The sequence below is a fragment of the Choloepus didactylus genome, chromosome 3 (genome assembly GCF_015220235.1).
Source record: "Choloepus didactylus isolate mChoDid1 chromosome 3, mChoDid1.pri, whole genome shotgun sequence".
Classification (NCBI taxonomy): Eukaryota; Metazoa; Chordata; class Mammalia; order Pilosa; family Megalonychidae; genus Choloepus; species Choloepus didactylus.
The window spans coordinates 113,232,214-113,304,302 of NC_051309.1; the positions used below are offsets into that span (position 1 = coordinate 113,232,214).

General features: G+C 35.5%; 2 pseudogenes; both read left to right on the forward strand.

Annotated features, from left to right (window-relative positions):
• The first annotated feature begins 19,386 nt into the window (after positions 1–19,386).
• Positions 19,387–22,197, forward strand: LOC119530389 (annotated as a pseudogene).
• A 25,999-nt stretch (positions 22,198–48,196) lies between these two features.
• LOC119530390 lies at positions 48,197–50,240 on the forward strand (annotated as a pseudogene).
• Positions 50,241–72,089: the final 21,849 nt, after the last annotated feature.

Below are 72,089 nucleotides of genomic sequence, written 5' to 3' on the forward strand. Positions count from 1 at the left end.
CTCTCCACTTCCTTTTCTTACACAACTACAGTAAAAACACCAGTAAAGTCCTCTCTGGGTCTCTCTGACTTCATTCTCCTATCTCTTTTCCGATAATTTGAATGCTGCTCATTTTCCTATATGTAGTTCAAAGCTTCTCTTCAGGGTAGGAACTTCCTCAATAGCATCATCCATTAAAGTTTTCCAAAATCTTAACTTTATAGTGTTAACTCAAATGAACACTAAATTATGTGATCTATTTATTGTTTTTCTTATTGTTTTATGCATTAACCTCGAATAACTAAAATCATTATATACTTCTTCAGGATATAATTCATCTTTTTTGGATATATTTGTACATATGATATAGATCCTCATTGATTATGATTACTCTCACAAAATAACTCAATCTTTATCACAAATCTCATGGAATGATAACATGCCATAATATTTCTCAAAGTTATCTGAATCACTTGGAAGATGGCATGCATTCAATAAATAGCTATTCAATTATTTCAGACTGAATATAAGAAAATATATTTCCTTTGCAAAACTGAAATTCATTAAGGCCTATGAGTGGGAGTTACAAAATTTCTAATACTGTTTGAAAAGTTGAGAATTCTATCATTAGAAAATTGTACTAAAAATGATAGAATGTTAATGGTCGGTTGAACATAGAGAAGGTATTCACTATCATATTACTTGAGTAACAAGATCAGACAGAGTGGGCAGTATTACTGTTATTTACTCATCCATTTGCTCTTTCATTACGTCATGAAATTGGCAAATATATATGTACTAGGCACTGTGCTAACTTTGCATACAGTGAAGGGTCTCTAGAAAGACATGTTTTTCCAGGAAATTGAATATGTTCCCATACAGACAGTATTTACCAAATTTTAAAAATTCTGAATATATGTACAAAATATATGACCATTTTGTTTGTGGAAACTGTGTTTTTTTCAATTCATATGGGACTTATTGTGGGATGGTACAAATTTCCATTTGGTGTATTATCCAAACAATCTCTAAAATATCCCAATTTTGCAATTTTAGTATCAGCAAAAGTCATTGTCATGTTTACAGATTACCTTAAATCACAATCCAGTAAACCAACTCCTGAATTTGCTTTGCATTTCAAGAATTGTCTTATACAATGCAAAGAATACATCTTTCTTTTTATCCATGTTCCCCTTTTTTGACTATTATCTCTAACAAGGCACACCTAGCAATTACTAGAGTTCCCATAAATCTTGAACCCCATGTTGTGTCCTCACCTGTTTTGTAACATTTTTCTGCTTTGGCCTGTTTCCATTTACTGCCTGAAGAAGAAAATCTCTTCTGTGTTTTGGCAGAAATCATCTAGAAGATGAAATATTCTCTATTTAAGCAGAGATCTTGGCTCCAAATGTCTCTTTTCTATTTTTTGAGGAAAATTAATTTGTTGGAGGCCTTTGAAATACAGGTGAATTACCTGTGACAAAAAAAATGATGAGGTTTTATACAACTCTCCTTTCAAACGTCTGTTTCTATTTGTTTTATTTTGGCCCAGTAGGCAAATATAAGACCAAAGATTTGAAAGATCAAATATATGCAATTAGAAAAGAATAGTTACATTAGCCACTGAGATAACCAGGAAATTTTACACCATGTATATTATAATCTTTTTATTTCTCCAAACAATTTCTCAATAAGATATAGCCTTTGAACTTAGTTTGTGAAAATATCATTAATGTACAAATGTTATCTAATCCATTTTACTTAAATCATGCTAAAATTATTCTTTTATTAAATTAATTGCTACATAAATTTTGTGACTTTATTGCTGAGAACCAAGAATGAGAACATTGTGTTGCTTATGCATAATAAGTACTCATATTAAAAAAATTAAAATTTGTACCAGTGAATTTTTTTCTCTGCAAGATTATTTCCATTTTATTCACTAGTGTCTTAAATATATTTTTACTAAATAAAATAAAATAACATGACCAATAAAAATTATCCCCACTTTTAATTAAGAGGATTTCAGGGTACAAGCAAGCAAGTGAAAATGAAGCTGTTGCTTTTGTTACAGCAACTTGGAGGCGATGGCTTACTATATAGCAAGCTCTGTTACTTATGGCAAGAGCAGGGGAAAACACAGCAGACCACAGCTCATCAAACATTTTATCTAAAGGATCAAATAGGAAATATTTAGGTTCTGTAGCTCATATATTCTCTGCCACAGCAACTCAACTCTGTCATTGTCATCAAAGCAGTCCTAGACAATATATAAACAAATGAAGTGACTGCATTCCAATAAAGCTTTATTTACAGAAATAAGCAATTGGCCAGATTTCCTCTGCAGGCCATAATTTGCCATTTTAAGAGTGAACCTGGATCACTGAATCATAGAACAGGACTCCTGTATAGAAAATCCTGGTTTTTCCCATGTTACATTGATACCCAAATCTACTCCTAGTATGTTCCCTTTTGATGAAGAATTTGAGGCAGGGATATGTAGATGGGTGTGGGCAGGGCATGTTGTCTGGCAGCAGTAGTCTAAACACTTGCAAAAAGGACTGATTTTCAATGTATCATTTGCAAGCCACACTCCTCCTGAGGGATGATGGACAGTTCTTGAGAGCATCCTATGGGACTGAGACAAAGATTTGGAAGATGGATGCCTAATTCTAATATTTTCTTTTTCATTTTCTGCATCCAAAAGAATTGCCTTTTTTTTTTTTAACAGAACATAATGTTGAGTATGCAATTCAATCTGGATAGCATAGTGAACCTGAAAATAGGCCACTGTCTGCCCTTAATTCTCCAGCCAAGTCAAGGCTAATTGGATAAAAAGTGTTTTCTTTTATAAAGAATAAGATGCATGTTGTGAAAACCTTGAATGACACAGAAATACACAAATTAGGTATGAAAGTTCACTAAAGAATTCTGCCATCACCTCCATCCATCTTTTCCCCTCTATGAGAGTATAAATGTTAATAACTGGATGTTTGAACTTGTTCAACATTTTTTCTATGTGTTTATAAATGGGGTCATGCTAAACATTATTCTCAAGTCTACGTTTCCAAGACATGTCTACCTCATTTTAATAACACATATTCTATTGTATATATGTACTATAAGCACCCACATCCTAATGGTTTATATTTTAAGTCATTTCACATTTTTGTGAGGAAGGAGTGAGAAAATACTTTGATAGATTGAGATTTAGTCTTGTTTGAGAACTTCAGAAGAACCCACAGGAGAACACCTGCAGGAGAAAAGGCAGTTTTTAATCTGCAAGATCAGAGAAAACCATGAGAGATAGTACAAGTTTGAACATCTCCACTCCTTTCTTTTCCCAGTGCTCCAACTCAGGAGTTAAAAATGTCAGGTATCATGAGGAAAGAGGAGTAGCAGAGAAAATTGGAAAGCAGAGAAGTCAACCAATCACCTTCTTTAGCTCCAAGCTTCCAGCCTATGCCAAGCCTGCAGGAGAGAAAAGGGATCCTCAATTTCAAATCAAGATTGAAGTGCCAATCATTTAGGGTTGGTTAGATAGAGACCCATCTGGTAAGACAATGGGCTTCCTGTGTATGACATAGTTAAAGAAAAGGCCAGGGAAGCCAGGGAATATTTCTTGCTCACACTGGATTCTTAGGTTTAGGCAAACAAGAAGTATTTTTCTCCCAGCTTCCCTCTAGTTCATTAGCTGCTTCTATTACAAATTTTGATGAAATTAAAACATAATTTGTAGCTCTGTCTGTTTGTAGTATTTGTTATTGCTCTCATGTCTTTTTTTTTTTTTTTTTTTGCTATTTGATGTCTTTGGTGATAGGCATCTGTTTATTGTGATAGGCATCTGTTTATGGTGATAGGCATCTGTTTATGGTGATAGGCATCTGTTTTTGGTTATAGGCATCTGTTTATTGTTGGATCATAGATATCATATAACCAGTGGAATTATATTAATGGTGGCTACTGCATAAGTAAATACCATAAACTAAGGCAGATTAGTAAAAAATTTGGAAGACAGCAATTGAGGGACTAAGATTCTCACAAATTCCAATCACCCCATTAACACAGACCCTTATTGACTGTACACCAGGTAGATAAACATAACCAGGAGATAGCCACATGTATCATTAGGCAACGGTGGCAAAAAAGGACTGTTTAGAGTGGACAATAACTATAACAGGAAAATTCAAACAACTTGCTGCAAATGTAGAGTTTCCCTAATTTGAATATCTTATGTTCTGATAAATCTAAAACATCCTCTCTTGGTGACAAGAAAGCTTTTGTATTCTAAAACCATGCATGAGGCCTTAAATCCAGTCCAGGAGAAAACAACAAATATTTTAAACTTTTAAATGTTCAGTAGACCAGGAGGGGTTTTCCATTCATCCTAGGGAAATATTAAACAATAGCTGTCAAATAAAAGGAAATATTAGACTTGCTTCTTCAATGAACTGATTTTTTTCACACTTTAAACAGAGAAAGACAATTTGAGCACATTTCATAATATGGATAGTGTGCTGGTTTGTATATTTATGTGCCGCAGAAAAAGCCATATTCTTTAATGCATTCTCCAATAACTTTAATTCCAATAACTCTGATTGGATAATTTCCATGGAGGTGTGGCCCCACCCATTCAGCTTGGGCCTTGTTTAGTTTACTAGAGCACTATATAAGCTCAGACAGAAGGAACTCACAGCTAGCTGGAGCTGAGACAGACATTTTGAAATCAGCCATTGGAAGCTTATGCAGACATTTTGGAGAACGCCATTTTAAAACACAACCTAGGAGCAAGCAGACACCAGCCACATTCCTTCCCAGCTAACAGAGGTTTTCTGGATGCCATTGGCCATCCTCCAGTGAAGGTACCCTTTGTTGATGGACACTTTATGGCCTTAAGACTGTAACTGTGTAACCAAATAAACCCCCTTTTATAAAAGCCAATCCATTTCTGGTGTTTTGCATTCTGGCAGCATTAGCAAACTAGAACAGATTTGATATCTCTTGAAAGGGTAATCTGAGTTTCAGTGAGCATTAGTACTAAGAATGACTTAATATTTTTACAAGTTACTGTTAACATACAGAAGAAGGCCAAGCAGATATGTTGCTAGGCATGAACTATATGAAGTTCTTGTAACATGGTTTAAGAAGGAGAAAAGTGCCAAAGAATTTTCAAATTTAAGTGAACTAAAAGAAAAACTATGCTAAAATATCCAATGGATCTGCTATACCTTAAGTTTTCTAGAAGCAGTTTCTACACATAATTTGCCTTTTAACATTCATTGTGTCTAAAACTGTTTACATCTTATAAAGCAATTATATATGCTTGTAGAATAAATACAGGGTGAGCAGCTGTCCTGGTTTGTCTGGGACTGTCCCATTTTTAGCACTGACTGTCCCCCACATTTGGGCAAACTGTGATGGTGTTTGACAGTGTCAGTGAATCTGGGAAAGGACTTGAGAGTTCCAGAACTAGTTCAGGTGTCAACTTTCATTGTCGGTAAAGTAGCAAAATGTTGCACATCTTTGAAAGGGCATTAAATACAGAGCAACAAATATTTCCATGAAGTTGTATAAAAATACAATATTTCATCACTTTTAATTCTGTAGCCAGTTCTATTTTTTTCCTCCCCAGGATATTCAAAGAAGGAAATTTTAATTAATAATTGGGGTAAGTCATACGGGGAAAAAAAAGAATATAGTTGAAATTTATATAATATCATGTGATTGACAGGGTGATTCGGTATATGATTTTTCAGGAATTACTAAACCTCCCTGTGGGCTCAATTTCCTCACATGTAACATTAGAATATAATGGTACCACCCTCATAAAATTTTTGTGAGATATTTTAAATGAGTTAATAGGTACATAGTCTATACAATAATGCCTGGCACAAAATAAGAATTCAGTACATGATGTTAGCCAAAATACCTTACCCTAAGGGACACTCAGTCATTCATCTGTGTTCTGCTTTATGACAGAAGGCTACACTGAACATCAGGGATATACAGAGATGTAAGAGCTGGCTTAGTGGGGCAGCAAAATTCATAAATTCAAAGTTGTGGGGCAGTATGATAAGTGTTAATAATAGAGGTATGTGAAAAGTACTAAGGAAACATAGTAGTAAGACTTTAGAAAGCTGGGAAGATTCAAAATGGAAGCTAAATGTTAGCAAGATCTTTATAGATGAGTATGAAAGAGAAGCTTAATTCTTGAGAACTGAAGCAGGCAACTTTGGCTCAACCAAAGGGAACATTTCTTTATGCAGCTGGTCAAAAACAGTGATACACATTAAGAAATACCACTGGGTAAAAATCCAACAGAGTGAGCACTGCTTTAGAGAAATCAAGTAATAGACTTACAGTCAGCACTTAAGACAAATCAGAGTATATTATATTCTATGTATTAATTATTTATTGTTGTATAATAAATTACTCCAAAATTCAGTGACTTAAAGCAATAAACATGAGCTAAAAAGTGAGACAGAGCAACCCAGATGTACAATGTCACTATCTTTTTGTACCTAACCTCAAAAATCACATCCCTCACTTTTATCGTATTCTATGCTTTTGAAATGAGTCCTAATTCTGGTCCCTATTCAAGGACAGGTGATTATATGGGGTGTGAACACCAGGAAGTGGGGATCACTGGAGGCAATCTTAGATGCTGCTTAACACTGTTGACTTTGATGTTGACATGAAGGATGACCACACTGCTTCTGGAACCTGCCCTTCATTTGGTCTCTCAACAATGTAATATTAAGACAATATGGGCCATGGGTGGAAAGAATTACAAAAAATATGAGATTATACAGAGCAGGTATACAACAAATTAAGTCCTTGACCTTCCCTGCATTACTTTTTTAAAAAAATTCAGTTTTATTGAGATATATTCACATATAATACAGTCATCCATGATGTACAATCAACTGTTCACAGTACCATCATGGAGTTGTGCATTCAACATCCCAATCAATTTTGAACATTTTCCTTACACCAAAAAGAACAAAAATAAGAATAAAAAAAAGTAAAAAAGAACACCCAAATCATTGCATCTCCCCCATCCCACCCTATTTTTCATTTGGTTTTTGTCCCCATTTTTCTACTCATCTGTACATACATTGGTTAAAGGGAGAGTGAGCCACAAGGTTTTCACAATCACACCATCATACCAGGTAAGCTACATAGTTTTACAATCATCTTCAAGAGTCAAGGCTACTAGGTTGCAGTTTGACAGTTTCAAGTATTTCCTTCTAGCTATTCCAATACACTAAAACCTAAAAAGGGTTATCTATATAGTGCATAAGAATGTCCACCAGAGTGACCTCTCAACTCCATTTGAAATCTCTCAGCCAATGAAGCTTTATTTTGTTTCATTTTGCTCCCCTTTTGGTCAAGAAGATGTTCTCAATCCCTGATGTCAGGTCTAGATTCATCCTCGGGAGTCATATCCTGCATTGCCAGGGAGTTTTACATCCCTGGGAGTCAGGTCCCACATAAGGGGAGGGCAGTGGGTTCACCTGCTGAGTTGGCTTAGCTAGAGAGAGAGGGCCACATCTGAGCATGAGATATTTAAGTAGTCCTTTCAGTCAACTGTGTAAAATTGATTTTCAGGTATAGAATTAGTTAACCCATGCTAAATTGTTGAAAAAAAATTGTAGAATTGTCACATACATTTTGAAATGTATTTGCCTGTCATTCTCTATTCCTACTTAAATATTTTGGGCAATTGAGAATTAATAAAAAAAGCATCCTTTTAACTTATATGTTTATATATAATTATTTATATAGAGAAAGCTGAATCAGTCCTCTAAGGTCAAATCATTTTAAAGATGTAATAAACTATGCTGGGGAAATGATTCTGAAGACATCTCTTCCATATTTTCTGGTATTATACAGAGCTCCAATGTATTTTACCACTTCAATCTTGGTAGTTTATAATTAATTAAGACTCTAGGAACAACAGTGCTCTGAGAAAAAATACATATATCATCGACATTTAAAGAAGTAAATTTTTATGACATTTCTAAAATATTCAAGATTATATTTGTTTCCAAGAGCCCATAAAAATGTTTTTTATTACCAACCTAATTCAAAAAGTAAAAAAAAACAAATGATATTTCACTAATCATGTTTGTTTAAGGCAGTATGCAGATGCCATAGTTACAACTATTGTTTTCAATAAGATATTCTTGTGATTCTATACATTTTGAAGAGATTGAAATGTTAAAAAATAATAGCCAATCAATTAATAATAGTGCTAATTATTACAGATGAGTGTGAAAATAAAACTTTCCTTTTGAACCAACATCTTGAATAAATAATTTCTTTAATCAGAAACGTCAACCATAATGCCACCTCCCCCATAGAAAGTCCATCAGGATGAAATGTACTCTGGACCAAATCACACTCATCTTGCTGCTTCCACTCTTTGAATCCAGAAAGTTTTACATGTTGTGAGATAAAATATTACATTTGCCTTGGAGGAGAAAATCATTCATAAAAAAGTAATCTGAATATCATATATGGAAAAAGAAGTGGGGAAAAAAAGTATTACTTTAACCACTCATGTACACATTCATAGAACAAACATTTGCTGAACAATTACTACGCAGCAAGATGTTCAACAGACAAATCTGGCCTCCTTTGAAAAGATAATTCCTGAGGTTTTTTTTTAAGACCTGCTTCTCCCTCCAGGAAAAATCTGTGAGCACATTTTTGGTGCTGGGGTGGGGATGATGGTGCCCTTCTCTCCAAGGAACTACCTGGTTTCAGGAGCTGGTGCTTAGTAGAAGAGGGGGACATGTTTTAGTTTCCTTGGCTGTTCAAGCAAATACCATGCAATGGATCAGAGTAAACAATGGGAATTTATTTACTCAGAGTTCTGAGGCTAAAAGAAAGTCCAAATTAAGACATCATCAAGGTCATGCTTTCTTCCCAAAGATTGGTGTTCTGGGACTGGCTGTCCATGATCCTTGGTCCTTAGCTTGTCACATGGCAAAGCACATGTTGGCCTCTTCTGCTCCTCCTTTCTCTTCTGGATTTTGGCTGCTCTCTATGGCTTTCTCTCTTTGTCTAAATTTCATTCTGCTTATAAAGGGCTCCAGTAATAGGATTAAGATCCATCCTGATTGAGGTGGACCACACCTTAGCTGAAATAACCTCATAATAAGGTCCTATTTACAATGAGTTCCCACCCACAGGAATGGATTAAGTTTAAGTACATGTTTTCTGGTGTATATATAGCTTCAAACCACCACAGGGCAGTAGCTTCAGGTTTCTTGGTTTGCCTCTTCTGACATGGACTAAGGCAATTGGAGTCCTGGTATTCTAAGTGGTGTTGCCCCAAGTTAGAGTCTCCATACTATGAATGGGCACAAGTGGGAGAAGGGATCCCCCTTGTCTTGGCCAGTCAGGAATTGGTTTCAGCACAGGTAGTTTGACAGAATGAGAAATACTAACATTATATTCCTCCAGTGAAAATATCCTTCTGACTTTGAGCTGGGGGAGAAGGAGCCCTAAGCTCTTGGCTACACCAGTCTGGAGTGTAGTTTCCATTTTTCTGTGTTTGAAGAGACAGTGAAAATGGAAATCTAAATAAAATCTTAAGTAGATTTTCTTGTACATATGTTTCTTTATTTGCTGTATGCCTTTGGGTCCATTTAAAATAGTTTTCATTGGTTTAACTGGGGAGCAGGTCCATAGAGCTTCTCATGTAGATATGTTGGAAGTCAATTCTCCTTCGTTGTTATAATTTGGAATTATACATAAAACTGATTGACCATGTAAATCAGACATTCTCCTGAAATTTGGGTTCCAAAGTTGTTGGCTATTATCCAACTTAATAACATCAGATATTACTCTGAACCCTCAATAGATGTGGTTGGTCACTTGAAGAGTTGGAAAAGTGGTAAGGAAAGTCATAACTTTATGAAAGGCAACCCAACATCCATATATGTGAAGGATAGAACTGATCATATTCATATTGGAAGCAGAACATTCATATGCTATCTAGAACTACTCTAATATAGCAGCCACTAGCCACACATGACTTTTTGAATTAAATGTAAATTAACAATAAATAAAATTAAAATTTTACCTTCTCAAGCACACCAGCCACATTTCAGCTACTCAATACCTACATATGAATAATGGCTACTGTACTGGACAGTGCAGATATATTATGTTTCTATCATCACAGAAAGTTGTATTTGATGGCATTGCTGTGAAACATAATACCCAATGCTTCTAATTCACATTCAATTATTGTAAACAAACATAATCTGTGTAACCTCAAATCCTCTAGATTTATTGACACCTGTTTTATTGCACAGGGTATGGTCCACTTTGGTGATGATATCAAATGCACTTAAAAGTATATGCAATCTGAAGTTATTAGGTGTGATGTCTCATGACATAACTTAGGTCAAGGAAGTTGATCCTATTGTGCAGATCTTCTGGTTTTTGCTGATGTTTTAATTTCTTATCAACTCCTGAGAGAAGTGTTAATATCTTCAACTATAATTATGAAATTTTGTATTTCTCCTGACAATTTTGCTTCATGCATTTTATTCCTATTATTAGGTGAATAACCATTTATTATTGTTATGTTTTCCTGATGTTTTGGCCTTTTTGTCATTATGGAATGTCTTTTAATGACAAAACTTTTTAGGTATACTCTACTTAATATTATAATATGTGCATAATAAAGCCTTTTTATGCTTACTGTTTTTTATAAAAAAAATTTATTCTAGTTACATGTATATGTTCTAACTACATTCACATGTATAATTCAGTGGTGTTAGTTACATTCACAATGTTGTGCTACCACCCCCCCCATTACCAAACTTTACAATCAACCCAAATAGAAATTGTGTAAAATTTAAGCAATAACTCCTCAGTCCCTAACCCCAACCCAGCACTTGATGAACTATATTCTAGATTCTGACTCAATGAGTTTACTTTTTCTAATTATTTTATGTCAGTGAGACCATACAATATTTGTCCTATTGTGCCTGGCTTATATCACTCAACATGATGTCTTCAAGGTTCAGTCATGTTGTCACATGAATCAGAACTTCATTCTTTTTTAATGCTGAATAATAGTCCATTATTTATCCATTTATTGGTTGATGGACACTTGGGTCGTTTCCATCTTTTGGCAAATGTGAATGATGCCTCTATGAACATCAGTGTGCAAATATCTGTCTGAGTCCCCACTATCAATTATTTTGGACACATACCTAAAAGAATGATTTATAGTTATGTACTTAACTTCCTAAGCAACTGCCAAACTGTCCTCCACAGCAGCTGCAATATTTCACATTCCCACCAACGATGAATATTCCTATTTCTCCAAATCCTCTACAATACATGTAATTATGTTTTCTAAAACAGTAGCCATACTAGAGGATGTGAAATGGTACCTCATTTTGGTTTTGATTTGCGTTTTCCTAAAACCTAATAATGTTAAGCATCTTTTCATGCCCCCCCCCATTTAGCCATTTGTGTATCCTCTTTATAGAAATATCTTTTCAAGTCTTTTGCCCATTTTTAAATATGGTTGTCAGTCTTTACATTGTTGAATTGTAGGATTTCTTTATATATTCTGGATATTAAACCCTTATCGGATATATGGTTTCCCAATATTTTTTCCCATTGAGTAGGTTGTATTTTCACTTTCATGATAAGTCTCTGGATGCACAAAAGTTCTTAATTTTCAAGAATAATTTTTATTTATTTATCTATTTTTTCTTTTATTGCTTGTGCTTTGGGTGTAAAGTCTAAGAAATCATTGCCTGATATGCAATCCTGAAGATGCTTTCCTACATTTTCTTCTAGGAGTTTTATACTCTTGGTTTTTATGTATAAGTCTTTTATTCATTAAGTTAATTTTTGTATGTCGTATGAGATAGGGGTCCTCCTTCATTCTTTTGCAGATGGAGATCCAGTTTTCCCAGCAGCACTTGTTGAAGAGACTATTCTTTCACAATTATATAGTCTTTGCCCCTTTGCCAAAAATCAGTTGGCCATAGATGTGACAGTTATTTCTGAACTCTCAATTTGATTTCATTGGTCTATATATCTATCCTTGTGCCAGTATCATGCTGTTTTGACCATTGTAACTTTTTAATAAGTCAGGAGGCATGAGTCCTCCAACACATGATGATTTTTGCTATTCACGGCCCTTTATTCTCCCAAATAAATTTGATGATTGACTTTTCTATTTCTACAAAGTAGGCTGTTGGAATTTTGATTGAGATTGTGTTGAATCTGTAAATCATTTTGGGTAGAATTGACATCTTAATGATATTTAGTGTTTGAACAGCTTTGAGCACGGAAAGTCCTTCCATTTATTTGGATCTTCTTAGATTTATTTTAACAATGTTTTGCAGTTTTCCATGTATAAGTCCTTCAAATCCATGGTTACATTTATTCCTAGATAATTGATTCCTTTAGTTGCTATTGCAAATGGATTTTTTTCTTGATTTCCCCCTCAGACTTCTCATTAATACTGTATAGAAATACTACTGATTTTTGCATATGGAACCTTATGACAAATCCTTTTGTTTTCTGTTATTTGAGTAAGTTTATTTCAATGTCTATACTGAAAACTAGTTTTGCTGATAGAATTCTTGGTTGACTTTTTCTTTTACTTTCACAACTTTAATAAAATATTTTTCCACTCTCTTCTAGTTTTCATAGCTTTTGATATGTGTGAGTGGGGGTGGGTTGGGAAAAATAGATAAGGACATTCACCATCTCTTATTTGTTTCCTGCTTATTAAAATCTAAATGTCTGTCATAGCCATGCCTACCAGAATAGTTATAGTAGCCTTGATGTAATTTTCTTTGAAATAAACTTGATTTCTGCCAATATTTCCATCAACTTTTGTACAGAAGCTTTTTTATTGTTAGGAAATGATGTGGTCCTTTTTGGAAATTCTATACATCATTGAAGTCAACTTACTACCAATGGGTTTTTCATAATTTTCAGACTGATTTTATATTATTATTTGATGAGCAATACTTTTTGAGTGCATTTTTGATGCAAATCTGGGTGGGTATACGGAAACAAAAAGAACAAAGTAGAATATATAAATACTTTGAAAATAAATCCATTATTTCCCACCATAGTTCATCCTCCATGCAGAAAAGCAATCTTCTTAAAAATGAAATAAAATTATATTACCATGCTGTCTAATAAGCATCCCATGATAGGCTAAAATACAAACTTCTTGCTCTGGTGTGAAAGATTTTAGCCTGTCTTTCTACCTCTCTGACCTTTCTCAAACCATTTTAACCATAATCTCACTCCAGACAAATGGACCTCTTTTCTTTTAAACACCCAAGTTCATACCGTTTCTTCTACTCCTTTTGGGGTTAGGTGATTTTGTCATAGAGACTTTTTGTTTATGTCCATTACAGCACCCATAATATTTTATTGTTTGTTATTTATCTCTTCCACAAATGTGGACTTACATAATTGAAGATGCTTCATAATTATTTCTTAAGTAAATATCTTGGAAACAGACATGCAAATAATAACTGAATATGTGAAGTTCACATAAGACTGTGAAGGGGATGTTGTAACATATTGCAGACACCGTGAAGCAGACAAGGACAGACTTATTTCTAAGTTGATAGAGGTTAATAGACAGACACAAAGAAAATAAAGTAAATATGCATAGGTAAGATGAGGGAAAGATGCTTCATTCATTGTCAAAGAGTTTTTGTAGGATTTTTGTGGTATATATGAGTCATATATCATGGATGGAATGCTATAGCAGGAAGATTGACCTAACTGATTTCAGTGCATTCAACTCAAGTTTAAAAGTAGGGATAATTTAAATATTTAAATTTAGCAAAAGTTTTATTAATAGCTTTTTGTCATATAAATTAACTCACTGTTTGGAGTAAAAGGTTTGCAAATGTCTTCTTTTGGGGTTAAAAATATTGTATCCACTGGAAAGAAGTGTTTTCAGTTTGAGTTCAGTTATATATAAATTTTTATTTATTGTTTATAGAGCTAAGTGATGAGCTTTCAATCACGAAAAAGACTCCATCTCTGACCTGGAACAAACTAAGTTCAAATGGAGAAGGCAAAATTTGTAAAATGCATTACAATGTGTTCTATTGAATGCTATAGTAAAGATATGATAATAATGCTGCTGACGACACAAAAACTAATGAGATCAAGAAACTATGGTAGCATCATCAAGAATAGAAATGCACATGTTTACAAGGCTTTCTCCCACACAGAGAGGTGTTCTTTTCCTGCATTGCCCCTAGGAGACCAATTGAGAATATGGTTAAGAAATCTGTGTCTGGAATCAGGGTCCCTTGGATTTAAATCTGCTGCTTATTAGCTTAATCTCTTTATGCCCCAACTTACCCATTCCTTAAAATGGGGATAATAATAGACTTGGTGTGATGATTAAATGAGTTATTGGAAGGTAAAGTCACCAGGTACTTATGAAGCACTCAGTGAATACCGATAATTTTACCGTTATGTTAGAAAGATAATTCCTTAAGGGAAAAATCAATAACATATCTTTGTGGTATCTCTGGTACATACATCAATGCCAACCTTACAGTAGAATGAAAATTCCAAAATGTGCATGTTTCAGATAATCTCTGTTTTTAGTTGTGTTGTGTGTGAATGTGTGTGTAAACAGTTTACCCTAAATTTCCCTGGCATATCCTATACCGGGAAATAAAATTAAGCATCCAACAGAAGTTTCTTCAAAAACAAGATTATTATATATTTAATAGCATGCAGTAGACAATGATGGAAGAAATAATGTTACATGCACATCCTTTATAGATACCTCATTGACCCTAATTCAGGATACTCTCACTGTGTGGGTATCCTAATTTAGGTGGACGTGGCTGACAACAGAAATACTGGTGTGTTATTCAGGGTGCTCCCCAGAACCAATAGAATGTGTGTGTGTGTGTGTGTGTGTGTGAAGAAATTCATTTTAAGGAATTGGCTCATGTGATTATAGGGGATGATAATTCTGAAATCCATAGGGCAGACATGCAGGCTAGAAGTTCAGACAAGAATTTGATGGTACCATCTTGGGGCAGAATTTCTTTGACTCCAGCAAAACTCAGTTTTCTACTCTTAAATTCTTCAAATGATTGTATGAGACCCACCTACATTGTTGACAGGTATCTCATTTACTTAAAATCAACTGATGGTACATGTTAATTGCATCTACAAAATACCTTTGCAGCAACCTCTAAACTAGTGTTTGATCAAATGATTAGACATCATAGCTTAAACAATTTGACATGTAAAATTAAGCATCATAGTCTACCCCTTGTGAACTTTCAGATCAAATTTTGTGAGATTTTGAGAACTTCTCTTTTCATTGTCAGGGGAGATTAGCTCTAGCAAAATATTAGGAATGATTTAAATTTAAAATATACAGCAGATTTATAAAAGCCAATCCATTTCTGGTATTTTGCATAACAGCAGCATTAGCAAACCAGAAGAGCATTCAATGATCTTGCTCGAATTTTCAATTATGTAAATACAAGACTTAAATGAGGTAGTCATATGATGTCCCAGCAGTGAATGATAAGCCCAACACATTGTAATCCCATTGCAGATTAACTATTGATATTTTAATTAGATATGAGCCCACTATATTTTTAAAGAAAGTAAACTTTGGTTGAAATCAGCATTACTACTAGTATCTGAAATTGATTAGATTTGAAAACTGTAATCAAGAAAATTGAGTAAATAGTTCAACGAAATGTAGGGGTTGAGAGAGTAAGTGGCCCATTAATCTCAAGGTCCAGGTGCCTTGAATGCCAAATTCTACCAGACATTTAAGAAAGAAGCAAAGCTGTGCAAACTCAGAGAGGCCAGCATTATTCAAACACTAAAACCAGATAGACATTACATGAAAACAAAACAAAACAAAAATCATGAATAATACAAACCACTCCTCCTCATGAACATATATGCAATAATCCATAACAAAATGTAAGCAATTTAAACCTTACAATATATAAAAATGGTAATGCATTATGATTAAGCAGGGCTTATCCTGGGAATGTAAGGGAGATTCTTCCATTTCTTGGGAAAAAAAATCAAGCTCTACTTGCAAAATCAAGTAGTACTGCCTACCACTTTTTGATAACATTTGCAAATTATTCATGTTAGGTTTTTCCACTGGGAAGAGAAAAGACCAAAACTCGATCAGAGAAAGTTTTACTGTGCGGCCATGCGCAAGCTGGCTAAAGCCTGAAAAATGGCGACAGCCCCGAACAAAGGCAGTACAGTTTTATAGCTTTTGGGGAAGGGTGGGGATTGGAGGAATAATTGTTGGTGGGTAAGATAGAGAAGTAAGGAGTTGACATCAGGGAATTGGTTTGATCGGAGTAAGATGGGGAATTGAGGAGTTGATGTTAGGGGATTGATTTGCTCAAGGTCTGGAGTTTAAGCAGGGAGGTAATAACATTATGGACAATTTTTGTTCTTGCTCAAACCGTCACTGTCAGCTAAGGATGGACTCCATGCAAACAGTCACATTCATTGTGGGTGCAGGGAGTTTTTGGAATATTCCCTAGAGGTGTGTGTGTTGGGGGTGGGGAGTTCTGCCTAACAATTCATGCTCTTAAATTTCAGAGTGTTTTTCTGGGAAGTGGAGATAATAAACTACTGCATTTACTTATTTGTTATTCTTTTTAATAAAATGAAACATATGAATCAGTTTGGTTCTGGCATGCCATTAGTGCTTAACAGACACTACTTAGGAAAAAAAACTTTAGTGAATTTTATGTAGGTTTGGGAAAATTTTGAGAGAAAGGGTGTTAAATCAAATCAATGTATATGAATTAAGTAAGTATTGAGGAGTTGTGTGTGTGTGTGTGTGTGTGTGTGTGTGTGTGTTGTTTTTTGGGTATTGTTTGTGTGTGTGTCCCTTGAAGAGCTAGATTTGTAGTTTTGCTATCACAAAGCTTTACTGTAGAAGTCCAAGCTGGGATTTCTAAATGTGGCAGGGCAGCCAACAAACCATTTACTATGCTCATTGTAATTCTTAATGTTGCTAGCTGGCTAGCTGGCTGTTTTTTTGTTTTTGTTTTAAAATTTTTCACTAAAATTTTTTCACTAGAAGAAGTAAACTAGTTGAACGTATAAGAAGTTGGCTTGCATTCTGTTCATTGACCTCTAGGAATGAATAAACCAAAAAGAAGCAATTCCTCAACATGACTTAAAATTCTTAGGAGAATTGAACAAGAAAAGAAAAGGTATCTGCTTCCAATGACAAGATACAAAGAGTAGGTAGAGGAAAGGCAAATCATAAAAAGGCAAAACTGATGACAGAACAATGTTGTTCACATCCGGCTTCACTGGGAATGATGTTTTGAAACCATATGCAACTCCTTGGCTTACCTGTTTGAATGAGCAATTGAAAACTTAGGCCCCAAAGCTGTCAAGTAATGGTCCAAGAATGCCATAAACATCACATCTGTCACCATCCACATCCATCTTAATAGAAAATGCCTGATGGCCACAAGCATATCCTGTTGCTTTGGAACAAAGAATAAGAAAGTAAAGGCACAGTTTGTGTTAATAGTTCTAGATTCGCCCATTGAGTCTGTGTATTAAAACGTGTTTAATAAGTAAGTGCAGGAAGATGAATTAGAAAACACAGGTTTTGTTTTTTGTTTTTTTTATCTTCACCCTCAATACCACCAGTTAATTAAGGGGCCAAGTGTAACAATTCCCATTATAAATGACACAGTTTTCTAAATAGGCATTTCAAATGCCATAGACATTTGAATTAACATTTTCTTCCATTTCATAATTACTTAATTATTATCAATTAAGAGCACAGCATGAGCACATGGTGGCTTCCCAGCTGCTCATTTCTTCCTCTCAATTTGCTATTGCCATTAATTTAGTTGATGATGACAGTGTTTAACCAAATCAAACTAATTAATAACAGTCCACTGGGTCAAAGCTTTTCTCTTCGCATCTCATGCTCATTCATCAGTAGCTTACTTTTATAAAACGATCAAATTTGAGTAGCGAAAAGCATTTTTGGGCCTCCTAACATTTGGTGAAAAACTATTTGAAGCTTCCTAAATGTATATCATTCCTAGTTCCTGAAACTTATATTACTTTATGTTTATAAATAAAAATTATAAATTCCTCTGTGTGTATGCATGATCTTTTTTTGTTTTAAGAAAGAAACAAATGTTCCTTATAGTGCACTATACAATTGGGAGAAAATATCTGCCTTGAGAATTAGTTCTCCCCTGGTGAAAACCACTGCTAAATTTTTATCTGATAATGTGCAACTTCTTCTGGTGGAGAAAGCCTGCTGGACTACTTGCTTGGCCTTAGTTATTAAATTAAGCAGAAGTATGGGGTTTGATGGGTGGGTCTTTTGCTTTAAACCATATGTATGTATAAATGTGTATATATATATTTAACACTTTCATGTTTCTATATATATTGTATTTTCTAAAATAAATACAATTGCTGGGAAAAGAGCAGCAATGTTTTATATTTTTTTCAACATCTTTAATGCCTACTTTAATAAAATAGAACTTAATTCTCATATCTGCTTCTATATTCACTCTGTTGTAATATATTGTGTTGGTTGAAATATGTGAAAGAAATTCAGCATTATACAGTTACATAGATGAGCAGGATTGGAGTATTTTGATATCCTTTTCAGAGAACATTCAAAGAATATTCTTTGATTCTACATGAAAATTTGGCAATTAGTAGTGTCTTAAAGATTAGTACAATATTTATTCTGAAACTATTTGTACCTTGCTACATTAAAACACATCGTTTTGTTTTGCACATTAAATGGGACTTCTCACCATGCTTAATTTTGTAATATCATGTATTGGATTTTCAGAAAATATTGGTTCACAGAGTTTATGGTGGCAGATGTAAGTTTCCTATATTACAATAAACATTTGTTTAACTCAGGAGTCTGCAGATCAGCTGATCTTTATCTGATCTGGGACAGAGGTTCAGCAAACATTTTCTACAAAGGACCAAATACTTTAGGCTTTGTGACCGTAATACCACTTTTGTTAACAACTTCTCAAATCTGCCTTTGGAGCAAGAAAGCTACCCTAGATGATACACAAATGAATGGGTGTGGCTGTGATCCAATAAAACTTTATATAAATATAAATAGGCAACAACCTAGAAGTAAGTACTCTCCAGTGGAAAGGAGCACTTAGCACCCATATCTTTGTGTCTAATACCATTCTTTAAACAACAACGACAACAACAGTTAAAAGGTATCAGGCTCCTTAGAGAAATGGCTGATTCCAGGATTACGTCTAGAAATATGCAGGATGATACTAGAGCATCTGGTACTGCCAGAAAGTGAAAAAAAAAAATTTTTTTCTTAAAGTAATCATGGGGTTATGTCAAAGGGACACAGGAGACACAGAGCTGCCCGCGGATCCTTTGACAATGGGCGGTGCGAGTCCCTTGCCGCGGGCCAAGATGAAGTCAGCGCTCAGCTGCAGACTGCCCATTGCATGAGCAGGATCAGTGCCCCAGGCAGGCCAGCAAAGCTGGGGCAATGAGGGCCCCAGTTACAGGCTGTAGTTGCCACTGAGGCCCAAGGAGCTGAAGTTGCCCTCCTACTAAGGCCGATCCCCTCAACTAAGTCTTAGAAGGTATTTTGCTGATCTGATTGCCACTGTGAGTGCTGGCTTTACGCTCTGCTCTTATGCCTGACATCTTACTGTCTATTTTCTGGAGCTGTTTATAGATTGCTATGACATCTCTATCCAGCACCTGCATTTAGTTGTGCTTTCCTCTCTATTTCCAGCAAGTAAATTTGAAGGAAAAGAATATAGTGTGTTAGGAAAATCACAAACACCTCTGAAGTGGCCAATACTGAGACTCACCTATCCCCACCTCCTTCTCTGGGGAAGTCACAAACACACACTAAGCCTTCTGCTACCTCCACATCCTTTTCTACTGTGTGGCATTCCACAATGAAAAGGGCCAGCCAGATCTTAAACCCAGAAACCAGGAATAAGCAGCCCTAGATGCTTATTAGAACAGGAATTCTCAGTGACAGGGACACCAGGTGGATAAGAACCACCCTCAAGCAGTACAGATTTTTCTCTCTTCTCCAGCATAAAGTGGGATGTGCAGAGCCACCATCTACTGACCCTGACCCAGAGCAGTTTTTGGCCACCCAGGGAAATGGGCTGTGAAGGGACATCATCCCCGGCCCTTTTGGATTCTTTGTGCTCTGTAAATGACATGGAGATTATGTGCCCTTTCTGGACTCTTCATTCTTTCCAATAAAGGGATCATTTGAAGTTTCTGTTGTGCCCTGAACCTGCGTTTCTACAAGGCACCTATGTAGCAATTTGTTGCACAGTGTGCTTAAGCTGGAACAGCTCAACTGCCTGGGTTGTATGACTGAATGAATCTAGTACTTATAAAACAAAATTTGCTAAATCTGGAGCTATTATTGTTAGAAACCTCTCAGTGGAACCTCTGCCTTTGGACAGCTGCCCATTTCATCAAGTGTTAACCTCTCTGAAGCAGTACCTGAAGCAGCCATCTCCATGATGGCTGACCAATGATTTCTTTGTAAAACACTAAACCCTCTGTACTAGTTTGGATGTATTATGGCCCCCAAAATGCCATGTTCTTTGATGCAGTCTTGTGGGGCCAGACATAAACGTTGATTAGGTTGGAATCTTTTGATTGTTTCCATGGAAATGTGACTCAATCAACTGTCAGTGAAATGTTTGATTGGATAATTTCCGTGGAGATATGGACTTCACCTGTTCTAGTTTGCTAATGCTGCAGAATGCAAAACACCAGAGAAGGATTGGCTTTTATAAAAAGGGTTTTTTTTTGGCTACACAGTTACAGTCTTAAGGCCATAAAGTGTCCAAGGTAACACATCAGTAATCGGGTACCTTCACTGGAGGATGGCCAATGGCGTCCGGAAAACCTCTGTTAGCTGGGAAGGCACGTGGCTGGCGTCTGCTCCAAAGTTCTGGTTTCAAAATGGCTTTCTCCCAGGACGTTCCTCTCTAGCAAGCTTGCTCCTCTTCAAAATGTCACTCACAGCTGCACTCCGTTCCTTCTGTTATGTCAGTTCATTTATATGGCTCCACTGATGAAGGCCTACCCTGAATGGGTGGGGCCATGCCTCCATGGGAATATCTCATCAGAGTCATCACCCACAGCTGGGTGGGGCACATTCCAAGCAAATCTAATCAGCACCAAAAGGTCTGCCCCACAAGACTACATCAAAGATAATGGCATTTGGGGGACACAATACATTCAAACTGGCACAGAAGCTCAGACAGAAAGGGCTCACATTTGCAGCCTAGAGAGGAACATCCTGGGAGAAGGTTATTTTGAAACCAGAACTCTTGAGCAGATGCCAGCCACAACTTCCCAGCTAACAGAGGTTTTCCAGACACCATTAGCCATCCTCTAGTGAAGGTACACAATTGTTGATGCCTTACCTTAGACACTTTATGGCCTTAAGACTGTAACTGTGTAACCAAATAAACCCCCTTTATAAAAGCCAATCCATTTCTGGTATTTTGCATAATGGCAGCTTTAGCAAACCGGAACACTCTGTATGGCCAAGTATGCAGATGACTTCCTGGAAGTATCTTTGCAAAATTTTGTCTTTCTAAATTATGTACTTTCTTTAGTAGATGCTGCATTTGTGGCTTCTTCAAAAATTATACTTTGTCTTTCTTCAATGTGGCCTACAGGACGGCATCATCTGGCTGCTTACTCCTGGGATTTCTTAGTGGAGTGTATTGAATGGCCACAGTTTGATATGAATGAAGCGAACAGAGGGAATACTCAGAACCTCAGTCAGCACAACTAAATGTGCTTCAAGCAGTCTTCCAGCCCTCAGGGTCAGTTCACTTTCAGTAACCTCATTATTTCCATTAGGCACATCAGGCCTCAGTGCTTTATCGCCAACCTGTATCAGAACAATCAAGCTTTCAGCACATCATATGTAACACACACACCTTATCTTACACATTGCAGACATTTTCAGCTGGTTTCCAAACTAATGTTCAGGGCCATAGGCATAGGCAAACTAGTGTTGAAATGTCTCTAGCAATATCAGTATAAGTTAAGCTCTGTCTGAGTGTTTCTTATAACCACAGTTATCACATAAATGAATATCACCCTTGCATTACTCCGTGTTTTGAAAGATGATTATGTATGAAGTTAATACCTGACCCAGATAGTTGTGTGAATTAAAGCTCTGGGGCAAGCTTTGTTTAAACTTCTCTTCAAAAGGAAAGGGAGCTAAGTAACATCAGAACAGGTCAGATACCAACTCTAGGAAAACTGAACATCCTTTTCAATGCACCAAGAAACCTGGGAGGACTAAGCAAATACTAATAGTGTGTTGTTGAATCCTATTACAACAAATCCGTTTGAGAAAGATTTTGAAGCCCTGGCGGATGGTCCAAATATTTCAAATATATCTGGTACAACAGAAAATTTGGACAGATTCCAAGTTGCCATATTGAGATCTGACCTGTAGTGGGCTTGGCCCTAATGTTGGCTTATATGTCAAAGATTAATATTTACTGTGGGCTTGCCAAACAGTCTTTTATGAAGGAAATTTACAGTATTACTTTTTGAAGATTTTTTTTTCTTTTTCTGCAGTTTTGAGTTATATTTTAGATCTATAGTTGAATTTTTCATGAAATTTAATCTCATGAATTGCTATATTATATTAACCTAAGCATTAAAAAGAGAAATTTTAGATGAGTCTATATAACTTACTATCAAAAATAGTATAGGTATCTGGATTTATGTACTAAAATTAAGGTTGGAATACAACTCATCTTAAAGTCCTGATGTTTTGGCTTGCTAAAGCTGCTGGAATGCAATGTACAAGAAATGGGTTGGCTTTTAACAATGGGGATTTATTAAATTACAAGTTACTATTCTAAGGCTGTGAAAATGTCCAAATTAAGACATCAAGAAGAGGATACCTTCTCTGAATAAAGGCTGCTGGCATCCAGGGTTCCTCTGTCAGATAGCAAGGCATATGGCCGGCATCTGCTGGTACTTTTCTCCCAGGTTCCTCTGTCAGCTTCTGGTTCCAGTGGCTTTCTCTCTGAATACCTGTGGGTTCTGTCAGCATCTCTGGGCATTTCATTCTCTCAACTCTCTCCAAATGTCTCTCCCTTTTTATCCTCTCATAAAGGACTCTGGTAAGGGATTAAGACCCACCTTGAATGGACTGGGTCACATCTCGGTTGAAATAACTTAATCAAAAGGTCCTACCCACAATAGGTCTAATAATCCACAGGGATGGATTAAAAGATCATGGCATTTTCTGGGGTATATAACAGCTCCAAAACAGCATACATGATCATAATTTTCTGTTTTTTCCTAAGTGATCAGCTTCAAACCTTTAGAGTAAAACATTTTTAATGGAGGGAATTTGTACTACTTGGAAACAAATAGTTATAATGCTTTGGGAATATCTTTATAATGTAAGCTAAAATATTCCTGCTAGGATATGTTTTCAAATAAGAACATAACTTTATAGCACAGAATGAATGTAGTGGTGGTTCCTATGATTTATAATACATAGATAGGTTTTGCATTTCTCAGTGAAATAAAAAATCTATAATCAGATTTGATATTACTCTGAAAATTTATTCAAGGGAAGGTATATTGTGAAACACCAATACTGGAATAAGTTCTTTAGGTTTATTTTGGAGCGGAACATGGCCAGAGTAGTTCTCAAATTGTGCTAGAGCAGCACTCTGTTCTGTTGACGAGGCAAACAGGTTTTATAAGCAACATTTGCATCCAGCTAGTCAGTATAAGCAGGCAAAGGTACTGACTATTAAATTTCAGAAGCACTTTCTTTGGATTGGCCCCAGATGCCCTGGAACATTTCGTATGCTGGTAATCAGTGAAAACAGCAATAATACTCATTACAGCAAGGGCAATTTGGGGGTAAAAAATTTGGGGAAATAAACTTAAAAAGTCCCTGTAATAAAGTGTATACTTTGTGCTTGTCCGTAGGAGAAGGGAGATTTGGTGGAGGGAAGGCTTCTGGATCAAAAGTTAATAAGGTGTTTTTGTGTTTGTTTAAAGACAGCACTTGAGTAGAAGGGAATCTACATGTCAGGTATGGGACTGCCATAATAAGCAATGAAGACAAACTTATCAGAAAGATATGGGAATGCAGCTGGAGTCCCGCAATCAAGCCGGTGGCTGTTGTTAGTAAGGGAAGGGGCTCAACATAGTAGACCATCCAGGAAGCTCCAGTGGGTAAGTGAGGGTGGGGGACTTCTACCATCATCAATTCTTAAAGAAAAACCCTTTCCTTAAAAGGAAGAGAATTTTTATACTTAGAGTATATAGGGCATGATGTGGATTTATTAGACTCATAGGTGAAACAAAACAGAAACCATTCAGGTGAGGAAAACACTCACTCATGGCAGTTTTCAAGCATGCAAATTGTTTTCTGAAAGTATCACACTTCCTCTTTAGAGAAGGCCACTAATTAGAATTTGGTAATTCTTACCTCAAGAAAACTTGAATTATTTGAGGGGAAAGGGTGTTCCAAGGGTAATCTATCTTTCACATTCATATTCAGAACCCAGCAACCTGAAGTACATTTTCAGTACTTTAACTACCTCAGTAATACTAGCAATGTAAGAGATTAGGATGGAGATCTCAACTTGAAACAACACCTGGTGCCTCTGGCAATTGAATGTTTTGTCAAACGCTTTTGTTGATTGGTTTAAATGTCATTCATGTTAGAGTAAAATATGCCTTTTAAAAAAACTTGTTAATAACACTTTACAAATTTGTGTTTAAAAAAAGCTAAAGAATACTGGCTTGTTTTTTGGTGATGGGGGGTGTGTGTGGAATAAACTAATTGGTTGCTATTGCTGCATACCTAAGTAATGGGCTAGTTGGAGAACCAGGATTATTTTTAGAACATTAGATTTCTATATAAATACAACTCAAAACTACTAGCTTTATAGCTTTTGGGGGTGGTGGTGATGGGTTGTGTGGGTTTTGTTTTGTTTATTAATTAGTCTTTAAGGTAGGGTTTCTTTTTGGAGATTATTGGGCCATCATTAAATGTGTACCTGTGAACAGATTAACTATATGTATAATGGGCTTTACTAAAATCCACTAAATAAACACTACTCAATTACAGTCTGCAAGCCAAAATGCGTCTGTGTTATCACATTAATTGCAAATAATGAATTTGCTGCTGAAGTCTACAACAATGGAATTAGATGAGTGCTATGCACTTACTTAAAAATAAAACTAGTTTTAGGTTAAGAAAAAAAAAAAAAAAAAAAAAAAAAACTAGGGGAAAGGGGAGAAGCAAAAGCCAATTGGAAGAGCCCCAATAGCAAAATCTGGAACAAGTTGAGCAAGAAAATAAAATAGTATTGGATTATTCCCAAAGTATAAAATAAATAGTCACAAGTCCATACTGACATAAATAAATGAATAAATGAAAGGAAAGAGACAAATTTCCTATGTAGAAGAATTACAAATAATTATGTAGATTTTTCACCCTCAAGAAGGTGGAGCATAACTCCCCACTCCTGAAGTGTGGGCTTGTACACAGAGACTTCCTTTCACAGAACACAGTATGGGTGAGGATGGGGGAAGAGTGTCTTTACAGATAGTCTGACAAACAGTACCCCAAATAGGTGATCTAGGTTGACATTAAAAGTCACAAATCATGTTGATACTATGTACCCTTGATATCATGAGATAAAAATGGCAATTTACATCTGTGATCCTCCTCCCAACAACTCATAACCACAGTATAATCGCGTGCAAAACATCAGACAAATCTCTATTGAGGGAGATTCTATCAAATATCTGACTACTACTCCTCAAAACTTTTAATGTCACCGAAACAAGGCAAGTCTGAGAAACAGTCACAGTTTAGAGTAGTCTAAGGTGACATGACTACTAAATGTAATGTGATATCCTGGATGGGAGCCTGGAACAACAACAATGACAAAAATGAATAGTAGGTAAAAACTAAAGATATCTGAATTAAGTGGACTTTCATTAATAATAATGCACTGATATTGGTTCATTAATTGTAACAGATGTATCATATTAATATAAGATGTTAATAATAGGGAAAACTGGCAGGGTATATGGCAAATCTCTGTGTTTTCTACATTACTTTTTTCCTGTAAATCTAAACCTATTCTAGAATTTTAAAATATTTTAAAAATTAGGCAGCAGGCTGGATCAGTTTCCATGCCATAGGCTGCCCATGTCTGGTCTAGGATATAATTAGCTATCAGCTCTGATGATCACGGTTGGTTATTTTCATGTACCATGGGATCACCTTGGGTTTGACTGATTTAGGATGGGCTTGAATGGAGTGACTTGGTGCTGATTCATGTGTCTCTCATCTTCCACCTGGGATTTGTGAGCTATCCTGGGCAGAGACACAAGAGCATGTGAAAGGACTAGTGAGCCCTAGAATCAGAACTGAAACGTTTTCACTTTTACCCCATTCCATTGAGCAAAGACACATGGTCTAATTCAAGTCAAGACAAAGAGAATTATGTTCTCAATAGGAAGGCATTGCATAGTTGCATACCAGAGGGTGTGGATATAGGGAAGATGAGGTCTTAGAGCTAATAGTGCAATTTGCCAATCAGATGAATAGTATTAGGAATAATCTCATCTGTTTGGAAAAAGAACTGTTTCCCTTGCAAGAAAATATGTTCCACTCTTTTTTCTAATTTGGTGGATATAAAATAGTAAATCTCTGAAAAATATTTGTTTCACAAATGTCCTTCACTTCTTTTTCTGGCTTTAATTTCAGTGTTTTTAATGCTTAAGTGATGATCCTGTAGCAGTTATATATGTTTCAAATATTTTCTCTCCAAAAATTTTGACACTACTTTTACTTTATTATGCTCTTTTTTGAACAAATTATATACTCAATTTTCACAAGTGTTTCATGTTATTTAAAATGAATGAGTGTTCTACAAATGTTGGGTAAACATATCTATGTACATCAAAATTATTCATTTTGTTGTTTAAATCATCTATAGACATACTTTGTGTGTGATTTCTTTTTTGGAGGCCTAATCTGTCAATTACTGAGGGAGATGTGTTAACATGTTCATTATGATAGTGTATTCTTCAATTTCTCCTTGTATTTTTATCAATTTTGCTGTTGATATTGTGATATTATGTTATTAAGTGCATATAATTTAATTGTATTCTGGATTTAATTGCCTAGTAATTTGGAAGGAATTTCAAATCTATGTTCATGAGCTATATTGGGCTGTAGTTTTCCTTTTTAATACCTTTATATAGTTTTTATAATGGGGCATGCTTGCTCATAATATGAATTGGAAAGTGTTCCCTCTGCTTCTATTTTCTGAAAAACATTGTGGAAAATTACTATCATTTCTTCCTTAAATGGTTGGTAGAATTCACCAGTGAAATCATCTAGGCCTTTGTATTTTACTTTTCAAAATGTTTTAAAATTATTAATTATATTTCTTTAATGTATATAGTTATTCATGTTATATATTTCTTCTTTTTGATAGCTTGTGTCTTTCTAGAAAGTAGTACAATTTCTGAGTTGTCAAATTTGTGGGCAAAAAATTGTTCCTGTTTTTATTTTAATTTCCATGGATTCAGTAGTAATGTCTGCTGTTTCATTTCTGACATTGTCACTGCAACTTACGTCTTTTCTCTTTTACTTCATAAAATTAAAATTTTTCCTTTTTTTTTTCTTTTGGTTAGCCTAGCTAGCAATTTTTTTTTTTTTTAATCTTTTGGTTTCATTATTTTCTTTAGTATTTTCCCATTTTCAATTTCATTAACTTCTGCTCTATTTCCTTTTTTTTTTCTGTTTGCTTTAGGATTCATTTACTCTTCTTTTTCTAGTTTATGAAGTTGGACATTTAGATATTGATTTTATATCTTTCTTCTTTTGTAATAATGCATTCAATGCTATAAATTCCCATGGAAGCACTGTTTTGGCTGCATCCCAAAAATTTTAATAAGTTTTTAATAGGTTTCATTTTCATTTTCATTTTGTTCAAAATATTTCAAATTTCCTACTGAGATTCTTCATTGACCTATGAATTATTTAGAAGGATGTTTAATTTCCAAACATTTGATTATTATCCAGATAACTTTGTGTTATTGATTCCTAGTTTAATTCCACTGTGAATTTGTTAAGATTTATTTGATGGCCCAGAATGTGTTTTATTTTGATGAATATTTCATGGGAGCTTGAGAAGAATGTGTACTCCTCTCTTGTTGGGTTAAGAATTGAATAAATGTCAATTAGATTAAGTTAATTGATAGTACTGTTTGGGAGATCTATAGCCTTCTTTTCTGCTTGCTTGATCTATCAATTACTGACAAAGAGGCTCTAAAATTTCCAAAAATAACAATGTTTTACAAAAATTTCTCCTTTAATTTATTTCATTTTTTGTATTATGTATTTTAATGTTTTGTTGTTAAGTGCATGACCATTTAGGATTATATGTCTTCTTGGAAAAGTGAGCCCTTAATTGTAGGCTTTGGGGCTCTCCCATGTACTGCTCCTGGAGGGATTCTGTGTCTTGCAGATTTTTCAGCTGTAATCAACTGTTATTTTACAGGAATCCTATTGGTATGGTGGTAGGAGATGAGTCAAAGAGAGTGTTCTACAATATTCTGGTAAGTCTCAGTCTTTTAGGGCTTTGGCCTTGAAAAGTGCTTCTGCCCTCCTCCAGTAGAGTAGCTGCATCTCTAGCTGCAGATTTTCCAATCAATTTTCTTAATTCTTTGTTACCATTTGACTATCACTCCCTTTCAGTGAAACAGGAAGGCTGGAGAGGGCTGGAGTGGGAATAAATTCCCTTCCCACTGTTGGATAAAGTTTCAGAACTATTCTCTGGTGAATGCCTGTCCTCTAGAAAGTAGGCTGTATATTACAATCGTTACTCTTCCCCATACCCTTGCTGGTACCAAGAATTCTTTTTTGAATCCGCGCTGTGAGAACGAGGTAGGATTCCTGGAGGGAAAACACATGAAAGTGTGGGCAACCCATAAGAATATGGCCCTTAGGAATTTCATGCTTTCCTGATAGTCCACACTCAGCCTCCTGCAATTTGTCCAAATTATCATTCAAGTGTTCTTACCAGTTTGTGGCTCCTGGGCTTCTGCTGCAGTAAGCAGCTCTCTGTTGCTATATCTCTCTGGATGCACCCGTGTTCCAGTTTGCTAATGCTGCCGGAATGCAAAACACCAGAGATGGATTGGCTTTTATAAAAGGGGGTTTATTTGGTTACAGAATTACAGTCTTAATTCCATAAAGTGCCCAAGATAACACATCAGCAATCGGGTAACTTCACTGGAGGATGGCCAATGGTGTCCAGAAAATATCTGTCAGCTGGGAAGGCAAATGGCTGGAGTCTGCTCCAGAGTTCTGATTTCAAAATGGCTTTCTCCCAGGACATTCCTGTCTAGGTTGCAGTTCCTCAGAAATGCCACTCTTAGTTGCTCTTGGGGTGTTTGTCCTCTCTTGGCTTCTCCGGAGCAAGAATCTGCTTTCAATGGCCGTCTTCAAATTCTCTCTTCTGTAGCTCCTCTTTCAGCTTCTGTGCATTCTTCAGTGTCCCTCTTGGCTGTGGCAAGCTCACTCCTTCTGTCTGAGCTTATATAGTGCTCCAGTAAACTAATCAAGGCCCATGCTGAATGGGCAGGGTCACACCTCCATGGAAATTATCCCATGAAAGATCTTGCCCTCAATTGAGTGATCACTTCTTCACAGAAACATCCTATTAAAAGTCTTGAACCCAATCAACACCAATATGTTTACTGCCCACACAAGACTGCATCAAAGATAATGTTGTTTTGGGGGATATAATACATCCAAACTGGCACAACCTGTGTCTCCAGATTCTGGAATGGCAGTTTGCCCTATGATCACAGTTATATGATAAGCCCAAGGAAAGTTGTTGCTTTTTTGTTTCCCAGCTTTTTCTTTCTCATAAGGACGTAAGTGATGACTTACAAGCTCTTTTCATATCAAAACTGGGACTGGAAGTGTGAATATCTTTTTAAATTCTTTAATTCCATTGAATACTCATCTCTAGAAGAAATAATTTTGCCAGCTTATCTGATACTGGGACTTTCAGGTAGATTCCTAAATTCGGTGAATGTTGGGTGTGTGCTATAGTAATCTTGGATATACTACTAATGCTGGGCTTGTTAAAATATGAAGCATATCAGAGAATAAACATTGAGGTTAAAATTGAATTCCTTCCTTCAGTGACTATGAAAGAATTACACCTATTCCAGAAAGAAGTTGAAGCATTGAAAAACCTTAATCTTATCCTATCATGGAAAACAATTGACTCTTCTTAATCTAAACTGAGACTGAGCAGAATAAGAAAATATATTGTGTGGATTTGGGTTTCTAATATTTTTGCACTTTAGTTCACAGGGCAAGAAATTTTGCCTTTAAGTTCTTTTCACTTTAACTTAAAAATAGATTTTAATTGTGGAGTTTTACTTGGTTCCTCAAAATTTTTTATTGAAGGGAATTTTATGTTCAATTATGGACATATTACTCTCATTTTGTTTGTAGCATATCTTATCTTGACAATGGATTTAATTGCAGAACTTTTGGGACTGTTAGTAAATGGGAAAGGACATAATTTAGGATTGGAAATAGGATAGCAAATGAAAGTTTCACCTTTGCCTTAGAATTTTTTAACCAATGGTAATTCTGGTCCATTTCAGACTCTCTGAAGGCACAATATATAATGTCTGTTAGTGTATGTGGGTGAATTCACAAAGAAGCAATGAGTGCTGTAATACAGGTGGGAACACAACTGCTCAATATACTATGGACCTCTTTGTCTGAAAGATAGCCACACTCTGGGCCTGGGACAGGGCAGGGGTGGAGAAAGACCTCAAAGGGGCTACAGGAATTTTCTGAGATGGTGGAAGTATTCTATAACCTGATTTTAGTCATAATTTTAAGCCTATATATATATCAAAAATCACTTAACTGTAAATTTAAAATACTGTAGATGAATTTATTGTATATAAATAGATGAATTTATTGTAAATAAATTATACCTCAATAAAGCTAAAATTCAATAATGCTCTAAAAATATCCAAGTTAATAAAGCATTATGAAATATTAGTATGTTGACTATGGGTAATACCAAGGACATAGTTCCTATCCCTAAGAAGCTGTTGGCATCATCATCATCATCATCATCATCATAAAGATATACTAGAAATGTATACAGCATAATAGCTATGCTATAAAGATAAAATTGGGGGCACGGGCCCAAAACTAATGGGATGGAGAGAGGGGCTCTTTTGTTCACTATAGAAGACATTTAATAATACAAAAATATACATTTCTTGCTTCATAGCAAGAATTTCGGAACTTAGGAGGATTGCAAAGTATGATGTATCAAGATAAACTCATGACCGCACTTTGAGAGACTGAAGTGTCTTCATCCCATTCACCGTCATAGTTTGATTACATTCCACAAAACGTGTCTTAACGTCACATGAATGTCTTTGTAAAAGTGTCTTTAAGGAATAGTTCTGAAACAGGTTTTCAGAATCCCTGTAAATATTTGAAAATAACCATGATAGTGAGTCATAATTTACTGTTGACTGCATTCTAAGTAAAATGAAGGTTGGTTAAAGTCTCAAGAATCATTTTGATATCATGATTTTTTAATTGGAGTAAGTCTGTGTTTATCTTCTTTGTTATTTAATTAGTGGGACCAAGTAAAACCAGGAAAGTTTGAAAAGATAGCTCGGCATGTAGTACTTTCATGGGGATAGAGATTGCTGGAGTTCAGCCTCCGCCACTGTGTGATCTTGAAGGAGCCATTTCCACTTTGCTGGCCTCGGTTTCCCTGTCTGAAAATAGTGGGTTGGACTAAAGGATCTCTAAGGTCCTTTCCAACTCTCAAATTATGTGATTAATTGTTTTAGGCTGAGAACATGAATGATTGACTCTATCAATCAATCAAACAATTTCTCATATAGGAAAATTATAATATCCTCTTTCGGAGAGAGATGGTTAGCCCTTTTGAGAAGCTAAATAAAGTATTTAACTTATTAAATATTATCTTAAAGCAGTTTAGCAACTTTCCATTTTAATCATACATAAATTGCATAGCATCCACTTTTGTAGAATTTGCTGATCTAGTACAAGAATAAGTTTTAACATCTTAATGATTGTTGCTGCTAACTTCTATAATTTCAGAAGGCATACCTGTGAATACAAGCTGTCAGAATTTGTAGAATTTGAGGATTAGTTTTTACCGGAGATTCCACTCTTAAAAAGCAACATATAATCCAAGACTCATTTATGTTTCAAACTAAAGCATATAAAATTTTAAGGTGTGTCAAAGCATTCAATAGAATGGGATAAGATGGGTGATGCTTAAGTTTTGTTTTAGTAGAACCGGAAATCAATATGCCATCTTATAGGATAAAACTTGCACCAAAATATTTATTTCCTCCCATTTCAAGCCATGAGTCAAACATTTTTTCTCTTATAAATAGGCCTGAGATATTTCCTATTTTTTTTGAAACCAATTAATTCTTTTGGTTTCATTTTTATATATGTAATTGTAATTTGTCCCATGTTAAGTCTTTTTTTTTTTTTAACACATTGCCATCCTTTGAGATATTTTATTGCTAAAATCTGATCTATTTTGGTTCCCACAAAAACCTATTCAGAAGGAGGGGATCAGCTGCACATCTTGCCCAGTAGAGTCAACCACCTACAAACTTTACCTACCTAAGCTATTTGTTTACAGGTGTGTTTCATTTTAGCAGATGTTTTGATCCTCAGTGTATGTGCTGAATACAAATAAATGTGTTCTGAACCTTTTAATCTTACTGATACATTTTTGCAACTGTGTTTCCAAGGAATAAAGATAATTTTTTTAAAAAAAGAAAGAAACATTAAAAAAAAAAAAAAAACCTGAAAGCTAACTCAAGACCCCAACTTCCTTATCCTAACCTCCTCAGAGGTCTCAACTACCTCAATAGCCTGGAGGGAATCTCAGGTACATCTGAAGCCAGGATATGTACAGAAGAGAGAACAGAGAGTAGATGTAGGGCATTATTCTGTAAAAAGAGGGAGAGAGAACAAATAAAGTTTCCAGTGGTAGAAGAATGCTTATTCGTTATTGGTTCCTTAAGTGATCATTACCCAGTCTTTGTTTGCCCTGAGAGGGCTGGCTCAAACGGATCCCTTTAGTACAATAAGGCCCTGCCTAAAATCCCTTATTCTATGTGGTGCCTAATAGTGGTGGCCATCTCTGGAAAAAAAGATTGAAGTGGTGGGCTGAATTGCTGCCATTCAGTGTGTCTAGGAAAGGACTACCTTTCCCTGCTTACATCTTGAGAGTCAACACAAAAAAGCTTCTTCCACTCTCCCACAGATTGTCATTTTCTATCCCTTCGCCACTGACAAACTGGAACAGATTCCCCTCCCTTGTATTTTACCGACTCAGAGTTTAACCTACACAGGAGATGCCATTATTCCATGGATTTCTGAAGACTCATATCCATTGTCATGAAACTATAAAGAAAAAATACAACCCATTTTATAGGACTCAATATCTGATCAATCTAAACCAAGTCAAAAAATAAGAATAGGCAGCCCTGTTGTAGCAGATCAACTTGAAAATGTACAAAATAAATATAAATATAATCATAACAAGAATTTTGAAATGTTATAGAGAAATTTTACAATACATAAAATACATTTTGGAATTAAAAGGCATGATTTTCAAATTAAAGCCCACAGAGATATTTTTAGAAGATATATTTCTGTTAAGAACCAGATTAATGTTCTAATGTATGCACTTGGAAAAATATTTCACAACAAAGATAATAAATCAAAGAAAATAAAATATTTGTGCAAAATATTTACCATACAGTTAAAGGAAAGGAGGGAAGTAGGAGAAAGGAGGCGGGAGGGAGAGAGAAAGAGATAGAGATAGAGATAGGGATGGAGATAGAGAGAAAGAGATGAGAGAGAGAGAGAGAGAGTGATTGAAAAGGAAACCTGTTTAAGCTGAGAACAATAATTGAAAGACCTCACTGTTCCCGTTGCAGGAAAGTAGCTAGTGAAATTTATGAACCCCAATAATAGAGAAAGAATGAGTAGTCTACTTAATATGATAAGATCAAACTGTATTGAAATTTATATCTGGAACTTTGGAAACTGGAAAATAATAAAAAAAGAATTGTACAATGTTTTAAAATAAAAGGACTGTGATGCAAGAATCCAATGACTGACAAGATATCATTATCATAGAAGAGCAGAGAAAAAAACTTTGGAAATGCTGAGACTCACACATTATGATCATGTCCTTTCTCAGAAAAAACATTTTAATAGAATAAATCAGAAATAAAGTCTTGAGGATGATAAAGATAAGGAGAACAAGAAAAAGTAGGGAAGGAAAAAATGGAAAAATGTAAGTAATACTGTGAGTGTGAACAATAATTATTAGTAAATACAGTATTTTTTGTTTTCCTCTTTGTTTTTAAGAAATAGAAGTTAAAAATCATGTCAAATGCACTGCTCCTTTGGGTTTGATTTGTTTCACTCAAGATGATGTCTTCAAGATTCATCCATGTTGGAGCATTTTCCAGAACTTCATTCATTTTTAGGACTGAATAATATTCCATTGTATGAATATACCACATTTTGTTTAGCCATTCTTTTTTGATAGATTTTTGGGTTGCTTCTACCTTTTGGCTGTTGTGAGTAAGGCAGTTATGAATACTGGCATACAATTATCTGTTCAAGTCCGTGCTTTCGATTTTGGAAGGTATAAATCTAGAAGTGAGATTAATTGCCAGGTCACATTGGTGGTTGAAGGTGAACTTTTGGGGTACTTTTAAACTGCTTTCCACATAAGCTGTACCATTTTACATTTCTACCAACAATATACTAAGGTTCCCATTTCTCTTTATCCTTGCCAGCACTTGTTCTATTCTGTTTTTATGTTTTGTTTTGTTTCGTTTTATTTTAAATCTGCATTTCCCTGATGGCTAATGCTATTGAGAATCTTTTCATGTTCTTATTGGTCATTTGTATATACTTGAAGAAATGTCTATTCAAATCCTTTGCCAATATTTATAGTGAACACTTTAGAATCATTTTGCATTTCTTTCTGTGCATATTTATCCAATATTTTCTTACTGTGAAGCTTAAATTTAACATTGTAAATGTAAAACAATCTTGTTTGATTTGATACCAACCTAATTTCAATGGCATACCATGTTCTATTCCTCTACCTCTGTCTCTACTCTTTTATATAGTTCTTGTCACAAATTACATTATAAGTTCAAAATCACTGATTAATCATTACTTTTTATGAATTTGCATTTTAGATCCTGTAGGAAGTTAAAAGTGGAATTAAAAACCAAAAATTAGAATAGTCTTGGCATTTACATTTACCCATGCTGTTAGCTTTACCAGAGATGTTTATTTCTTCATGTGGCTTCAATCTATTTTCTAATGCCCTTTTATTTCAATCTGAAGAAGTCCTTTTAGTATTTTTTGTAGAGCCAGTCTAGCGGTGATGAACACCCACAGCTTTTGTTTATTTGAGGATAGCTTAATCTCACCCTCACCTTTGAAAGACATTTTTTGTCTGATACAAAATTCTTGGTTAGCAATTTTTTGTTTTCCTTTCAGCATTTTAAATATGTCATTCCATTGCCTTCTTGCCTCCATGGTTTCCCATGAGAAATCATCACTTGGTCTTAATGGCATAATTGTATGTGACCTATTGCTTCTGACTTGCAGCTTTTAAGAGTCTCTCTTTATATTTGGAAATAGGTAGTTTGATTATCATGTGTCTCAGTGTGGATCTATCCTGTTTGAAGTTTGTTGCACATCTTGAATGTGTATATTCATGTCCTTCATTATATTTGAGAAGTTTTCAACCATTATTTCTTCAAATAGTCTTTCAGCCCATCTTTGTCTTCCTCTCTTCTTCTATTGGAACTCTCATAATGGTATGCTTGATGGTGTCCCACAGGTTCCTCAGGCTCTGTTTACTTTACTTTGTTCTTTTTTCTTTTTGCTCCTTAGATTGAATGATTTCAATTGTCTTATCTCTAAGTTCACTTATTCTTTCTTCTGCCAGCTCCAATCTGCTGTTGAACCCCTCTAGGGAATTTTTTTTTTTTTTTTTTTTTTTTTTTTTTAATTTCTGTTACTGTGGTCTTCAGCTGTTTGATTCCTTTTCATGATTTCCATCTCTTTGCTGATAGTCTCTTTGTGTTTATCTATTATTTTCCTGATTTCCATTAGTTCTTTGTCCATGTTTTCCTTTAGCTCTTTTAGCATATGAAGGACTATTAAAAAAAATTGTCTGCTATGTACAAGCATGGATCTAATTCTTTATCTAATCCAATATCCATGCAAATTCTTCCTTTGCATGAGCCATTGTTTCCTATTTTTTGTATGTTTTGTAATCTTTTGTTGCAACCTGGGCATTTTTATATTTTAATGTGTTACCTCTGAAGCTGAGACACTAAAATGTCTGTTCCTTAAGCTTGTGTTAATTAGTGTTATGAAAGAGATATCCTTGATATCTTTGGAAAAAAAGAAAGAAAGAAAACAGAAAAAGAAAACCACCTTTCTCAGTTTTTGTATATTGGCCTGTGTGAGTATTCTCCTTCAAAGTTTAGCTGCCTTAACAGTAAATTTAGAGAATAGCCCCAGATAAAATTGTGGAGTCCTTGCTGGTCTTTCCTGCAAAATTGTGTGTCCAAGTATTGATGTATAGCCCTAGGAATTCCCCAATTTATACAAATATGTATGCCCACTTTTCCCTAGGAACGGTGCTTTTTTCATAGTCCCAGACATTGCCCTGTAGATCCTATATCCAGGAGCCCTTGCCCCAGATAGCTGCAATTTGACTGTTCTCTTACTGTGTTCTGTAGGAGAGCTTAGTGAGCTGCCTTTTACATGCAGGGCAAGTTCTGGAGTGGTGAACCCATGATGAGCAACTTGGTTCAGTTCTTCAGGCTGCCGACAAACAGACTGGAACGAACATACATGGTCCCAGTATGTACCAAGGATTACTCTGTTTCCTCTAGAACCTGGACCAGGGACCCACACTCTGCACTGAGCCAATGAGGATATGGGGGAGGGGCTACCCAGGGCACCATGAGAAGGTTTTTATACCTTTTATAAGTTGCCTATTTCTTGATTTGTTACTTTCTCTATTACTGAACACTCTAACTGTTTTGGGGGGCTTTGAGAAAGATAATTCTTCTATCTCTTATTTGTTCCTCCAAGTATCTGTGGGGGATGGAGCCCTCCATTTTGATGACCACATGTCTGATAATATTTTTAGGAAAAAAATCTGATGAAAATAAATTGCTGATATTCTAGGACAAATCATGTAGCTAATGAGAGAAATTGGTTCCAAAATTAAGCCTCTTCTTGTGCATTTACTGAAACTCCAGCATGCCTCAAAGTGCTACTTCTAAATAATTGATTTCTGTTAAAGCAACTTATAGATGGAAGAATTTATTTTATTTATATAGATAAAAATGTGGTATATATTCCCAAATGTTTTGGAAGCTGTTGTTGATTAAAAAAAAAAAAAAAAAAAAAAAAAAAAGGAAGAAGAAGAACCAATATCTGTGGGAGAAATAAGTAGAGTTTTCTAAAACAGAATATCCTAGCTTAAGAAAAAATAAGTATTTTCTTTCATTAAAAAGTAAATACACTAGAAGACATAACTAATTCTTCAAATCCCCGTAGCTTTCTTTTAAGATCTCTGTGAGCACCAATCATTTGTTTTAATTGTGCTTATGTTTCTATTGACTTTCACCTTCATTAGCCAAACAGTCAACTGTGATTGCAGCTAATATGGTATTAACAATATTCAGTATTGAAAGGCAAAGTCATTATTCATCCTTTGTTGGACACTGTGAAAAACTGTTCCTAAATTCTTGGCTCCTGAAAATCATTCTATTGTCCTAGGGACTAACTCCTAATGAAAATAGCTTGTGAGGAGCAATGAATCTTGGAAAGCAGGGATGAGATTTATGAATTTTTTAAAGATGTGGCTGTGTCTTTAAAAATCGTAGATTATGCATATTCTTTCAGTGCCTAGTAAAAAAAATGAGATGTCCAGGGAGATCATTTTAGAATGTATAAGAATCATAAGGTTTATTATTTTAAAGACTATCTTTAAGGTTACCACAAACTTTCTGATCGTATGTAAGAATATTGAATATCAATATCTGGCATTATACTCTCCCACTAGCATTATGTTGTTTCCTATATAAATAAAGTTATCTTAATAACATTGAATGTTATGATGGTATTTCAAATGGTTTATTATTTTATACTGTTTATGAGTATCTGATATGTAGTAAAACCATAAGTCAGAAGTGTGAACAGTGGTATGTGCCCTCTGTTTGTCAGGGGACAGTAAATAAACATATTTAAATAAAGGATTAAGGAAGTGGTGATTAAACCCATATGTAACTATATTCTTACCAAATTTCAGTTTTTATCCAGAGATTGATTTGCCATATTCATATCTCTCCCAGAATAGGTGTTAAAAGAATTAAATAAGAGAATTATAACCCAATTTCCCTAGACTTCTTAGATTTTGGATATTGTTCCATTAATAGTGATTCAAATTTTGTTTCTTTTCCTTTTGCCTACTATCCTCTATAAACTGACTTGAAAGTATTTCTGAGACCTCAGGAGTTATTCATGTATATTTATGAACAATGTTAACCCCGCTAGCATTTGCCACTATACCATTTCTAGAGTAATTGCCCATAATTTCCCACTGACCTTCATGATCCCTGCCAATAACTTGCTACTATTCAACCAGGCCCTGTTACTGATTCATCAGACTTCACAGTGGCAGGGGTTGCAACAGAACTTCTGTTAAGTGGGAAGAATGCAAATCTCCATGCTGCGGCTTGTACTTTATCACTAAGGACCCTTAAAGGGCTACTTGAACCCTTTCCCAACACAACGCTTATGCTTCTAGATTTAGTCTTTTTCTCCACTGGGGTATATCTACAGGGATAGTTAGAAACCAGCATTGTTTCCATGGCTTTCCAGCTCTGTTTCTTTTCCCCAAACCAGGCATCCAGGCACTGAACTTTCTTCCTTCTTTTATCTCAAAGCAAAAGGATATTTGAAAATATACCCCATGCTGGAGTACTTATGATATTGCCAGGCATGTGTGAAACAGTTTGGGCAAAGAGAAGAATGTCCACGGTACCATGTTTAGAAAGCATCTACCACAATGCGCAACACATTAATTCTAATTCTCTCCAATCTACACCTCCTCCTTCTTGCTTCTCTAATTTCTCTAATCTAAAATTATTGCTAATGAAGAAAGGCCATAGTGATGTGATCATCCTCTAATCATGTATTTCTAATTAACTTAGCCTTTCCTCTTTGCTAATATTTCTTCCAATGGGTCATTTCTAATTAATATCTCTTTCCTTCCTTGTGAAAGCACAATTCCATAGCCAAGAAAAATACATATATTTTCAATCATAACCAATTAGGAGGCTGTTGCAGCAGTCCAGATGAGAAAAGACTAAGAGGGTAGTGGTGGAATGGTGAGAACTGTTTCTAGGATTTACTCTGAAAGTAGATTGCAGTATTTGTTTATTTATTCAGTGTTTTTCAATGGTTCTTTATTCATTAACTTGGTGCAAATTTACAAAAGCTACTGTGCATTGCCAATTAAATCTGCAATGAAAAATAAAATAAAAAGAACAATTTTCAAAAAACATATAAGCTTTTAATTTTATTACCATAGATGCTATACACTGATTGCTCACATACAGTTTAAAATATTTCCTTCCACTAATTAACTAAGACACAACAATATTGGAAAGGGCACTTAAACACCAGAGATAGGACCTCCTTAGCTCAGGGTCTCTGTGTGGGATTCCCCAGACACAGACATGCCCCAGGGGCAAAGATGAACAAAGGCCCCAGCAGGTACGCTGTGTGCTTCTGGTCCTGCAGTACCCCAAATAGAAGCTTGTGGAGCCAATGGGGAAAGGTGGGCTGGGCAGCTCCTTCATCCGCCCAGTTGAAGGTGTCAGAGCTGACTTTGATGAAAGAGCAATTTTGGGAGATGGGGGAAAAGGATGAACAACATATGAATTTGGTGTTTTTGAGTTACCCATTATATTTTGTAATTTACAAGTCCCCTAATCAGACCTTCTTTCCCCCTGCAGAATCTGGTCCTATATAAAGCATTTATCATGTATTGACATAGCATTTTAACTAGATACACCATCAACCACTGCTCCATTCTGGAAGCATCTACCCCAGATTCCCATATTTATCCTGTAATTAACATTCTCTCATTCCTGCCTTCTGTGTTGGTTTGCTGCCTCATATTATGTTTTTACGCTTCTCTTATCAAGTAAATTCATTTCTATATTTCCTAATGTAAACTTCAGAGCATATTGTAAGCCGTAGTATATATTTGCTAAATAAATAAATTAAGATAGTTTCAATGTTTACTTCCTGACTCAAAATTATTTGAAAATTTCCATGTGTTTGGAAATTTATTTAGCTTTTGTTATTTTTCTATATTTCTCATCATAACATGAGAACTTGGTATACATTTTTGCCCTTTTAAATTTACTGGATGAAATCAGTTTTAGTAATTGATTTATGTGCCCTTGTAAGTGAAGTATATGCTGTTGTTTCTGTTAATGCAGTTAATGATTTTCTTCACATATTTGTGAATTTACTATATTTGTTCTATTATTCGGCCATATAATCTTTATAAATTCTTTAACTGCATAGACAATATTCTGGTGGTTAACTTTGAAGTCTCCAATTTTAGTTATATTTCATGTTCCTCTTGACTTTCTGTTGTCTTTTCTATCATATATTCTTCTAGTATGCATTTGAACAGTGTATATTTTAGATAGTAAAGGTATCATTCCCTATTACTCCTTTCAGCTTTAAAATCGCAAAATAATAATGCCCAGAAATTCTAAATATTTTTGCATATTGTTTTTCATTTTTCTATTTTGGTTTCTGAAATTTTGTATCAGGTATGATTCACTGATTTAAAGCATAAACCAAATGGAACAAATCAAAGTTTTCTTACGGCATTTGTGTTATGATTCTTTGGATAACTAATTCATGTGATTTCACTTTTTGTAGCAAAAAAGGTTAAAATAAAATTTTAAATAATTTTTTTGGGGTGAATGACTAGGCATGTCCATTTAAATATTAAAATTTTGCAGTTGATTAGTTGCTGTCCAGTCAGATAGATTTAACTTATTCTGAGTATTTTAAATTGCGTGTTTGTTTTGAGTCTTATTTACCTTGGCAAAATTCAAATTCTCGCAGAAGGACTCCATACCTAAGGGATGAGATACTTTTCTATGGAAAGTATCATTTTGGTATGCTCTGCAACCTGAGGGATGTAACTTTTGTGCCATGTATGAATTAGAGAGTGCAAGATTGGCATAGAGAGGGCTGTGAAACAATATAAAAAGGTCCCAATATAAATTTGAAGTTAAAATTGTGACTAAATTAAAATCTGGCAGGTAAAAACTCTGTTTCCTTGCTATTACATAATTTTGCTTTTCAACTTAATAATGAATTTGAGATCCAAACACTCCTTTGGTCAAATAAACACTGTGAAAAGCAAAATTATTTGGAACTCTGAATTTGGCTTAATGCTCTGCATTGCTCATGTTGTATTGTTTCCAAATATTACCTGAAGTTAGAGGTGAAGTTGCTTAAATCCCACGTGATAATGAATCAATCTCAATTTGACCACTAGAATTGGTAGCATGGGGCTACACTGGGGAAGGCTGTGTACAACAAATGCATTAAAGACAAATGCCCTTTGCAAGGATGTGAATGGATCCCAAAGTTTCAAAATGAGTCTCTCATTCTGACTAACAGGGATTAATTTAATATAAAACTATAAAACTCAACCAAAAATAAATTAAAGCAAAGAAGTTTTAAATTACTTTTATTTTCTTTTGGAAATGTTTATTTTCATTTTCCTTAAATTCTTTGAAACAAGAAGCAATTCATGTGCATTCTTCTTGAATCAATGGTGCATTAACTTATTAACAATGAAAGTCTGGTGTAACTGCTTGTAAGAGAGGACAGCATTATGTTATACACATCTGCATCAGTCAGAAAAACTTACATTATTCTATGTTAAAAAACAATCCCCCAAACTCAGTGGCATAAAACAACAAAAGTTTATAAGCTCAGATTAAATGTCCAATGGGATCAGCAGTAGATTCTTTTTACCAGACTCCATCTCGATACAGGCTCTGCTCCATGGATTGCTTCAGTAAGGAAAAGGAACTCTGGAGGGCTGTGCGAAGGCAATTAAATGCTCTGGCATGGAAATGGCATGCAAACCTTCCATTCGCAGCTCATTTATCAGATTTAATCAAATCCTCTCCCCTCAAGAAGTTGTCCAGGAAGTTCAAGTTTTAGTGACAAGCATGATGATAATTCAGTGTCTGCGAACAGCACTAATGACAGGCACATTTTAGGAACAGAGCAAAACCAAAAGATACTGAGTCTCCAGAGAACTCCAGAGTCATAGCAGAATTGATTAAAAATGATAAGGGAGAATACAATTTTAACTGGCTATATGCAAAATCTTTTTCTTTACTGTGGTGCCATTAAATCTCATGGGCAGTCACAAATGTCATTTTTTTTCTAGGGTTTAGTTATAAGGCAAACCAGTTGGTAGCAGTAATACAACCACTACAACCTTAACTTTGGTTAATATGTTTGTTGCAATCATAATCAGTGTCTGACTTCAAGCCTACTCAGATTTTGTTTAAAGTTCCCTGGTAGAAAACTATGCTTTCTGTTGAATAAAAAATGGAAAAAAAAATATTCTCCTAGACAATTTCACTTTCTTCAGTTTTCTTTGCTGAAGAAAACAAAGATCAGATAGTTTATTTGAACTAAAACACAAACATTTTGGCCAATGTTTATGCTCATAAGAAAGCTTGTGGGTATGACACATACGTAGCTATTATAAAAATAAAATAAAACTGGAGAACTATGTGAAAACTACTATAATAAAGTTCTTGTCTCATAATAGTATTTTGTCTATTTTAAGAGCTGATGAACTACATTAGAAAACTTATTTCATTTGCTGCTTGATATTAGTTACTTTGCTTATTTTTAACAGATTTATTATAATAAAATCATCAGATACATTATAAACATACATATGTTTACGATTATATGCCCCCCCAAATCTCCTCATGACCCTTTGTAATTCCATCCTCTGCCTCTTCCCACCCTCCACATTCCATGCCCAGGCAAACACGGATATGCTTTCTGCTGTTATATATTAGTTCACAGTTCTTAGAATTTTATTTAAATGGAATCATACACTATGCACTCACTTTTGCTTGGCTTCTTTCACTTAGGATAATTATTTTGGGATTTACCCAGATTGTAGTATGTATCGATAATTGGTTTCTTTTTATTGCTGAATAGTATGCCTCTGTAGGGGTATATCACAGTTAACTTATTCATTCACCTGCTAGCATTTGGATGGTGCTCTTTTTGGGGCTACTACAAATACATCCACTATGAATATTCATGTATAGATATTTTAATGAATATATGCTATTATATTTCTTGAGTAAATGCCTCAGAGTAGAATAGTTATATCTTATTGTAAGTATATCTTTGGCATGTTAAAAATGTAAACTATTTCCAAGGTGGTTAAATATCTTGCATTTCCGTGAGCAATCCATAAGACTATCACTTCCTTCACATTCGTGCCAAAGTATGATGTGGTTATTGTTTTTAATTTTAGTAATTTTAACAAGTGTGCAGTGTAATCTCATTGTGATTTTAATTTACATTTCTCTACTAATAATGGTGAGCATGTTTTCATCTCTGTATATCAGTCTTTGTATCTCCCGTTCAGCTATTTTGTCCATTTTTTATTGGTATGTTTGTTAACTTATTATTGAGTTTTGAGTTTTTAATATGCTCTGGATACAAGTCCTTTATCAATATGTGCCTGTATTTTAATTTTCTTAATGTCTTTTGAAGAACAGACATTTTTAATTTTGGTGAAGTCCAATTTATAACAGTTTGCTCTTTTGTGGATCATCTGCCTGATGTTTCGTGTAGGGTCACAACGGTTTTCTCCTCTGATTTCTTCTAGAATTTTTATATTTTAGTTTTTACATTTAGGTCTATGACTTGTTTTGAGTTAAATTTGTATATGGTTCAAATTATGTATTGAAATTAAACTTGTTTGCGTATGACTATCCAAATTTTATAACACTATTTGTTGTAAAGACTGTCTTCTTGCCACTGAATTGCCCTTATACTTATGCCAAACATCAGTTCTTTTGTGTGTATTTATTTTTGGGCTTGATTCTGTTCCATTGATCTATTTGTCTATTTTTGTGCAATGCCACATGTCTTGATTACTGTAGCTATACTACATCTTGAAAAAGGCCAGTAGTGTCCATCTTTTAGTCATCTAACATTACTGTTTTTAAGTTGTTTCAGATATTTTAGGTCTTTTGCACTTCCTATAAATTTTAGAATTCATTTTTTTCAATTTCTACAATAAACAGTTGGAATTTTGGTTGGGATTGTGATGAATCAGTAGATCAATTTGGGGAAAATAGATATCTTAAAAATATTGCAACTTCAGTATTGACTATTCCAGCCCATTGTGGAACAGCATTTCATATACTTAGGTCTTTAATTTGTCCCAGCAATACTGTTAGTTTTCAGTGTATAGGTCTTTTCCATATTTTGTTAGATTTATCAAAAAATCAAAGTTTTTGATAAAATTTTTATTTCTAAAAGAATTTCTGATTTTCTGATTTTTGGTATGATATGGAAATAAATGGACTACTATTACTGATCTTGTATCTTGCAACCTTGTTAATCTCATTTAAGTACTATGCCAGTTTGTGTTTTGTTTTGTTTTGTCTGTAGATGCCCTTTATCAGGTTGAGGAAGAATCCTCCAATTCTTAACTTTAAGAGAGGATTTATTAGAAATGGATATTGAATTTTTAAAATACTTTTCTTCATTTATTAAAACAGTTGTTTATTTTTTCTTTCTTAGTTTTTAATATGGTGAATAATATCAACTAATTTAAAAAAATCAGAGCAATTTTTCTTTTAATTAAAAGCAACTTAGAATTATAGGAAAATTTCATAGATAGTAGAGAGTTCCCATACACCCCACACCCAGTTTACCCTATTACTAATGCCAATATTGATGCATTATTATTAACTAAAGCCCACATTTTATTCAGATTTCCTTAGCTTTTACCTAATGTAGTCTTTCTGTTCTAGGATCCTATCCAGGATACTGTATTACATTTAGTCATAGTTCCCATAGGCTCCCCTTGGCTGTGACAGTTTCTTAGATTTCCTTGTTGATGATGATATTGACAGATCTTATGAGTACTGATCAGATATTTTGTAGAATGTCCTTCAATTGGAATTGGTCTGATGTTTTCTCATGTTTAGAATGGATTAGGGGATTTTGTGGGAGGACTACAGAAGTGAAACACCATTTTCATCACATGGTATCAAAGGTACATACTCTCAACCTGACTGATGGCTGCTGAGAATGACTTTGATCACTTTGCTGACATAATGTCTGTCAGGTTTCTCCACGGTAAATTCATTCTGCTTTTTTTTTTCCCACTTTCCATTCTGTACTCTTTGAAAGGAAGCCACTATGCTCAGACCAACTTAATGTGCAGAGAAGTATGCTCCAACTCTTTGAGGACAGAATATCTACACAATTTATTTTCAATTCTTCTGCATGGGAGATTTGTCTATCCCCCTCCCCATGTTTATTTATTTAATCATTTATTTATATCTTTATGGACTCTTGGAGTTCTATATTCTACTTTTGGTTCTAATCCAGTACATTTTATACTTTGTGTTATCACCCAATACTACTTAATTTTGTTATTTAAATTGTTACAGCAATTGACCTCTTCAGCAAGAACTATCAAACTTTTAAAAGAAAACTGGGGAAGCTTCTTCAGGACCTTGCATTAGGCAATGATTTCTTAGACCTTACACTCAAAGCACAACAACAACAACAACCAAAATAGAGAAACAAGACCTCATCAAAATTAAAATCTTTATGCCTCAAAGGAGTTTATCATGAAAGTCAAATGACAACCTACACAATGGGAGAAAGTATTTGGAAACCATATATATATCTGATAAAGGCTTAATAACAGAATATATAAAGAAATACTTCAACTTAACAGCAAAAAGACAACCCACCCAATTAAAAAGTGGGCAAAAGTCTTGAATAGGAATCTCTCCAAAGAAGAAATACAAATGGCCAGAAAGCACATGAAAAGGTGCTCACCATCATTAACCATCAGGGAGATGCAAATTAAAACCACATTGAGATACCATTTCACACCCTCAATTAGAATGGCTAATATTATAAAATGGAAAATAACAAGTGTTGGAAGGGATGTAGAAAAATAGGAACATGCATTCATTGTTGGTGGGAATGTAAAATGGTACAGCCACCATGGAATACAATTTGGTGTTTCCTCAGAAAGCTAAGTGTAGAACTACCATATGACTTGGCAATCCCACTTCTAGGTAAAAGCCCAAAGTATAAAAGCAGGTACTTGAACAGATTTTTGCACAATGATGTTCTTAGCAGCATTATTCACAATTGCCAAAACATGGATGCAATCCAAGTGTCCATCAACCGATGAATGGATAAATTCAGCCATAAAAAGGAAGGACGTTCTGATACATGTGACAACATGGATGAATCTTGAAGGCATTTTGTTGAGTGACATAAGATAGACACAAAAGGACACATATTGTATGTCCTCACTGATTTGAAACAATTAGAACACATAAGTCTATATAGTCATAGACTCATAGAGTCCCACTGTTATGAGGGGACAGGGTAAGGATAGGGAATGGGAAGTTAAGGCTTAAAATGTTCAGGGTTCCTATTTGGAATGATGGAAATATTTGGGTAATGGATGATGGTGATGATAGCACAATACTGTGAATGAAATTAACAGCACTGAAATATATACCTGAATGTGATTAAAAGGGGAAATGTTAGATTGCATATATGGTAACAATAAAAATTTTTTAAAAATCTGTGGAACTACAACACACAAACTGTAAACCCTGTGTTAAACAATGGACTGTAGTTAATGTACAAACTATAAAATTTGCTATCATCAACTATAACAAATGTTCCATACCAATGCAAAGCATTAATAATAGTGTAGCATATGGGAATCCTGTATTTTATGCATGATTGTTCTGTATACTCACAATTTCTCTAAGAAATAAAGAAAAAGTATAGTGTTCCTGCTCTTAAAAAATCAATCATTTTTTCTACAAGTGTGTCATCATACATTCTTTCCCACACTTTAAAATGATTTTACTTAGTTCTGGGTAAACAGGGCTTAAAGCTGGAGGAAAGGTAGAAGAGGAAATATTGGGAGACAACAGGCTAAAACCAAGTTTCAATAACTATCTTTTGCTCACTTCCTTCTCAAAATCTGCCTTTTTTGTATCTCTCAACACTAAGGGTGCCTCTGTCATTCTGACAGCACACCTCTTTCCTACTGTGTTTTGTTCATCTGTATTCCTAAATGCATATTTCTTGTCTATTTTATCTATTCAGATTTTGGATCTCATTTCTATGTTTTTGTAAAATAGAAATGTCTCTTCAATCAGTGACACACTCCAATTTTTATTATTTTGGGGGTTTTATTTGTTTCTTTTAACTTATATTTTTTACTGAGGGATCAACAAAAAGAAAAAAGGACACACAAGGTTTTTTGCTTAGTGGATAACTTAACTTGAAACACAGCCAGCCACAAGATAGTGTCTCTAGATAACTTCTTTGTATAAGGAAACCTTGTATTTTCCTAACAGCAAAACTGTTTCTGCTAAAAAAAAAAAAAAAAATCTGCACTGCACATGAGTATTTGCACATGAGTGTGTTTAAGCAGCTTTATCCGTAATTGCCAAAACTTGGAAGAACCCAAGATGTCCTTCAATACTTCAATAGGTGAATAGATAAACTATAATCCATCCATAAAGTGGACTATCATTCAACAATAAAAATAAATGAAAATAAACGGTCATCATGCAACCCCACGAAGATGGCTCACCCCAACGAGCGTGTTCAGAGCTCTGCCAGATCCCGGGGTGGAATATAAACTTGACAGCAAAGGCACCCTCTGTGAATACAAGACTTCCTTCAGGAGTAACACCATGTGGCACCAGCTGCCTACTCCGCCCGGTGCAAGCCCCTCTCCAGAGCCTCCCCTTGTCACTGACATGCCCACATGGCTGCAGGGCCAGCAGCTCCCCCAGCAGGCCCCTGGCTTGTGATTTCCCCGCAAACGTCCTTTGACCGGAAGCTGCCCGATAGCACAAAAAAGTTCACCAAGCAACCAGTCATCCTCCAGTGACCTGGGATCCAGCAGAAGTGGCCACTGGAGACAGAAAGTGGGATACCAGGGGCATCAGTCTCCTCTGCTGCTTGACCACCAGGCCTCAGGCCTTCTGGAATGTGAAGGAGCCCTGGAGCGGGAAGAAATCCTGGAAGGAATAGGCACCCTGAAACCAAATGGCATGGTCCACCTTCCAAAGTCCTGAGTTCCTATAAAGAAAGCACCCTTAAGAAACATGGAAGTTGCAAAGATTCCCCCAATAAGTGCTCTCATATTGGATATAAAAGTTTCTCAAGCCATTCCAACAGCAACAGACTCGCCAGTAACACATCCAGCAATAGTGACAACAAGCACTTTGGATCTGGAGACCTGATGTACCCTGAGATGCTGGAATTAACCTACATCAAAGAGGAGCCTCCACTGACAGCGGCATCGATACAACCCCTTGCATGCTCACTTCAATCCTTGGCCCAATGTACCTGACGGGCAGCAGGTTCGTGATTCACAGTCGAGCAAAGCAGTGGACTGACCCTGCTGACATCTCTGAGACTGATGACCAGCAAGCGAAAATGTATGCTGTTCACAGCTATGCATCCACTTTTTTTGTCAGCAATACTGCTGAAGGCAGCATGAGTGACATAAGTGAAATCTTTTCTCATTCCAGTGGTTCGTAACATTCAGGAGCCCTTCAGCTCACTCTTCCAAAAATAGCGGGTCTCTGGATACATCCAAAGACTACATTGTATTCCGCAATAGCAGTCAACAGGTTTATGGGTCCGTGTCCACATCCTGCCACAGGCAAGGGGCAGTGAGCAAATATGTCGTCGGCTGGAATAAATCAGAGGCAGCCCTCCACCTGAGGAGCCTGAAGTAACGGTCTGTCAGGGAATCCATAGTGAGTTGGATACCGTGTCCACGTAAGCCAGACGGTGATGGGAGATAGATGCTGTTTCAGAAGCTCAACATTTTCTTTCAAAAGAAGATTTTCTGAAATTGATGCTTCCTGGTAGCCTGTTGGTGGGGGTGGGGGTGGGGGTGGGGAAGTTTTCAGTTTATGGGAACCTGTCTCCAAGAAGGTCGCTGGATTGCACACTCTCCGATGAGAGCATATGCAGTAATTGGAGAGGCTCTTCCTATGGCAGTTCTTGAAGTTTAGTTCTTGACCAAGCCTTGCCCAACGACATCCTGTGCAGCACCACGCCTCCCTCCCACAGCACGCCACCTCCCCGGACCCACCTGGTGCCAAGCTCCACCTGCCTGGGAAATGAGTTCTGGTTCTTCCACGGGTCCTTATTGGATAATTCCAAATGCACTGACTTTGGCCTGATGCCCCTCCTGGACACCGCCATGGGGCTGGATTGGTCCCACATTGGGGATGTGTTTGAAGACCAGAGTGGCATCCTTCTGTACCTTGACAGATACGCAACATGTGCAGGAGTTGGAAGGGGCCCAAGATCTACCATCATGTGTAGATCCAGGCAATGGAAAGGATTTAATGGATGCAACCTGGGAGCATTCTCCATCAACACTGGCTGGCAAAGTCAATCAGCTGGAATTAATTCTTTGGCAACTACAGATTGACCTTCAAAAGGAAAAACAGGACAAGCTGAAGTTCAGCATTTGAAACAAGACAACATGAGACTGCAGGGGGAGTCCCAAATAGGGACAGCTCAGTTGTGAAAATTCACAGAATGGATTTTCAACACCATAGACAAGAAATCTTAACCAGTCCATTTCCCCTCAAGGGACAACTGTGGAAATGCCTGTTGTCCCTGAGAAGTCTCAATAATGTGGTTTTTAAACCGTGCTTTCAATCAACCATAGATGTTCTTCCTATTCTGCTCCATCCAGCCAGCACCATTCATCCCAGCAAAATAGGAGAGGCTCGATTCTTTCTTGGTAGCCATCTTGTGGTAGCAGAGAGTGACGGTGACGTGAAAATGAGTGTAATTCCTGGTGTCAAAACAAATGTAAAACCTTGGTGTCAGTTCAGACCTTTTTCTTTAGATTTTACTAAAATGGTGCTCTGGCTTGGGTTTACCAGAAGAGGGAAGGTAGTTGGGTTTTATTTTCTATATATCAGGTGACCTGGTAGAGATGTTAAAGCAATTTATCATAGTTTGGGCTTTAGTATTGTAAAATAAACCTAAAAAAATATATATATTTAGACGCATACTTTTTAAAGTTAGAGATGCTCTATTCTTTTGTACATGCAGTAGTTTTATTTCCATAGCCACATTAGCGTAACAATAAGAACGGAGGCATAGTAAATGGTTGGAAAAGCTCAGTTGGAGGAAAAAAAAAAAGCACTGATATGTTTAAAACTAATTTGAATGCAGTTACTTCAGAGACATGTATTTGGAGGAACAAATGGTGACTGGTGCCTGAATATTAACAGTGTTCTGATTTAAAAAAAAATAAATAAATAAGATACTTTTGATGTGTAAATAGCCTAAGGGCCTACTATGTAGTCACTTCAACTCTTAGTTCACTTTTATATAGTTAATGCACTGCTGATTTAAAAAAAAAAAAAAGGTAAATCTGCTTGATTACTAGAACTCCCCTATGCTGGGAGCCAGCAGAATCATATGTACAATGCCAAATTTATCTTTGTACAGAAGCTTTGATGAAGTGTCTTGTATTTAACACCCTTGTTTAAGCTTACTTAACCTTAAATTGTTAATTTTATAGTTTGGTTTTATCTACACTACAATGAAGAAGGTAGATAGCAGCAAGCTCAGATATGACTTAGCTTGCCAGAAATAGACTGAGGAGTGGGATGGGGAAATTCTAACAACTGGATGCTGTTAGTACACAAATTATTTATATTGCTTTACTGTTTTTAAATGTTATATTTGAGATGAACATACATTCTGCTTTTAAAATGAATGTTTAAAAGAAGTCCATAAAAAAAGTAATAAAAAATAAATGAGTTGTAAAGACATGAAGGAACATGGAAGAAACTTAAATGCACATAGCTAAGCGAAAGAAGCCAATCTGAGAAAACTACATAATGCATGATTCCAACAATATGACGTTGTGGAAAAGGCAAAACTTTGGAGACAGTAAAAAGATCAGTGGTTGCCAGAGATTCAGGGGCAGGAGAGATGAATAGACGGATGTGGGGTTTGTAGGAGAGTGAAATTATTCTGTATGATCTTTTAATGATGGGTACATGATATTATACATTTGTTAAAACCCGTACAACACAAAGAATAAACTCTTTAATGTAAACTATGGACTTTAATTTAATATTGGCATATCAACATTTGTTCATCAGTTATAATAAATATACCACTCTAATTGAAGATCTTAATAATAGGGAAAGCTGTGAAATACAGAGGGTTATAAAGGAATTTTCTGTATTTTGTGCTCAATTTTTCACTAAGCCTAAAGCTGATCTAAAAAATAAAGCCTATGAAATCAATAAACAAACAGAAAAATAAATATAAACAAATAAATCTGGGGAATAAACAATCTGTAATTGAAATGATGATGTATATTTTTATAAAAGGATAATTTTTATTTTTATCATAACTGTCAGGCCCCAGAAAAAGAGTCTAACATATAGAAGGAATGTCTGATCCACAGGCCCTGCTGCTTATCTCATAAATACCAGGTGTGCCATAAACTAAGGGTTGAAGGCTGTTTTAGGAATCCCAGTCACAGTGGCACCTGGACTCCAGGGGGCAGACAAGGCAAGATCAAGATGAATGACCACAAACAAGCCAAAAGGCCTGCTTCCTCCACATAGATAATATAGTGCACATCAAAGAAGAGTAGTGTGTTAAAACCCTAGTAACCAGTCAGCAGAAACTGATAAGCACTCACCCAGTTGAGGCCCAGAACACACTCAGCAGGACCTTCCCCCACCAACACCCAACGTGGGTTTTTCCTTTAAAAAATGCTGCTCTCAGATAGAGGGCCGGAGCCATTTTTCCTTTCTTTCTTTTCTGATGGCTCCCACCTGCTTTCTTCTGCTTTCTTCCTCTAATAAACCTTAAATTCTCTACTTAAACCATGACTCGCTGTGTTTGTGTGGATTCTTGAACGGCTCTAAACCTAGCAATAACCAGACAACTTGTACTGTATAGAATGTTGGAAAGAACGCTGTACCTAAAATAGAATAAAGCTCATAGGATTGTGGAGGAGAAAAGAATTTATTCACGATCTTGCAAGAATGAACGCATAGCCAAAAACATGCAGGTGCGCCAAACGATAGAACACAGCAAAATTTTATATCCTAGGCCTAACACGCAAGTCCCTCCCCTATTCCTCCATTGGCTGGATACTCTAGAGGGTACAGTCTATCCAAGAGAGCTAACTAGCCCACCTTTGGGATTTTAAATTGTACAGCCTATCTGAGAGAGCCAACTAGTATGCCTTTGGGATTTTGAATTGTACAGCCTATCTGAGAGAGCCAACTAGTATGCCTTTGGGATTTTGAATTGTACAGCCTATCAGAGAGAGTTAACTAGTTTAAATTTCTCACCAAGAGTTCCCGTCCCACATCCCTTTACATTCCAGTAACCCTGGTTATTTTTCTCATAAAAGGAGCTGGCGCTGGTTCTAGGCTTACGTTATGGCTCTCTCTCTCTCCTTGCCTTTACCACGGGCCCAGTTTAAGCCAGTTCTGCCACTGAGTCGCCATTTTCCCTATTCCATATTGCCTTTATGTGAAGACAAAACTTAACCCTTTCTTACATAGAAGTACAGTTTTCATGTGATATGAAACGTTTTTTTAATACTGTCACATGTAAAACATAATAAAAAATTTTAGGATGCTCAGAATAAGAAAAGTCAATGTAACTGCATGATATTAAAAGCATATAAATAATATCCAAACACAAAAGTAATTGAAACTGTTTAGCACATATTGACAACTAATCTAAATTGGACAACTATTCTAAAATTTGATGATCCAAGACCAAATTAGTCCACAGACTTATTTATTAATTTCTACGTTACTCTAACTGTAATTTTTAATGTGAATTTGAAATTCTTTAGATGGGGTATATTCTCTCTAGTTCACCAATGCTCCTTCACAGCTTTTTTCCTCCTCCTAGGCTGCCTCAGATATTAACAAATTGCCAAGCCTTGAAAGGTATTTGAATTGCAACCATCCCCTCACCTAATCTATTTTATAACATCCATGTTGAGAAATATTCTGGCAATTATATATTGTAATTTTGATATAGTCTGTCCTATTACTTCATTAACTCAATGTATATTTATAAAGCACCTACCAGGTATTAGTCTATTCATTAGGCTTAAGGCAGTGAATGTAACAGATCGAGTCTCTGTCCTCTTGGAGTTTGCATCCTTATGAGAGAAGAGTCAATAAAAAAAAACTAAAAATTAAATAAACTAAAAACTAAAAATTCAATTAAAATTCATTTTATTTTTTATTTTCCCTACTTGATACAAATGTATTTTTCTTTTTCTGTCTTTCTCTCCCTCTCTCTCTCTCTCTCTCTCATCTCTTTCACACACACATGCATGCACACACACAGAACCTTCAGATATGTTTTACATGCTATGATTGATGAACCTTAGAAAAATAGTGATATCTATAGATACAATCTCTACTACTTTTGCCATAGATAAATGCCTTCCGAGTGATTGACCTATTTACCCTTGAGCTTCTTTCAAATCTATTGCTTTTTTTTGAAAAACATATGTTATGCAATGGAGAACAAAAGGGAACAGGGACATATAAATTAGGAAAGTGACTGAGTGGACTGTTTCCTATGAACTGTCCCAAATTTGGTTTTTGTTTCCTCAGAAAGTATAGATTTACTATATGACACAGCAATCCCATTTCTAGGTAAATACCCAAATGAATTGACAGCAGAGACTTGAACAGATATTTGCACACTGATTGATGTTCATGGCAACATTGGTCACAATTGCCAAAAGATGGAAGCACCCATTCCGTCAATCAATAAATGGATAAATAAAATGTGATATACACATACAATGGAATATTTTTCAGCCATAAAAAGGAATGAAGTTCTCAATCATGTGACAACACAGAAGAAACTTTTAGTCATTATGCTGAGGAAAATAAACCAGACAGAAAAGGACAAATATTGCATATGAAATAATTAGAATAAGCAAGATCAAAGAGTCAGAAACTAAAATACAGATGACCTAGGGCATTGGGTGAATGTAGGAAATGGGGAGTTAATGCTTAATTGATACTGATTTTCTGTTTGGGGTGATGGAAAAGTTTGGGTAACAGATGGTGATTAGGGTGTGCTACATTGTGAATGTAATGAACACTATTGAATTATGTTTTTGAATGTGGTTAAAAAGGGGGACGTTTAGGTTATATATGTCACTAGAATTAAAAAATAAGACTGTACAACACAAAGAGTGAGCCCTAATGTAAACTGTGTACTAAGTTAATAGTACAATTATAACAATATTCTCTTATTATCTGTAACAAAGTTACCACATTTAATCAAGGTGTTATTAATATGGTGATATATGGGAACTCTGTATTTTCTGCATGATTTTTCTGTAAATCTACAGCTTGTGGAGCAAGTTGCTACAATGATGCATCTGGGAACACAGATTCCGGGCACAACCGAAACTTTCAGCAAATGATTCCTTTATTGCACAGAAGAAACAGACCAGAAAAGGCAAATCTCCTGGTCACTCACTTAGCACAAAAAGTTCAAAAGAGCAGGAGAAGATATCCCATCACTGCCAGTCTTCCGGGGTGGTGAAAACTGCTCTTGGTTAGGATGCATATTTGGCAATGCAGCATGCCGCACTTTGCATAGGTGAGAGACCAATCTGCACTGTGATGTTGTTTGCATACGTCTCAGGATGAGGATTCCTGTTCTGAGAAACATTTGGGGCTACCTGTTCCTGATTTTCTGGTTTAAGGTCTGGCAGGGTGTTTTCATTAGACTTAACATCTCCCTCAGGTTGTGGAATGGCAAACAATAGAAAAGGAAGTGGGAGTAGTGGGAGGAAAAGGAAGTGGATAATAGGAGAAGGATGGAGGATGGTCACTTAGTGTGTTTTTGTGACTTCCCCAGAGAGGGAGGTAGATGAGGTCTGGGCAGTGGCAACTTAACAGGTGTCAGTGATTTCCCTGTCATAGCTTCTCTAATAAAACATTTTTAAAAAGAAACTAGTAGTATTTTCTAGTGCTGCAAATGTTAGTCTATCAGTAAACAGAGGGTGAGTTTACATGTCCTACCCTACAGTTTGTGTCCCTGAGAATTCCATCACGCCTGAGTGAATTCTCCAGCATGGCATTCCCGCTCCCTCTTGTGGTCTTTTGACAATACTTCAGGGCAGAGGAAATGAGATACAACCTAATGATTCCTATTCCCTGTTCTATGATGAATTGTGGCAACACGTTTGTGTTCACTTATAGAACTTTTACTCTTTCCCTGTCATCAGATGCAGAAGACTGCTTTGTGTGGGCTTTTGACTTTTGGCTAGACACCAGCATATTTGTGTTCAGTACAACTGCTTTTGAAAAACAGTACTTTGAGTACATAATATACTTGACGCCTGTGACTGTTATTCCTTTCCATCTCTATTTAAGAACTCACACATACACAAATATCTCCAAATACAGTTTTCACGTCTCTTCAAAACTCATGGAGAAATCAAATCTCACTAATTTCTGTATCTTCAGGTCCTAGTAGTGTGCTACATACTTGGTAACTTAATCAATTTATCTAGTGAGCGTAAGAGTAAGAAAGACATTTATATTTAAATAATAATAAATATCTGCCTAGCACTTCAGAGCTCACCAGGAACTTTAATTCAGATTTCTTAAATTGGTGTCTATAAAAAACCTCAGAAGTTATTGTCAACTCTATTTGTTCAAATGGAGAAGGTGAAATTCAAAGTTATTTATGTGACATTCCCAAAAATGTGTATTTAATGAAAGCTAGTGGTAGGACAAAAACACAGGTCTAACAGTCTAAACCTTACACTTGCCTACCATTTTGATATCTTTTGAAAGTTGACCAGATCTGTCAGACCTGTTCAAGTCACGCCTAGATTCTCCTCTTCCTTAACCATCAGGTGGTTAAAAAATACATCCTCACCTCAATTTCAGCCGGATATAGCATTAAATTCAGGATTAAAGACACATTGTCATATTGGGCAATATAGCTCCTGGAAGAGAGGGACTGTATCCCATTCATTTACGTGCAAGGAAACCTAAGGTGTAGGGGACATGTAGTATGGACTCAAGGCATTATTTCTTGAATGAACATAACTGAATGTCAGAAATAAAGAAGGGCCAAGTGAGAGAAAGCAACAGACTTAGAGGAAAGGACCCAAAGTTGCCTAAACTAAACTTGATTGGGACCAGGCCTTTGGATCACTGGGTGTTCTGGCCAGCAATCAAACTTCAAAGACAAAGACAAAATTAAAGGACAAGTGGTTTACTGATAAGGCAAACGAATATGGTAAAATATGTTTTCTTTCTGCAAAGAATTATACTTTTATTTTCTTTGATTTCTAGTTAAGGGCTGCCCTCTAGTGGCAGTAATTTTTATAGCATTATAAATAATTGAGACTTGTATGGACAGGACCCAGTCACCTGCCCCCAAGAAAACAACACCAAATCAACCACACTTCACACGATTTATTTTATTTCTTAGGTAGAAAATTGTTGTAGAGTTAGCAGAAATTAGTGTATTTTCGTATATGTATACATGTGTATTTAACTGTAAGGCATTTTTAATTTCACTTCTGTAATACCTAAGAAAATTATTGAGAATGAAGACTGATGACACACATCAGAATGTATAATTAAGGATTTCTACTCATTATCAGGTATTTCAATGATTAAGGTTTTTGACATTTAAGAATATTTAATTTGGCTCATCTAAGTAGATTAATGTGATTTAATTCTAATTCCACCTCCCAATACACACTAAATCAAAGGCAGAAAGAAATATATGTTTCTATTTTTATTACCATTTTAAAAAACCTCACCAATTATCTTCAAAGAAAAAGTCCCAGGTTTTCCTGTGACTTGAGCCAGAGTGAGTTGGAAAAAGAGGAAGAAAATGTTCTTTTCCCCAACAAAGATGTGAGATCTTTGTGAAGCTTTTGAAAGTGAGCTTGGGTTGATGCAAGAGTCAAGGTTTCCTGGTGATGGAAAGTTCTTGACAATACTCAGTGCTTGGCTCACCTGTGAGGGTGGTTCCCAGCAAAGACATAGCCTTGGGAAGAAGTGATTTTCTAGTTCTGTGATTGATAAACCTCCAGGCACACAGAAGAGTATCATGATTAACAGTATAATGATCCACCATAAAATGGATCAAGTTTTAAAGAGAAAGAGAGAAGAGAGAGTAAGGGAGAGAGAGTGAGAGCTAATAAGCAAGGGAGCATACACTATTTTAGAGAAAAAGAAATTCTATTCCAAAGAAAGAAATTTGGTATTGTCATGTTAAGAAAGTTTTGTTTTAATAAGTAGGGAAGATCATGAGGCTCCTGCTATGAGCTTACAAAAACACTGTTCTTTTAACCTAACATTCATATTTTATAATTGCTTAATGTGTGTGTGTGTCTGTGTGTGTGTGATATCCTCACAACATGCCTAGAAATTATTTTATACTCTTCCCCATCAATTAGTAGAGTCTAATTCCACCTCTTTTAAAAAAGGCTGGCCTTAATGACTCACTAGTCATGAACAGAATGTGGCAGAAGTGATACCTCTTGACTTCCAAATATAGTCATAAAACAAGATGCAACTTCTCCTTGGAGACAGGTCTTGGTACTCAAAGATAACATGCATGAAATCCAGTTACTTTGTTATGCTGGGAGAACATGCTCATTGTTGCTTGAGAGGCAAAAGAATATGAGAGTCTATCGTTTAAAAGGAACATTTTCTTCAAATGTAAAAAAAAAAAAAAAAAAAAAAAAAATATGCATTAGGAGATTACCCAGGAGTCAAGGGATAGGAAAGGACTCTAGAGAAAAAATGAGCAGAATTTTCAAATCCAAAATGCATTTTTGGATTACTAATGTGTGATTTGCCATGTGTAGTAGTTTGAATTATGTACCCTCCAGAAGAAGACATGCTCTTAATCTTAAACCATTCCTGTAGGTGTGAACTGATTGTAAATAGGACCTCTTAAAGGCATTATTTATAGTTAAGAATGACCCAACTAACTGAGGTTGGGCCTTAATCCTATACTGGAGGCTTTATGAAGATAAAGCCATGAGGAGAAACAAACTGGAAGTCACCAAAACCCAGAACCTGGAAGAGAAAGACATAGTATGTGCATTGCGACAGAAAAGCCAAAAACCCAAGGATTGCTGGCAACCAGCCCCAGAACGCCGTAGTCTTTTAGAAGAAAGCATTGCCTAGCTGACACCTTGATTTTGGACTTCTCCTAGCCTCAAAACCATGTGCCAATAAATTCCTGTTGTTAAGCCAACCCATTTTTTGGAATTTGTTTTAGCAGCTAGGGAACTAAGACACCAAGTTAGGGAGTGCAGTGTGAGATCGGAGATTAAAGGCAGGAGTTAGATTTTGGGATGTGAACACAGCATTTCAGATATATGAATGTTTGTAAGATATTCAAAAGTTTTACCTGTAAGTGTGACAAGTCATAGCTAAATTCTAGAAAAATTTTTCTGACAGCAATTTGGAGGATTTGATGACATGTAAGCAAAGAGACAAATTAGGAGATCTTCATGATAGTCCAAATAGTCTTAACCAATGCTCTAATAGTGGAAGTCAATATGAGAGGTTATAGATAAAATCAAGATATATTTAAGAAATAAAGTCCATGGGTCTTGGTGCTCAATTTGATGTGAAGAGTGAGAGAAAGAATACAATAAAAAAGTCCAAGGTTTTACCTTTTAGACAGAGAAGATGGTGGGCCACTAGCCAAGATAATAGAAGTAAGAGAAAGAACATTTGAAGGTGATATTTTAAGGTTGAGGCACCCATGATATACTGAAATGTCCAATTTGCAGCTTAATATACAGGCCAAAATTTGAGAAAAAGTAGTAAAATGTTGATAAAGAATTGCTAGAAATTAGCACTTGCTATGGTGGGCTATGCTGGAAATGGGAAGTCCCTGGGCATTCTATTTTCAATTTGCTTGTACCTTCTGCACCATATCGTCTTCCTGTCACCTCCACACACCATTGTCTAATTAGGGCTTTTTAATTTTACCCTCTAAACATTTCACAAATCTATCTTTCTATATCCTTTTATGTTGGACCCTAATGCCAGTGCCTTGTTCAAATTCTTATAGCACTTTTATAATTATCTGATTATAGTAGTTGGTTGCTCTTTTGGTTTGCTAAACCTACAAGACTGCAATATACCAGAAATGGGTTGGCTTTTATAATGGGGATTTATTATCTCAGAATTTATTGTTCTTAGGTGGTGAAAATGTCCAACTCAAGGCATGTCCAACTCAACAGGATGATACCTGGACTCTGAAGACAGGCTGCCGGCATCTGGGGCTCCTCTGCCACATGGGAAGGCACATGGCAACATCTGCTGGTCCTTCATTCCCAGTTTCTGTTGCTTTCAGCTTCTGGCTTCTTCATCTGTGGCTTTTTCTCTAAATGTCTCTGGGTGTTTCTATTTCATCTCTTTGCTTCTTATGTGTTTTATCCTCTTATAAATGACTCCAGTAAGAGGTGGGTCATTACTCCATCTTGAAGATTTGATTAAAATGCTATCTTCTCCAAAAAGTACGTCATAACATCTCCACTACCCATGGACTACTACATTTTAAAACACCCTATATATACCTATAGCCCATTGTTCAAGTGCCTACCTCTTTCACCTGATTTTTAGCTCTTTGTGGTGAGGGTTCATGTTTTATATTTTACTATTACCTCAGTACTATTAGATATTTGCTGAACTGATTTCTTGTAGACAGGAATATTTATGAGACATAATATGAAAAGAATAAGCCTAAAATGTGTGAATGTGTAAGGAGACTTACCAAAAATATGATAAAATGGGAGTATTAATAACTGTCTTACATGCTGCATAAAAGGTAAATTAGAAACTAGATGTGTTTTGCAAGTGCATAAAATACACAATGAATGAGTTATTACTGTCACATACAGAACAGCATTAAACCTTAACTCTCCTGGGCATGACTGTCCATCTGACTTCCTACCTTGATTCTGAGGCTTTCTTCATCTGGGATTGTATTTTGCTAGTGGGCACCCATGGCACAGGCCATGCTATCTGGAGGACTGGAGTCTCCAAGCCCCTATGGCACTGTCCAGAGCACTAAATTCATAGGCTAATCCCTGGTGGAGCAAAGGGGTTTTACTGGGGTAAGATGCACATCAACAAGCACATAAATTTCTTTTATTTGTTTATATATCCACAAGGGCTTATTTATTTAATAATAACCATGTCAGCATTTTATACTATTTATTGGACAGCAAAACCACAAAACCATGATCTTGTAACTAATTGATTATACTAAGGCTAAGGGACAATTGAAAACAAAATATCTTCAGGTTAAAAAGAGTAAATCACAATATAGTCCATTACATTTTATCAGGTTCAAACACTAGTTTATAGTAGAAATACTGATATTGTAATCTAAATTGTCAATAATTTTCTCTAAAAGGCTGTATATTTTAGTTATTAAGGTTAAAAATGGCAAAGGTCACTTGACTATAAACATTTCAATACTATTTATAATTTTAGTATTAACAATATAATATTCTCAAAAGTACAGTTAGTAATTATCCTGTCATACAATATGGAGGTAATGAGATTATATCTTGACAGGATAATTAATCACATCTTTGAAAGTTCATTATATCAAAACATAAATAAAAATATGGACAAAGTGGTTTAGCATTGTGTATCTGAATGTAATTGCACTTAATTTTAACCAGCTGTCCTACCTTTCATAATTTACACTGTTGAAAAGATAAAACATTTACAAATATTAATTTTGTTCTATTATATTTATATTTGTAAAAGTAACAACAGAAGCAACTTAAATGTTAATCATTAGCATTGATTGTTATGGCTAACCCACATAATGAAATACTTGCAATAACTAAAATTGATGAATCACATTTATTATGATGATGATGAAAGATGCCTATAAATAATACCAGTTGATGTGTTGGTGCTGCTCGGAATCCCTTAACCTGCAGTGCACCCATCCCCCCAACGATCACTGGGAAGAGGAGGAAGAGGGTAGCTGCAAGACAATCCATAATTTCCTCTTATTTCTCCACTTACTCCACCTCTCCAAATACATTGAGCCAGAAGTATCAAATAGGAGAGGCATAGATATAAAACATGTTCAGTTCGTACTTCTATATATATCTATAGAATTCTAAGCAGAATACTAATGTCTTCCATACCTTAGCCCCTCCTTTTTTATTTGTTTGTTTGTTTTTGAGCCAGTCTAGCTAATACTATCAATAGATTCAGATGTTTAGAGTGTCCAACGGTGATGATGGTGGGCCCACGTTATCTAGTCATATATTTATATGAATTGATTCACTAGAGGACCAGAGCTTGTTGAAGACATATCTGCATTCAGTATGGGGAAATGAAAGAAAGAATCAAAAAAAAGCAAACCTATATCAGCATGACATTTGTCCCCAAGCAATTCTAGTGACAAGCACTAAGCTCTGAAAATAGAAGGGCTATGACATATTCCCTGATTGCAGATAGATTTGGGGGTGCTAGCCAGACTGAGTTGTGAGTCAATGGTGATGGGGCTAGGTGACAGTGTGGCATGGAATCAAAGAAGAGAGACTTCTCCCCATTTCTGTGCAATGATAAATGCCATTTCTTTTGGCACCTCACACACCTGTAACTTTGGGAGACACTTGGAATCACACCTAGGCAAAGAATCCGTATTCTCATTTAGGACATTTGTAGTGGAAGGTTGAAGCAAAAGAACACAAGATGGGTGATGGTAAAATCATGGAAGGCAGCCTAAATTTCCCCCCAAACAACAGAGAAGCCTAAATGTCTGGAAGAACATGAGTAAACCAGAGGGTTTGTGACTTAACTTGTACCATAGTTACAAAGCTTGGGGAAATTCAGTTAATGTTTATATCTCTTCCTTTACTTAAATGAGAATTATTTAAGGCCTTCTTTTCTTCATCACCAGAACCTAGCACAATATATACATATAATATGCATGTCATAAAAGTTTAGTGAATTAAAGCATCAGCCTTGGCACAGTGCAGGTCCAGATTACTTTAACTCAGAGTCTATATTTGGACCTTTATAAGGCTGGGGTGTTTGGAACTTTTGAGCTAGGGAAAATGAGATAGTGTGTTTTTCTTCATGGTTATTCATTGTCCTTTTTATCCTCGCTATTACTTTTTATTTCCCTCTTTCTTCTTTTCTTTTTCTCTTTCTATAAAATACTTCCCTTGCCTAGACCTACTAGCTCTCACCTACATTATCAACTCTTTATTACCAAGTGAACACATATGTTTTACTAGATTATAAGGTTTTTGGTAAAAGCAAAGACTTAGAAAGTTTTTAATAAGGGAGGAGAGGTTAAAGTTATGACTTCAAATGCAAAAATTAATTTCTGCTTTGTACAGTCATTGCCAATGCTGAGTCACCTGTTCTAATTAGTTTGACTAGTAGATGAAGAATGAATTCTGAGACTTTCTTTCAGGGTAGCAAGATTTTTTGGATGTGTTTCACAAATTTCAGAGAATTGTTCCAAGGGTTAATAGAAGGGGTCTATGAATAAAAAGTATTCATTGCTATTGTGAAAAATTGGGCCACAGTCTCAGAATTTTACATAAGGCTAGTATTTTTACTAAAAAACTTCAGGAGGAAACTATTCAGTAGTCAAAAGTTGCATATCTCTCACTCCCACTTCCTTAATGCTTAAAAAGTTTTCTGTTTGCACAGATACGTCTGAAGAATCGTAATGAGAACTGCTTGGTGCCAGCAAGTCACTCAGGGAGGTGGTAAAAGACTTTATGTTACTTAGCAGTAGAGGGGAGGGCACTCCTTGTAGACACAAGCTAGAAATGTCAAAAGTCTATTTGAAAGGGATACTGAAGACTGATAGCTGATATTTGAAAAGGGTCACTGTTAGGGGAGGAGAAACCTTCTCCCCCAACATTGTGAAGTGTATGTCACTCTTCTCACCTCCAGGTTAGGATTCCTACCACATGGAAGGTATGAAAGAGATATCAACCCACTCCAATATGGGTGTCAGGGTCACCACGAAAGACAACTTACACAGGAACTGGATGGAACAATGTTTACTCACAGAGAGAAGAGGCAAAGCAACATCAGCTTCTCTAGTGGGTGTCAGTCCCCCATGGCCAGAGGGTCTTGATCTTGTGATTTTCCTATAGTGTTTACCTTAGAGAATGACGTTGCTCATTTTGGTCTAGAAACTTATGGTCAATGTTATGATTTATCTGCCCCTTAAACAACCGATATAGAGTGAGCAGATTTCTCAAGCTATTTTTCTACTATAGAATGCTGGAAGTCCAAGAGTTCTTTTAAACATTAAGTAGCCTATATTTTTTTATTCCAGATCCATAGCTTCTTTGGCAATCATAACTCTACAAAACGTTAGTTGAATTCTAATCTATGTGAGTCCAATCTATTACAACTTACACTTCAAGCCTTTAAAGAGTTCCTTTCTATCTCTCTCAGAATCAGCATAGAAACAATGGAATTATCCTGATTATTTTTCAAACCAAATTCCTGTACATTACTATTTTAAATCTTGTTTTTTAATGGTGGGGTTTGAAAGAATCCCTTTCTTCTCTCCACATTTGGAACCAACTGAGAGTAAATAAGAGAGCCAAGTAGATAGGAACAAAATGACAGCTTTTCTAGTGATAAAGAGAATATTGGAGAACATGGCTTAATTGATTGATAACAATGTGACTCCTAATAATGCACCCTAGAATTAGGCATATTTTCATAATTTATCACTGTGAGTGCTCTCCCATGGGATGCTGCACAGTAAAATTTAAAGAAAGGAAAAGCAGAATGAAATTTTGTGCTATCTCCAGGCACAAAAGATGAGAGATTAAGAAAGATGCCAATTATTTCTCACAATCATACTAACCTGATGTCACTTCACTCCCTTGAGGAACAGCAAGAAAAGAGGTGAGTCAAGAAGAGTGTTTAGGAAAAACTTCTCTTTGTGGAAATCAGAGAAGTGGAGGATAACCCTCAGCTACTAATGCTCGACAAGTTTAATATTTGTATCGTAGGATCATTGTGAAGCATATGTCACTCTTCTCAGGCAGACAATCAGCAGATGTTATTGCCCCTAATTCACATCATACCATCTACCTCAGGATCTTTACGAGTGACCTTGAAGTGAGGGTGAGCATGACTCTTTTCTCTGCTAGCACCTTAAGGAAGTCAAAGCAATGTGTTTTGAGGTACTTCCCTGGAGCCACAAAATCTCGACCTGTATAGTTGGGTTTGTTGGAGAGATTACTGTTTCAGTAAAAACATAAAGTTGAAAAAGACAACACCTTGGTATACCAGATTATTCTCCATCAGTAGCTTCAACATCACAGCACTTATATTCCAAGTCAAATATGAAGTTATTGTCATAAATCAATCAATTTTTTTCTGACTCATGAAGTACATATCTCTACCTACAAAAGAAATTGTGATGTTAGACCTTGGCAGCAGTAGTGCTGATAATGCATAAGACTATATATAGAATACATTTGGCTTTTTAATTAATTTCAGGTCAAGTGATGATTATAACACAAACTTAGATTACAAAAAATATACATACATTGAACTATAACCTTTCTATTCAATGAATCTTAAGGAGATCTATGTACATATTTGTCATCATAGTATTGAATTCCTTGAATACAATGAAAGAAGAGAAAGGCTTTTCAAGCCAAGACAAAATAAGAAAGGTTAATATTAAAATTACAAGAGAAAGACTGTTCCTTCTAAATGTTCTCCTTTTGGAGTTGAATATATTTACTTCCTGTTTTTATGATAACTTGGTTATTTAATAACATTGTATTTACATATTTCTGTTCTCTGACATCTTCTAATACCAGAATAATGGATTGTCAATTCAAATATGCTAAGCAAGCAAGAATGTGATATTAGACAAGTAATTAGTTAAAATTCAAAAGGTTATACTGAGACAGGAAAGATGAGTGAAATGCTAATGAAGCCACTTATAGGGTAACTTGTAAAAAAGTAATTTTTATGAAGTTTATCTTATGAAAATAATGCTTTGAAATATTATGAAAAACGCAATCTGCAACTAATTAGTAATGTAAAGTGAGTGTGCTTTTCTATTTCCTTTTCCCCATGACATTATGATCAAGAAAAAATCATTTCATAAAGATGTTGAAATAAATTCAGCTGCCATTCCTGCCCTATCTGGATGCTTATTTAAGGAGGGTGACACACTGAAGTGCAGGGCTGCACTTAAAGTGAATAATCTGATATCTCTAATATTTATTTCTCAGTAGTGCAATACTAATAGGAGTAGTGTTAATTCCTAACTATCTGCCTTGTAAAAGTATATTTGCAAGTAAAAATAAATGTACATCAAATTCTAAGGAATGGATGATGTTAGTGTTTTAGGCAGGTTAAAATTTAGAAAGAAGATACAAACACATGTGCATGCATGCATAAAGTTTTGGTAAATTTTAATTATCAAGAATACAGAATATTATCAGTAAGACATCAGATACAGCAAGAGAAGATGCTGCTTATTTCTGTGTAGCTTCCTTTGACTAGCAGACCTCCTAACAGTGACACCTTTTCCCTGTGGAGACTCCTCAGTGCAATTGTGCAGAAAGTGATAGCCGCAGTTGTGTTGGCCTATGAAATCAGATGCCAGAGTTTAGGCATACTAAAGTGACTAAAGATTGATGAAGGGAATCTCAGAGAGAAGGAGTCCATAGTGTAGAGACCCTAACTCAGCACATAAACTCCTCACACATATCTGGGTAATCCCTGAACTTCACAAGCTCAGGTGTGGGCCAGAAAAGACCACTGGCATTCAGTGGTTGGAAGTTTTGAAGAATTTAGTCCAGATTTCAGCGCTCACTGCCTGCCACATAGGAAAGACAATTTGGAGTTTGAGCGCCACCGAGTTAGAAGGCCTAGGCAAATGGCTAACAAAGCATTTAAACAAAGCTTTTACAAGTTCAAAGTGTTTGCCCAGTAATTTAGCTGTTTTCTAGAACCAAAATCAATAATATTCAGTGGAAGATCATGGAATTCAAAGCTTCTATAATACACTTGTTCAATATCTTTAAAATATTGCCCAATATTTGTTAAAAATTGTTGGACATCAAAGCGGCAGGAACACTTTGCCCACTACCAAGAACAAAATATCAACAGATGCAGATCCCAAGATGACCCATATGTTAAAATAAGCAGAAAATTACTTTAGTAGCTTTATAAAAATGTTCAATGACCTGAAGGAAAACATAATTATATTAAAACAAAAGAAACCATAAAAATTGGAAATTCTAAAAGTGATACATACAATAAATTATGTGAAAAATTCCCAGCAATTTTCAATACAGAATGGGGATCATAGTGGAAAGAACCAATGAGCTAAAGGCAGCTAATAGAAATTAAAGAATCTGAAGAGCAAAAAGAAAAGAAAATATTTTAAAAATTTACAGAAATTCAGTGATCTGTTGGATAATATAAAGAATTCTATCACCTCACAATTATACATCCAGGAATAGAATGGTGAGAAGGCATTGGGCAGAAAGTTTATTTGAATAAATAGCAGTCAAATTTTTTTCAAATTTATTGAAAAACATAAGCTTAGATATTGAATAAACTCTGAGCTCAAGTAACATAAAAGCAAATAATACCACACCAAGGACCATCATAGTAAAACTGTTGAAAATCAAAGATAAAGAGAAATTGTGAATGCAGCCTCAGGGAAAACAAGCTACATTACACACAGGGAAACAATGATACAAATCATGACTTTATAAGAATTCTCCAGAGAGAGAATGTGATGGTTAAGTTAATCAGCTTGACTAGGTGATGGTGCACAGTTGTTTGGTCAAGCAAGCACTGGCCTGATTGTTTTGTGAGAGTATTTCATGGATTTAAATCATCAGTAATTTGATTGCATCTATGGCTGATTACATCTACAATAAACCGAGATTGCCTTCAATAAGAAAAGTTTCATCTAATCAGTTGAAGGCTGTAAAAAGAGAACTAATGATTTTAGCAGTCAGAAAGAAGAATTTCCATCTCTACCTTATGCAGCCAGCTTCTCCTGGGAATTCACTGAAAATCTTCATTGGAGTTCCCAGCTTGCAGTCTGCTTTATGGAATTCAGACTTTCCCATCTTTACAGTTGTGTGAGTTAATTCCTATAGTGAATCTCGTGATATTTACATAGTAAAAAACTGTAAGTTTTGTCTCCCAGAAGGACCCTGACTAATACAGAGAAAGAGAGAGAGAGAGAAGAGATTTATTACAGGAATTGGCTCCCATGACTGTGAGGTCTGGAAAGTGAGAATTCTATAGGGCAGGCCATAAGCTGGAAACTCTGATAAAGGTGATGTAGAATTCCCCAAGGGAAGCTGGATGGCTCAAGTAAAGGTATAATTTCTTCTTTCTCACTCTGGCTTCTGAAATCCTCAGTTCTGGTTTTTAGCATCTGCAACTATTGAATGAAGAGCAATCTCCTTTGCTGACTGTAGATTCAATTAGCTGTTGGTGCAGTCAACTGACTATAAATGCAGCTCCATCTATGAAACACCCTCACAGTAACAATCAGGTCAGTACCTGCTTGACAAAACAGCAGAAGACCATGACCTGGCCAAGTTGATACATGAATTTGACTGTCACAATGACTAATTTCTCATTGTAAACAATGAAGAGCAACATTTAGTTGAATAACAATTCTAAAGTTCTAAAGAAGAAGGAAAAAACTACCATTGTGTGGAAGGGTAAAGGGCCCTGTTAGGGAAATCACAGACACCTGAGCAGCCATCACTCAGACCTCACCTACCCCTTTCCCTCTCTGGGGAAGTTACAAACACACTCTAAGTGGCCATCTTCCAGTCTTTCACCACTCCTGCCTCCTCTTCTATTATGTGCCATTCTAAAACCTGGGGGATATGTTAAGTCTAACGAAAAGGCCCACCCAGACCTTAAACCTTGGAACAAGCAGCCCTAGATGCTTATTGGAACAGGAATTTTCAGTGGCAGGGCCCCCTTCCCCTGAAATGGGTAAAAATCACACTCAAACAGAATACATTTTTCTCTCTTCTTTGACATGATGTGGGGTATGCAGAGCTTCCATCTACCTACCTTGACCCAGAATGGTTTTGGTCACCCCAGGAGACCAGCCATGACGAGACTTATTCCTCTGCTCTTTTGGATTCTTTGTGCTGTGTAAGTGACAAAGAGATTATCTGCCCTTTATGGACTCTTTATACTGTGCAAGTAATAAAGGGGTCAATTGCTGAAAGTTTCTGTTTTGCTCTGGACCTGTGTTTCCACAACACACTGTTGAAACAACTTGCTCCACAGGTCCCAAATAGCAAAAACATTCTGAAAAAGAAGGATGAATTTGGAGGACTCAAACTTACTGATTTTAAAACTTATTATAAAACTACAGTTAACTAAACATTGTGGAGATCAATGAAATCTAACCGAGAGTTCAGATTTAAATCTTTACATTTATGGCCAGTTGATTTTTGACAAGGGTTCCAATTCCAATCAATGGGGAAAGAATAGTGTCTTCAACATATTGTGCTGAGAAAATTGAATACCATATGCAAAATAAGAAGGTGGATCTCTACATCACACCATATATTAAAAAATAACTTAAATTGGATTAAAGACTTACACAAAGAACAAAAACTATAAAACTCTTAGAAGAAAACACAGGGAAACACCTTCATGACATTGTTTTAGGCAATGATTTCTTAGACTTCACACCAACTACATAAACAACAAAAGTTTTTAAAAAATAGATAAATGGGACTTCTTTAAAATTAAAGACATTTGTGCATCAGATGACTTCATCATGACTGTAAAAAGAGCACACAGAATGGGAAAAATATTTGGAAACCACATATCCAATAAGGGTTTAATATCCAGAATATACAAAAAATTCCTACAACTCCACAACATAAAGACAACTCAATTAAAAAAAATAGACAAGAACCTGGATAGACATTTCTCCAAAGAAGATATACAAATGGCCAATAAGCACATGAAAAGATGCTCAACATCATTAGCCATTAGGGAAATGCAATTCAAAACCACAATGAAATACCATTTCACACTCATTAGCATGGCTGAAAAATGGAAAATTACAAGTGTTGGAGAGGATATAGAGAAATAGGAATGCTTGTTCATTATTGGGGAGAAGGTAAAATTATGGCAGCTGCTGTGGAAAACAGTTTGACAGTAGCTCAGAAAGTTAAGTATATAGTTACTGTATGATCCCAATTCCTCTTCTAGATATGTGCCACAAAAAAATTGAAAGCAGGGACTCAAACAGATATTTTCATACTGATGTTCATAGTGGCATTATCCACAACTGCCAAAAGATGGGAGCAAGTCAATTATCCATCAGCTGAAGAATGGATAATGAAAATGTGGTATATACATACAATGGAATATTTTTCAGTCATAAAAAGGAATGAAATTCTGATACATGCAACACCATGGGTTAACCTTGAAAACACGATATTGAGTGAAATAAGCCAGACAAAAGAGAACAAATGTTTTATGACCTCACTGATATGAAATAATTAAAATAAGCACATATATAGAGCTAGAAACTGGAATACAGTTTACCAAGGCCTAGCAGGAAATGGGAAGTTAATGCTTAATTGATAGAGAGTTTCTGTTTGGAGTGATGAAAAAATTTGATAGTGGATGGTGGTGATAAAAGCACAACACTGTGAATGCAGTTATCACCACTAGATTGTATATTTGATAGTGGTTAAAAGGGAAAATTTAGGATGTATTTTCAGAATATGAATAAAAAATTTAAAAACATAGAACTGTACAGCACCAACAATGAAACCTAATGTGAACTAAGGACTATGGTAACAGTATTATTACAATAATATTGTTTCATCAATTGCAACAGAAGTACCACACTAATTTAAAATGTTAGTAATAGGAAAAACTGTGTGTGAGTGGGGGTACATAGAAACTCTGAATTTTCTGAATGATTTTTCCATAAACCTACAACTTCTCTAAAAAAAAAAAACCCTCTCATCCCAGATTCTATATTTAATGAAATTATCTTTAAAAACCTAAGATGAAAAAAATTTCAAAAACAAAAGTTGGAGAAATTTGCTGAACTACATGAAATGTCTGATGACATTCATCAGACTGAAGGGAACTATAATCATATGAAATACTGATCTACATGAAAGAATCAAAAGGTTAAGAAATATTAAATATCAGGTTAAATATATGGGATTATATTTCTCCTCTTAATTACAATAAAGCTGACTGCTTATAGCAAAATTTATAATAGAAACACAACACTGAGAACATTTAAGTTAATTTAGGAAGTTCTTTTATGTTACACATTAATTACATATATAAAATTAAGTATATTTTTGCATATTAGCAACAAACAACTGAAAAATGAAATTAAACTATAACTCCATTTGTAACAGCATCAAAATCTATAATAGACTTAATTTTAAAGTTGGTAATTATGTTCAAGACCAATACAGAGAAAAGTGTGAAATATTTCTGAAACATTAAAAATAATAAAAATAAAAATTAAAAAGTGGAGTTATATTGCATGTAATGAGTGAATTTAAAAAGACTTATCTTATTAAATATTTATTTTTCCTAATTAATCTATGAATGCTTCTCAATCCTGATCAAAGTGCCAACAGATTTTTTTTTAAATTGTCAGGTAAATTCTAAATGGAAATATAAAGGATCTGAAGGATACAAAACAATCTTGAAATAGAAGGACAAATTTGGAGAATTCATCCCATCTTTGTTCAGTGTTTACCATAATGCTTCAGTAATCAAAACAGTGTGGTATTGGCCCAATGATAGACATATTGTTCAATGGAATAGAACAGAGAGGCCATAAATAAAGCCAAACCTACATGTACAAATTTTAGCAAAGATATTCAGAGAATTCAATGTGATTTTGAAAGTCTTTTAACAAATGGAACTAAAGCAATGGTAAATAAAGAGAAAAATAAGAACCTCATCTCTATCTCATACCATATCCTGAAGCAAATCAAAATGGATCATAAACTTACATTTTAGAGTTAGCAGTATAAAGGATGAAAAGGAAAAAAAAGGATAATATCTTTGTTACCTTGGGGAAGGCAAGGATTTTCTAATTAGTATATAAAAAGCATAAACCATAGAAAAGATAAGTTGGAATTTACCATTGTTCTAGTTTGCTAATGCTGCCAGAATGCAAAACACTAGAGATGGATTGGCTTTTATAAAGGGGGCTTATTTGGTTACACAGTTACAGTCTTAAGGCCATAAAGTGTCCAAGGTAACACATCAGCAATCAGGTACCTTCACTGGGGGATGGCCAATGGTGTCTGGAAAACCTGTTAGCTGGGAAGGCATGTGCCTGGCAT